The 72,089-nt window shown below is 46.3% G+C and overlaps 1 protein-coding gene across 12 annotated transcripts; it reads right to left on the reverse strand.

The window, feature by feature from the left end:
- Positions 1-9,183: 9,183 nt before the first annotated feature.
- Positions 9,184-58,573, reverse strand: mafba (MAF bZIP transcription factor Ba). Of its 12 annotated transcripts, XR_008951602.1 has the most exons (8): positions 24,677-24,937; positions 23,778-23,863; positions 23,262-23,478; positions 14,412-14,496; positions 13,384-13,496; positions 13,154-13,303; positions 10,539-10,935; positions 9,184-10,452 (listed from the first exon to the last, which is right to left on the reverse strand). XR_008951602.1 is itself a non-coding variant. In XM_057039903.1 (3 exons), the coding sequence occupies exon 3, from the start codon at positions 56,161-56,163 to the stop codon at positions 55,000-55,002; it is 1,164 nt and encodes a 387-aa protein (XP_056895883.1). In that variant the 5' UTR covers positions 56,164-56,205; positions 57,879-57,973; positions 58,239-58,573; the 3' UTR covers positions 52,943-54,999. The 12 variants fall into 12 exon arrangements, 2 of the variants coding, with proteins under 2 accessions (XP_056895883.1, XP_056895881.1); XR_008951599.1 differs by having other exon boundaries at positions 13,384-14,496; positions 24,677-24,936; XR_008951603.1 differs by lacking the exons at positions 23,262-23,478; positions 23,778-23,863; positions 24,677-24,937 and adding an exon at positions 22,381-22,461 and having other exon boundaries at positions 14,417-14,496.
- Positions 58,574-72,089: the final 13,516 nt, after the last annotated feature.

Consider the following 72,089-nt stretch of genomic DNA (forward strand, 5'->3'; position numbering starts at 1 on the left):
GCTGGCCTGATGCATGAAATACAGTGGGTCATGTGATATTGAGGATTAATTGCACAATTGTTTTGATATGAAACACCTATTTAACAGGTTTTATATTGAGCCGGGATTGTTATTGTACTGTTATGTTAATTGTTTGTAATAGGGTTGATTATTAATCGTGCCTGATGTGCGCAGGCATTTCGGGGTTAAATTTTTATGCTGTGGTCATGACAGTTCACTGCCGAACAGGCACAGCTTGGTGGGAATTTTTTTTTTTTAAAAGAGTGTAATCATTCGTGTGTGTGTGTATGTGCATGCTTGCTTGCCTAAATCCCCGTGGGTGGAAGTCAGCAGGAAATGGAGGGACTTCCACAGCAGTGTTTACTTTTACATTTCAGCAAGAATATCTTATTGGTTCTAACCAGATTGATAGCATGTGTACAGAGGAGGGGTTTGATGTGGCCCTGAAAAAGGCATCATGGAATGTAAATATTAGGGACCAAACTAATATTATTGACTGTGGTTTTGCTACTTGGGGCCACATGTGTGTGTGTGTGTGTGTGTGTGAGTGTCCTTGTATTTGCTATGCATTGAGTACCAATGCATATCCTCGGAACTTCAAAGGTCCGACTGAGGGGTAAGATGTGGTTTTAAGGCTGAGGTCAGAACTGGGTTTAAGGTAGGGTCAGAGGGTTAGTTGTGATGGTTCAGTTTAGGCTCAGAGGCTGGTTAATATGTGTTATGGCTATATTTCAAAAAACAATACGAGGCCTATACGAGGGTGTGCATGTGTGTGTGTGTGTGTGTGTGTGTGTGTGTGTGTGTGTGTGCTATTCTGAGGTGATTATTGTAGCTGCAGCACTACCTGCAACAGTCTCCACACAGCCCATTGTCTGCTGGTTGGGCTAACAGCCTGATCAGAGAGTGTGTTTGCTGTGAGCAGACAGGATTTGATGCTACAGTTTCAACTTCAAACACGGCATGTGGTCCCCGCAAATCCCTCAGAGCTACAACAGTGACTCATGACCGGCTGCCATGATCATGAAAGCTAGACTGCAGTCTAAACACAATTTGTCGCTTCTGCATCCTCCGCTGCTCCCTCTGTTCTTCACCTCGCCGTTGTCTTCTCCCGTTTCTCTGTCTTTGTCCCTCCGACTCTCCTGTTTGTTTGACAGGGATTACATTGATGGGGGAGCTCTGAGGGATGTTTACTGTAAAGCGTGTTCATCTTACATCCACCTTTCCTGGTGTGAGCGAGAGGCTAACAAGAGCGTGGAAACCTGCTGCAAACAGGGTCGCTCACGCCGTCGCTGCGTCACATTCTTACTCCATCATCCACTGTATGCTTTCTCATGGTCCTTCATCCCCGTCAGCCTTTTTCCTGGTTCCTCAAAGGCATTTCAGTGTTACAGTAGCTTCAGGCACCTCTTTTGTTCTTTCCTCCTCTATGTCTCCTAACCACAGTCACCCCCCTCCCCAGCCAGGAAACTCAAGCTTGCCTGAAGCTCTGTTTGGGGCAATAGCAGCAGGCGCAGACAGATATGGTTACATAGACACATTTCGGAGTAGACAAACACATCCATACTTTGTGTCTGACTCTCACTCTCTCTCTGTCACACACACACACACACACATACGCACACACACACACACACACACACGCATTTCAACTCAAGGTGTGCTTTCTACCTGGGGGCAATGACTCAATGAAAGCCAATGCTGGAGTCTTTGACCTCTGAGTCTGCCAGTAATGCGTCAGCTGCTATTTTCACTCATAATATCAGAACCAGGAAAGACACACACACACACACACACACACACACACACACACACACACACGCACACGCACACACGCACACACACACACACACACCACACACACACACACACACACCACACACACACACACACACACACAGACATACACACATGGAAATGACCCAGTACTCAAGGAAAAGAACAAAATATTCATCTCGGCTTCTGTTCAAACCCAAAATGAGCATCTTGACCTGATCGACCAGCTTGGATTCCCTTAAAGCTGCAGGGCTGCATCTTTCCCTCTTTTGTCATGTTTTCAACAGATGAATTAGTCAATGTTCTACTTTATACATTATTTACAAAGTAAGTTATAGCTATTAGTTGAACTAGATGACACAAAGTATCTAGCGACAACCAAACAGGCAGGAAATATCAAAAACACAAAATTTTTGCCACATAATGTATCAAATACTAATCTGTTTATCATCCACGCATTACTTTCAATAAATTATTTTATACAGTGTTGCATCATCACTGAGATAAGCATCGATAGTGAACAGCCCATTTCAGGTTCAAACACTGACCCTTCTTACCGAGAGCCTCATCCATAATCTAATAGTTACGTGATATTTGATTAATTAGGTGGAAAACTTGTAACTTAGACTTTCTTTCCATTTGCTTCCTCTAACTGCAGAAAACTCAGCAAATGCTGTGAAAGTGATCAATGAATGGAAATCACACATAGATCAACTCCCGTCAGATACATATTTGGATGCAGACCATAAGAGATCTACACAATAGGTTGATGGTATTGTTGCTTCCACAGGTGTGTGTAGATGTGTGTGTGTGTGTGTGTGTGTAGGGCGACTGGCTGAGAGGCAGTGTGTTTAGTTCTCCCTGAGTGAGTTGGATCTGATAAGGCTGACAGCCACAGGTTGATATTCCTGAGAGCAGCCCCTCTCTTGCCTTCACACCACATGCCGCCGACACGCAAACACAAAGAAATATATTTTTTTCAATCTCTCTCTGTTGGCTGTTTAAAAGTATACAGAAATGAAGGCGACGCCTTTTTAGTGCCCTTTCCAACAGCCGACAGTGAGCTGTTTTCTTCTGTAACTGTCCCCACAGCCGTCACTGCTGTTGCGGATTTGAGGTAGAAATCAGCCAGCAGACACTTTGCCATGCAAATGCATGGGAAAAAAGCCCGTGTGTGTCAGTGTGACAGTTATTCTGCTACCCACCATCACTCAGAGACACTCTGTTTTCTCTGAGGCCCACTTCAAACACAGCCCGGGGCTGTCTGCCTTTGCTCTGGTCATGTCTGCCTATCTGCTTGTATTTTCCACCGCACCTCTGATTTTGTCTCCCGCAGGATTCCAAGAGAATGAAAGAAACCCGCCAAACTGCACATGTAATCTTAATGTGCATAGATTTTTATCTGTCTAATTTCCCACATGGCTCTGAAATACAAATACACGCAGGTGATCGCGCGCGAGAGCAAGAGGCCAATCATATTCACATCAATGCATCACACACCGGCAGAAAAAAGGAGAGGAAAAACAAATAATTCCACATAGAAAGGCACACATGCACCCTTGAAGAGGATAAAGTGGTTGGATAATGACATTGAAGGGAAGACTGGGGTATGGAGAATGAAAGAAGAGAGAGGGAGAGAGGAGAGAAAAGGCTGCTCCCTTATTCAATTAGCGGCACTGGCCTAGAGTAATTACCTCTACTCTCCCTAATTCACATGTAAATTTGCAACAAGCGCTGCACTATTTTAATACAATTTAGCACCACTTTGACTGGATGCCAGTGTTGTCCACATGGAAGAGGAGCATTGAGTGTGTGTGTGTGTGTGTGTGTGCACGCGTGTGTGTTTCAGAGACATAATCACGGAGGAACGAGGAATCCTTTGTGTGGCTCTGCCATCATCAGAGTAAACAGAAAGGGGAGCAGGGCAGCAGGAGGAGAGGAGGCCCGCGCTGTTGACGCCGCCATCAGATAAGATCAGCGGTGAGACCTGACTTACTCTCTCTGTCCTGTGGGAAAAGGAGCGCTGACTCTTTCCTACAAATCTGCCGTCTCCACCCTCTTATGCACACACACCAAACTGCACTTGCCCTGGGGAAATACCGACGGTTCAGCGCCGCAGCAGCTCTTCCTGAGACGGGCAGGTCAGCCATCGAAGGAAGTAAATCCTAATCTCCTGCCACTCTTTCATCCCTGCATCGATTATCTCCAGCCAATAAGATTCTCTACCCAGATAATTGTCTAATTAGCTGGCTAATTGCTCTATATAATTAGCCATTTTAGGATATTGTCCAGGATGAATAATATTGGTCTGTGTCAAACGCTCCCCGATAGTCTTTCCCGCCCTGCACATCGCTCGGCTCGCCACAGACACGTGAATCGATGTCACGCTGTTGTTCCCGATAGGGTGGATAAACGGAACTGTGGGTTTTAAAGAAGAAATGGTGAAAAAAGCAGGAGAGGGGAGGTGGGGGGAGAAAGGAGTTGTTACAGTTTACTCCAAAGCAAAGAAATGCTGAAAATAGATGGGGCATTTCCCATCCCAGAGAGAACAACCCGGCATTTTGATGGAAGCGGAAGGTTTGTTGGGTGTGAAACCCAATCAGGAAGAGTGTGTTTGGTGCTAAGCGAGGATGCTGTTTATTGGTTTGTGTACAGTCTCTCTGAAGCTTATTTAAGGTGAAAACAGGCCATGCATAGCCATCTGATCTGTGTATATGTGTAAGCACAGGGCCAAATCAGGGGCAGATGATTGTGTGTATGTGAGAGAGGGAGAGAGAGAGAGAGAGAGAGAGAGAGAGAGAGAGAGGCAGGTGTGTGTCTCAGCAACTGAGCTGACTCTGAATGAATGGCATGTGGCCCTCTTCTGACTTTTCACCAACGTTCCACCTTGTAGCAGCATATTTACATTTTTCTACAGAAATATGTGTTGCAGCTGGACAGACATGACCTCTTTAACTCTGTGGAAATCCCCACTTCAGACGAACCAGTGACTGACTCATATTCTTAAGTACTCGTGCCCCAGCACATGCATGACTACGCCCCTCGTCTTGTATTTGTGTGTCCTGCAGGTATTCTGTGGGAGTCAAAACCAGACTATGCATTTTACTAGTAAAGTGAGGACATTTTTTTGGCCATTAGGCCAAATTCAAAGGTCTGTTTAAGGGTTTAGACTTGGTTTTAAGGGTAAGGCATTGATTTGTGAAGGTTATGGTAGGGAGCAATTAAATGTCAGTGAAAGGCCTCACAATGATACAAAACGGACGTGTGTGTGTGTTTTCATTTCTGGCATGTAATAAGGACACACAATCCATGAAAACACAAATCATGTTTATCAAAGATATGATCTGGCCCAATATGAAGCACAATTTCTTCAATGATGTCATTCTCTTTCACTTCTAATTACACTTCATTCATTAAAAAGTTGACAATTAAGTATATAATCACTTCTGGCTTCAGAGCACGTTTCACCAGTAAAGCCAAAAGTTCGCCCACATTCAGTGATTAATGTCTCGTACGTTGCTCGTGATTTTAACCCTAAAGATGCCCCATTTTTTCGATAGTCTCTTCCCGACTGCAGCTACTTTCCATATTCAGCATACACATACATTAAACATGGAAAGAACTGGTCTTGATTTGTTGCTACAGGGAGCTAGATGTGAGTCCTCAGGCAGCATCTGATCTTTTGTTTTTCAGTCAGGTGGGAGTGAGAACATACAGGATCTTCACAGGATCCTGCGCCGACCACATCAAAACAGGACGCGTTTGCTTCCACCTTTGCTTGTGTCTTTCACAAAGATCTATGTGATTTGAGGTCCCTAAGCTCTAAGATATCACCGCATTGGAAGCAACACCACTTTCTTTTTGGCAGAGTCCCACCGACAGCTCATCCCTTGTCCGCTCTTCTTCTCTCCCATTATGTGGTCGTTCTTCCTAACAGACTCCCGCCTCTTTCTCTTTCCTCTCATTCTCTGCTCTAAACCTCACTTTGGAGGTGTGTGTGTGTGTGTGTGTGTGTGTGTGTGTGTGTTGGGGGCTTACACTACTACAGATTTCAACTATTTTCTCTTCACTTATTCAATTCGGCGACTGCAATTCAGACACCTAATTACAAATGGAATCAGATTAGATCTTTACAATAGGCGGAACAACCCGGCTGTATATTCTTACAGATAAAAGGTTACTGCTGTTCAACAACCAAGGACACTCTCCTCCCCCTCCTTCTCCTCTTAGTATATCTTTCAGTGTTGGTTTGACATAGTGGCAATAGTACGTGGGCACACACGCCTACACAAAGAGAGTGGGTGGGGTGGGCAAAACACTCTTAGGCTGTGACATAACTGCAAATGCTTGCATATATATATATATATATACACTCAAATATCCAGGTACATCAACAAACAGGCCCTTTCTCCCTTACATGTGCACACGCGTGCACACACACACTCCACATAATATACCCAACTTGCTGGCACTCTGATACATGCCGCTGGATTGATCCAACTCTTTTATCTGCTAAATAACTTACCATCGATTGAGCGGGGGAAGAAGAAGGTGGAGGAATGCGGAGAGGCGGAGGGAGACATGGATGTGCAGAGAGATTTAAAGCTTACTGATCTCCAGGAGCTGTCCACACTGAAACGAGTCACTGTGTCACCCACCGTTCAGAGGCACGCCCGGACCGCGAGGAGGGTTTGGATTTGCGTCAGTAAACGAATGATTGTAAGTGCAGATCTAATACTTGCCTCCTAAAGCCCGGCAGCACCCTCCCATTATGAGTCTAGACTCTAACAGGTATTATCTATTTCTTATTTGAAGGAGCCCGAGGAAAAGTGATATAATGGCCCTCTCCACACCCTCAGGGGAGCCCCCTCTCCATCCATAGAGGGTTCAGAGGCTAATTGGATATATCACAGTGAAAAACATTTAAAATCCCAAATCAATACCTGCCTCTTTAATGCATTTCCTGAAGAAGTGCTCCTCTCTATTGCTCCCCCCCCCACTCAGACCTTCTCTCCCATACAATTCCTCACCACCTATAGGGGCCAGAGGATGCATGTAGGGGTCAATGAGCTAAAGGCTACAGGGGGGCAAAACAGAGTGAGCCCCACGGGGGTCTTAGAATTGAATGGTGGCTGGTGATGTACATGTGAGGCTTATGGGAAACATCCGTTGAAATAACGCCACGCTCAACACATCTGCCCAACATGTACGCCGAATACAACAACGTAAAAAGTGCAGAACAGCAGCATCGGGCAGAGAATGTTCTATGTATGCACGCTGAAAATCCTGCAAGGGCAGCGGCGATGCTGCATGTACACAGCCATGTTCTTGCGTAATTGTGATCGTAAAGCGCAACGTAAAGTGTACGTGTGTACATTCTGCCTGACGATCCTCTTCTCTGGTTGCTGTTAAATCTGACAGCAAGACAAACATGCACATACGTATAGACCCACACAATCGGTTTTACATCTCATCCAGATGTTCGTGGACCCTTTGGCTGATGTGCTGAACACCCAGGCCCACCATGCCTTTGCTCTTGCACTTTGGGGTGATAAAAAAAAAAAAAGCTTAAGGCATTCAATCTCAAATTAGTTAAAGTCGATGCACAAAATCCCCGTGCTTTGTTCTGAGAAAGGTGTGGGCTCTGGTGCCAGGGTCCATGACAGAAGGCTGATATCTGATCTGCTAAATGAGCCACTTTTTGAGTCATCTTGGATTTTTTTCTCTCTTGTGGCGCATCACGGGCCCGGAATGTTAACATCAGGTTTATTTTGATACCTGAACAACTCTGGAATGCCTTCATTCACACACACACACACACACACACACACACACACACACACACACACACACACACACACACACACACACACACACACACACACACAAAATCATTTTGTCTTTAGATAAAAAAGTGAATCTTTCCATTAATATTTCTGTATTGATCAGTAGTGGGAGGGGTGAAGGTTAAATTACTCTTTGCACGTTGTGTTTGTGCTCACTGTCGGTGATCTAAACACTGACTCGATGCCGGATTCTTCTGTAAACATGCCTTGTGAAATTGTTTGTGTACCTATCTACACAGATTTGCTTATCATGAGAGCTTTTTTGGGGGTGTAACCAGCAGCATTTGGGCCATCATTGTCGCTCCCTTTGACACAGTTCTGTTTCCAGAAAAACAGGATACGCAGATGGTTGTCTGGTGCTTGTTTCCCAAAGGCCGACCATCGATCTGCAGCCATCTCCTTGTCGGCAGCGTTCTCGCACCAGATCAGACATCCGAGGGAGATCTTTGAAAAGTACCGGTGATGTTTCCGTCTGCTGTTCTGTGATCTTCTGTCTGGATTTGTCCAAATGAAACAGAGGTCGTGAACCCATGTCCACTCATTCCTGCTAGGGACATGGAAATGGGTCATCACAAGCACCCTTGCGGTGCACAAACCTGTTACATTCGACACCCTGTTTTCATTGGAGTTCATCCACACGGACACTTACGAATGCTTCTAACCTCCACCAGTCTCCTCATTCCCTCCCCTCCTCTGCCAACTTCCTCCCTTCACTTTCTCCCTCCCCCAACCCACTCCTTCCTTCCTCTGTTTGCTTTTGCTGCCTCACTTCACTTTCAGCGACAATGTCTCACCTTTCTTTGTTGAATTACACCCCTTCACTCCCTTCACGCTGTCCGGTTGAATCTCAAAGTGGCTTCGTGTGTAGGAGAGAATAGGGGAAAAAGTCTTTGTTACGCTGACAAATTATATTTAAAGATCAGCGTATATTTTTCTTTTTGGTATGTGTGTTTTTACTAAATGTTTTTGCTTTTGTGTCACGTGAGCAGAGAAGATCGCGGCTGTCACTGACTGTCTGCAGAGGTTCTCACGGTTTGCTCATGTAGTACAACAGTGGAAAAAGTGGCAAATGTTATTTGTCAAACATGCACATTGGTTGGAGAATAGCATCCCAGCCAGAGTGCGTATAGTGTTTACTCTCTTGCCACAACATGTTTGTGATGTATATACGTTTAAAACTGGTGTAACAAGTGTCTGTGGTTATTGTTTGACTGGTAAAGAGCTCTAAGCTTGTGTGTATGCGTTGGTGTGTGTTCATGAACGTGTGTGTGTGGACACTAGCCCCAAAAGGAGCCGTTGTGTTCTTGTTTGACTTCAACTCTTCAACTCTTTCAGGATGAGTCATTTTCAACTGTCATGACAGAGCCCATCAGCTCACGATGATTCCGATTAGTTTCCCGCAGAGATGACAGGTAGAGCAGGTCTTTAGCGGCAGCAGTGTATGTTCTAATCTGAGTAAGTGGAGTGGAGAATAAGGAAGGTTTTCTCCAAAGAAGAACCATCAAAAATAGACTCAACTTCCCCAAACTCAGTGTCAACCTTTTGCTTTTCTTTTGAGCCTTCAGAGGGTGAAAATAATACTGTTTTTTATTGTGACAATAAGAATCTGAATTCTAAAGGCCAACCATACGATCACGCTACGACAATTAGCCACTGTGGCTGCATTTGTTGTGTACCTGATTTATCATCACACAAGTATCACAGTATCATAACAACACATAAACGTGGACATAGGATCAAAAGATATTACACCCCCAGAGTTCTTCTCCTGTCCATCTCTGTGCCAGTCTGACACACAAATAAACGCGCTCGAAATTGCATTCTCAACTCACAAACTCAATTCGCATTTGCTCCAGCCACCCTCCGCTTCAAATCATCTGCCAGATGCCCCCTCTCCGACTCCCGTTAATCACATTATCTGGGATCCCCAGCACTTAAATCCATAACTGCTGTGTATATTAATCGCAGGGAATCTCGTTATCGTGTCGACATTAATTAAAACCATCTGCCAGGGACAGGCTGGGGCTACGTTGGAAACAAAGAAGTCGCGGGGAAGCGTTGAGCTATGTGTGCCGGAAAACATTTGAAATAATCTTGTCAGGTGTCTGATTGAGATTTTTCTATCGATTCAGAAGCTAATACCCCTCGTACCCAGACAAGACTAAAAGGGATCTGTCGCAAGCTCATGGCTGCAAGTTTTTCCAGGATTTGACAAGTACTTCCTGGTTCAGCATTGCTGGAGTTCATTATAGTCGTATATCCATGTGCCTCTGCTGTCAGGATCCATTACGCATTCGAGGCAGACACACACACATGTAGGCTTTAACCGAGCGAGTCAGTGGACGCAAATGGAATCAGACACTTCCAAATCGCGAAGACGAGAAGCAAAGCTGCCGCTTTTCTACGTTCCAATCCCGAGCTCTCTCTCTGCGCAGGGGGCTGTTTGGCTGCCCGTAAGTGATGGCGCCCGAGAATCCCGTCTCTCGCCGTGAAGCGGGTGCCCTGGAGGAGAGAGGAGGCAAGTGCAGTAGTGAAGTTCAAAACAAGATAATATTGAACTCAGCATTATTCAGAAAATGAAACAGCGCTAAGTTCTGATACGCTGCCTACTGTGCGGTGAGGTATGGCTCCGAGGCAAAGAGGCAGGTGGAGTTTCAGTGGAAAAACAGAAGAAGGGAAACGTGTGTTAGATGGAGGAATAAAGGAACAGAACAATGGACTGTGTATGGCCTCCCACATCCTTCCATCTCTTGTCTTTACCAGCACCTCCCTCACTGGCTCCCTCTGTTCATCTTGAGAGGCTCCCTCTGTTCATCTCTCAAACTTCAAGGCACTTTGGAGGGAAAACATGTCAGTAACTGGGGGCGCAATCCTGGGCGGCCAGTGCTTCCCGCTCAAACAAGCACAACAAATACGCACCATCGTGCGCACCGGGCCTGAGTCTGAATGACAGCCGATCAGGAGTGCCTCGCAGCGCCCTCCTCCTCTCCTCCACGCTCCCTCCTCTCATCTCAGCTTTCATCTGATTTGATCCATTAGCATTCTTTTCCTCCGCGCCGTTCGCGCTACTGTCAAGCTCGGTGGCGCAGCCTCAGTCTGAAGCAGTTGAACTGTCGCCTGGGGGGCCTCACCTTAGAGGGCTGACAGCTGCCTGCATAATCAGAATTGGGGGTAGGTGGGTGGGGGGTGGGGTGTGGGGGTAGGTAGGTGGAGGGTGACTTTACGTTCCCGAGACCAGGTTGGGTTCAAAGATGTGCGTGAGGAATGAAAGTCGGGGGAGAAAATGGATGTGATGGTGGATGTGTAGTGTGGGTGTCTGTGTGTAAAAGAGGAGTAAGTCAGATGGTGGTGGTGGTGGTGGTGGTGGTGGTGGGGGGGGTCAGTGATCATCTGTGAGGAAAAAAAAAGACAGGACATCACACCCTCATTGCAAAACTAACCACAAAAGATAACATTTTTCAGAGTCCCAAACATGAGATCATCTCAAGGGTAACACGCCCAGAAGAAGGAAGACGCTGCACACAAGCACGTCGTTCTTCTCAGGAGAAGCAGCGGAAAACACAGATTCTGCACAATTAAACACTCTATATGTCCTGATGATTTATTTATTTATTTTCTTAATGTGGTTAAAATGCACGGCGAACGCGCAGAGCATGAAAATGAGGTTCCAGGACGCTCTCCTGTCAAATGAATCTACTTCAGGTGGTGCTTCAGCTTGTGCTGTCCTGTCCTTGGCCCCTGACCCTGACACCTGGTTCAGAGCAGGGAAGGGTTCCTGTGCTGGAGGCCTAAAATAGATCTGTCACATTTTACATCCTGGTGCTGCTGTCCCCTCCCCAAGTCCACCCTGACGCAGACAACGGCCCCTCTGTTTGCCAGTGTTTGCTCTGGAGAGCCGTGCACCTCTGCGCTCTGCACAGAACCGCTCTCAAACCTCTCTCTCCATTTCTGCAGAAGCTCATCTCCTCCACTCTCTTTTTTTGCCTGTCTTGGTGTTTCCCCTCTCTTTCGTTTCTCTTCCTCTGCCTGCTTTATTCCCTTTTTTCTTTTCTCGTTTCTCAATTTGTGTGCTCCTTTGCAGCTCTTTCTTCTGCATTACTCTCTCTCCCGTGAGATCAATTTACCTGTGCATGGCCGAATCCTTTCCCTCCGCACGCTTCTGTTATAGTCTTCTCCTTCTCCACTTCTGTCTTCCTGGCCGTCATTCACCAGCTCTTCATCTTCAGCACTGAGCCCTCCTTCGCTCCTGCTAACTTTCTGCCTCCCAACTCATTTCAAATTCAATTAAACCTCGGGAGATTTAACTAACTTTTTAAAGGATCAGGGTATCTCTGTGTCTTCCTCTTTCACTGTAGCTTTATGGGTTCCTCCCACTCATTTTCTTCCTCAACATGAATCCGTGATTCTTCTTTCTATTCTCTACTTTTTCCCATAGAAGCCTTCACTCCCGTGCCCTTCACTTTGCCTCCCTGCAGCTGTCTAAAGGCTCAGACTCTTCCAGGTACATGCTATCCCTGCTCTAGGACAGAAGTAGGACATGGGGCTGTACTTGGAGGGAACAGGACTTATTAAAACTTTAAAGGGAGGGGAGGGAGCTTTTTCCAAAACACATTCTGTGACCACATTTACCACTCTGTTGAGCTGATGATACTCAGTTCCCATCACATTTCAGACTGCTACTGTGGCCGTAGCGGTAAACCTGAGATGCTGTCTGCACGTGACAGAACTAGTGGTGGGATTTTTGTGAGATAAAGACAAGGATAAGACAGTTGTGGCATTGCCTGTTAAAACTGAGAATGACTATTTTCTTCAACATCAAATGAAATATAAAGTTGGGTAAAATGTTAATTTGCAGACATTTGCTTCCATCAACGGTCTTGACAGTCGCACTTTTGAGCTTCTTTCAGTGAAGTTAATCACCAAGATCAGTGCTCAGAAATTTGACCTTATTATGTTTGAAAATCTCCTAAATGTTCTCACAGCGGTGTGGAACACCAATAATGACATGATTGCAACTGGAATGAGTCCAGTCAATAGCTTTTATATTTATTCTCATATAGATTATGTAGTTTAAGTGAAGCACTTTGTCATGAGTCTTTTTGACCTGAAAAATCTGAAACATTAATAAAGAATGAGACATTTATTATTGGGATTAATCTAGACTCATTCTGTCAGTCATGTCCCAGCTTGCGTTGCTGCACGTTAAATCACAGCCACCGGTTTTACCGTCTTCACCTGCGAGAGTCATTAACACACGCTACAATTACAGAACACTGCTCGACAACCACACTTAGCATGTGATGTGTCCTGGTGGGATGTGTGTAGGGGTCTAAGATGCATCTGCAGTGTGTTCAGGTGCTTTTCCTGTTTAAACACAGTTAGAACATCAGCGTCTTGCCCGGTTGCTTGCAAGCATCCAGCATTTAACCAACATTTGACTGCTGTTTAATTCTGTGCCTGATTCCCACTTACACAGGATCATAACCATATCCTATTATTAGCCGGGACCTTAGATGAATGACTCCAGAGGTTACCGTCTCTTCACTAAGGTGGGAGGGCAATGGGCCTGCCTCCAAACTGACACGGTTGTTGGAGCAGCTACTGGATAGCACCGCTGGGATCCATCTCAGAGCAGGCCAAGAGGAGGAGGAGGTTCCCCATCTCTCACAGGCCAGATCCCGCTGCTGCAGAAGATAAGGTCAAAGCATCTGTCACTGCACCCATCACACTTAACACACTTTACAGCGGCTCTCAATGGCCTTACATCACGTCTGTATGGTCATGACTTGATAATGGTCCACGCATGTGTCTGTGTGCTCGCGCCTCACCGGAACACGGCTGAACCAAAGTCCAAGCGCTTCCTTCAAGGACGTTTTTCTGGAGAAGGAGCACAAACGCGCTCCGTTTAGAGGACCTCTCCTCAGCACTGATGTGGCCTCACATGCACAGCCCTGTGACGTGCGCGTTAAAAGCTCCAGACAATGTGAAGGAATCGTAACCGTCTGAGCTGATGCACCTCAGAAATGTGATGATTGAAGGATGTTCCATTCCTATTTTAGAGTACACACCAAGTTACACCTAAAGGGCCTGTTATTGTCCCAATATCCGATCTTGGCAGTGGTCTTAGCATAAGCATAAGTCCATACAAGTTTGGCTGTTTTTACACATGCACCGATGAATAACAAACTAAATCAGATTAAGGGGTACATGCATGAGAGCTGCCATTATCTGAGTGTGGTCTGATCACGTAAACAGGACTTGTGCACTGCGATCTGTAAAATCCTTATTCAGTGAGTCACCTCAGTTATGCTGCATCCAATATTTCATAATGACAGACAGACTATAGCTGATGAGTCCATTTTAATCAACCCAGATCCACCCTAATCATGTGGCTCCTCAAGCCAACCAGGGATCACGTTGTAGCATGTTGCGCACCGTAAAACAGTAATGGCGACTTCCAAACCACCTTGTGGGGAAGTTGAGAACTATTGCGCAACCCAATCTTTGTTTAAATGTTCTAATTAAGTCTGTTCTGGCTTAAAATGCTCCTGCACTATACCACTAATGCCAAAATTAGCGTCTGTTTCTCTCATATCTGTCATTACTGTTCCAGAGCTTGACCTGATGCATGGGTTCTCTTGTGCAATTTTTGATCAGATTAATCAGATAAGGACTGACATGCAGGGCCAAACCGTGTGTGTGAGAGTGTGTGAGGGAGGAGGGAGAGTGAGAGAGGAAGGGTAGTAAAGATAAGAAAGTTTTAATATATCAGAGCAGAAAACACGGATATACTTGACCAAGATCGGAGTTCAAAGGTCGCTGCTGTCATTGGGCATCAAGCCGGAACTTTTGAGGTGAACACTCCAGCACGTCCTTCCTGCAGTAAATGGATAAATTTAAATTCCTGGGTCATGTGAAGCAAAAAAGTGTTTAAAGTTCAAATGGCGACAGTGGTCACATAAATCTTGTCATTAAAGCCCACTTATCCACTGCTTTGGCTTTGGTGGAAGGCCCGTGTCAGCCTGTGTCGACCTCCTAAAGTGTTAAACCGCCAAGTGCAGCGAATGTTAAAGGGACAGCTCGTTTGAGGAGTGGCCGCGGCTTAATGTGAAAAAGTGTATGTGACACCCGCTTGCATATACGCGGGGAACAGACAGCGAGGGGCCTGGTATGAGCAGCCAGGCTCAGGAATGCTGAGCTGTTGCTCCATTTTTTGGATTAAATTCTGCTTAAATGGGTTCTTTAAGGGTTAACTGATACAGCGTAGAGGCCCCGCAGCCCTCAGGCTGGGCACGGGGCCAGCCCCACTCACAGACATGGAGGGTTTGTGCGCGTGTGCACGTTTATGTACGTGTGTCTGTCTATGCCAGGGACAGCCTAGTGACTCAGGGAGTCCAACCCTGCCCCCCCGTCCAAAGATGAGCAAAGTTTTAAAGGGACACGAACAATCGGGGGAGAGGGGGAGTGTTGCAGATGTAGGAGGCGCTGTGGAGCATGTTTCTTCGCTCAAAAGCTCTACGCTGGTCACACTTATATATGTGGAAAGATGTCAGTCGCCTGCCGTGAACTCTGCTGGGAATCCAACCTGAGTAATCTCACACTTCCAGTAAAACTAACCCAAGAGTTTGTTCCTGTACCGTGTTTTTTTCTCTCACTAGTTAAACCCAAAATTACGACCTGGTCCTGAGAGTCACCTGTATGTGCCTGGAAGACCCCGTCAACCTGCGCACACACTTCCACATACAATTACAGAAACTTTGCAATCCTCTCACTGTCCCCTGTTTTCTGCTCACCATTCTTTTGTCTCGTTTCCATATACACACGCGCACACACACATGCACACACACAACCAGCCGTTCGGCCTGCTGAGTCACGTCTAAATGACACGAAGTGCGATTGCAGCTCACACTTACATAACCTCTGTCTCCACATTATCGTTATTACAGCTGCACAGAAGCGCAGGAGAAAACAATTCTTTTAAGTACTCCCCAGCCAGGACTCACCTTCTCAGTGGACCAAATATGTGTGTGTGTGTGTGTGTGTGTGTGTGTGTGTGTGTGTGTGTTATTGTATCAGCTGAGTTTATGCTCATTTGTAGTTTTCTGTACAAGCATCTGAGTGAGTAATGAGAGAGTTAAGTTTCTTCGCTCCACTTTGGACGGAGGGAGTCAACATTCTGGCAGCCCTTTTGTGTGTGTGTGTGTGTGTGTGTATGGGAGAGAGAGAGAGAGAGAGGAAGAGAGAGAGAGCCTACACTTTGGCAGGCTCAAGTTTGTACAGATGGAGTAGCTCTTGTTGGATAAACCACAGAATTCCTCCCACTGTCCAAGTTAGCACTTCATAGGATGAAAAAAACTGCGCGCTCTGCCCTCCGTCCCCCAACCCAACCTTCCATACCTTGACTCCCCTCCCTCCCGCTGCCCTTCGTGAACCCCTCCGATGTCTCACCCTCATCGCCCTTTGCCACACCATTGCATTGCGACTCCCGGGAGGAAAGTAGAGCAGCCCCAGCTAATCGAGCCTAGATGGGCCTGATTTATTTTTTCTATTCCCATCTCTCCACCCCTCTGAGCTTTGACTTATAAACCCTCCATCAAAAACTGTACTTGCAATAATGGCGTGTCTCTGAAATCTAGAGAGGTGATTGTTTTAACAGTCGATCTTCAGCCCTGCCGAGTGACCAGGATCGTGACAAATGTTTTTCACAGAGTAATGACGCATCCCCTGTTTTCCGTTTAACCTCGGCTACCTCTGGACCAGGCCAACTCCTTTACCTCATGTAGATGGTGTCATGGCTCATTCATTATACACAAACGACCCTGTGAAATGTGAAATGATTTTCCCTGATAGCTTCACCAAGGTCTACAACACACCAACTGAGCTCCTCACACCCCCCTCCCCCCAGTATCGAAGTTTTCTGAGTATCCGGAATGAAATAGTTCCGAAACATGAAGCGGCTTCAGCTCTCCATTAATACACACAAAAGTAGGTTTGATCTCACTTGTCTAAGCTAACAGCCTTTTGGGGTAAACTTGTGTCAAGCTGAACAAATGTTTAATGGTGAAGAGTCCGCACACATACGCACACGTACACACACGAATGGACTCCGACACTGCCAAAAATGATTTCAAGGCGATGTTGCACTCATGCTTATCTCAAATGACCCAAGTCCGTGCCAGTAGTGTTTTCACTGAGCTCTAGCATGTGTTTACCAGTGGCAGACTGCCTCCCCATTAAAGCTGCAGTTCCCCTGAGGCTGCAGCACACGTTATTAAGACACAGGATATGGACTCTGACCATGGCGTCCTACCTCTGCCTGTAGCCACATGGTTCCTACCTGTAAACCTTCTTATATATGCCCATTTTTCAGTCTGCTTGGCTGCCTGCCACCCCTCTGCATACCAACCGCTGTTTCCGTGACAGAGTCTGTGGATTCTAACTCTACCTTTGAGCTGCTGATTGACTGAATCTGATGCTAGCACAGAACACTGAGGAGGGGGACCCTGTTTTAATTCATTCAGAGACAAAGTAAAGTGCACAAACAATAGGCGAATTCTTGGAAACAATTATGGTTAATGTAACAAAATGCAAATAAAGTAGTTTAAAGTGTACAGCTTTAGCATTATCTGAACACTAGACCAGAGGGACAGAACATTCAACAACATGCCACAATATGCTATCTGGGAAGTGTTGCTGGATGAGACACTAAAGAAGTATATTGCACTCATAATGAATGCAGTTAAAGAAATCCCCCACCCAGCCTGGGTGCTTTTTCTGGCTCCCCCACCCGCCATCCTCACTACCCCGAGGCCAAAGCTCCCCAGCTTTCCAGAATGGAGTCATTAGCCGGGTGCTAATGGCTTCAGACTTTCTAATTGAATGGGAACTCATTGATCTGTAGGTAGAGAGAAATGGTTCTTTTCATTGCCTCAGTTTGAGCCTGCACAGCATTTGTCTCCATTCAAAATTAAAGGCCACGCATGCCGAAGATAAGGTGGAATTTGGGCACGCTCACATATGGAAGTCCGGCATTTAGATCCAGGCGCGGATACAGTACACACGTGCACAACATCCGCGCACAAACGCAGAACTGGCTGCTCGGCTACGTGTAGCCTCAAGGGCTCCCATTGTGAGACAAGCGCACTTTTATCTGTGTTCACTCCTGGTGGGAGACAGCGCTCCTCACATCTTTTTAAACACTGCAACAACAACAAGGGGTTGCCTGGGGCAACGGGGGTCAGGGAGGCGGCTTAGTAGAGATGTCAAGCATGTAGTCATCTCTGCATGTCGGAGGCTGAAGTGCATGAGCTGAAACAGCAACGTAAGAAGTTCTCCAACAGTTTATCCTGCACATTGATTATCTGCTGTTGGTCGTATGTGTTTGTGTGTGTGCGTGTGAAGGCTAAGTGTGCGTTCTCAGATATATTTCCTCTGTTTAAACGGTTCATACACACATGTCAATAACTCAAAAGGGTTGTCAACTGAGGGTTGTTCTTGAATTTGCTTTCCTGCCACGGTTTAAGCGATAATATTAATGTTTTCTATTACCAAAGTCCCAAATGAGAAGCGCATTAGTCACTCATCATTATTTCAGAAGGTTGCACAATAACGGATTTATCTGTTTTATGGCTGTTATTTTTGGACCATTCGTTCCTGAGCTCCGGTTTGCTGCACTGCTGTTTGTTTAATATAACCTGTGGCTTTTAATTCACATCTCACATGTCACATTTTCACAACCACATGTAGGTGGGAGATTGGTGACTGTGTGTGTGTGTGTGTGTGTGTGTGTGTGTGTGTGTGTGTGTATGTGTGTGTGTCTGTGTGTGTGTGTAAAAGAGGCAAATGTCTGGATCTGGTTATCAAGCTGGAATTCACTGTAAAAATTACAACTTTTTCTTTTCTCTTTCCCAACCCTTTACCCTCAAACCACACATCATATACTGTAAACTCTCTCTCTCTCATGCACACACACGCGCACACACTAACATAATTATACCACTCCATTGTTTCTCCACAGGGGTTTGTCTTGTTCCATGTAGAGAACTTTCCTGCGGAAACAACAACCTTGAAACCTAAAATTGTCACCGAACACCAGCAAAATTGACATTTTATTGAAGACAAAGTTATCTATCTATCTATTTAATTCTTCGACCGAGCTGCTGCTCCTGCCAAACGTCAAAGGCCTGTGTCAAGTTTAAAGACACCTATTATGAGTTGAATGACATCATGTCTGGGAGGGACCTATAATAACATATCTGTCTCTTTTTGCAGATTATCTCGAGATAAGTACTGTGTGTGTGTGTGTGAGAGAGAGAGAGAGAGAGAAAGAGAGAGAGCGAGAGAGGGAGACATTGTCCATATAGCGTCCTATTAAACGATGACGGTGCGCATGCTTCTCTGTTGTCTTGCAGGACTGTGTCACAGTGGTGGATTCACTGACAGTTTGTAATTATGCACAATGCGGATTTGCAGATGAATTAGATACTTCACATCCATGGTTCCCAATCACCAGACGGTGGGCGGGGCCGAACAAGCTGTGAAATCTAATGACGTGCAAAGGCAGGGACCAAAAGGCCCGACTGCATTAAGCAATTGTGCTGTTTATCTTACTGGAAATATAAAATCACATTAAACATCGCAACAGAGTTTGCATTCATTTCGAAGTGAAATGCCGAACAAATCGATTTCACTTTATTAAAAATGTCAATTAATGGCTTTGAGGCTTAAGTGATGAATTCTGAATTTATAAGCAAGTGCTGCCATTAGCCAAACTACTTACAGAAAACTCATCCCAGGAGCCGCAGACCAAATGGGCATCAGAGGAAAACAGATGCATTTTCATGCATTAGGAACATTACTGCTTTCTCTCTGAATGTAAATTTAAAGACCAAAAAGAAATGCAACAAAGGCTGACAGAAGCTTGGAAAAGTGAAAGAGATCACGTCGGCAGGTAAAGGCGGCGGTGCCATCGGTGGAAACAGTCGTCCAAGAGTTCACTGGTAATGATATCAGGATTGTATTTACTGTATAAACTCTAAGTTAATAAATAACCCAAGAGAGAATAAAAACTTTATGACACAGGTCATTAATGTCTTTGAGGACAAACTCAGCATCCATCAAGTTTTAAAGTTTTTTTTTATGTAAGGACAACACGTGTTTCTACAGACTTTAACACCGAATCAGTTCATTTATTTTTACCTGGTGGGATTTTAAAAAAATGTTGATTGGGGCCTTTGGCAGCAGCTTCTGATAAACAAGGTCTGCAGACTGGCTTTCACGCTAACTTGTTCAATAATGCTGCTAATGCTGAGTTTAGGGCCTGGACATCAATCGGCATATTGAGGAAGTGGTTATAGTTTGGGTTCGTTGCCCAACTCTTATAAACCAGAATGGCACCAAAAATGGACACAACATTGTTTAATGTTGTGGCAGCTGAAGTCATTCCAAGTGATAATGTGTCATTAGAAGCCGTCCTTTAGTCTCTCAGAAGTGTGGGGACTAAAATTTGGTTAATGAGAACCCCTCTTTTCTGTCAGCGTGGATTATTGGGGGGGGGCTAAATCATCTGTGAAAAACATCTTGAGAGGTTTCTCTGTGGCCAGCTCTCACCTATGCCAACAGCGGGCATCTGGTAGCCATTTTGTGCCAGCAGCAGAGCCAGAGTTTCCAGAGAGGTAAACCACAGCAGGAGAAGGTAGAGAAGCAGCCCACCCAGAGAAGGAGAGGCGAGAAAACTCCCATTAAAAAGATGTGAAGTCAAACGAGAGCAAAGTGGATCTTGTTGTGGATGTCGGTGTGATCACAGCTGCAGTCGTGCTGTTTCCTCCTGCAGTCTCTCTATCACCACGAGCACCGGTCTGCCATTCACGGGTGCCTTTATGCTCCCGTTGGAGCCTGTACGTGTGTGCGAGCGCCACATTTCACAATCTATTCCCACCATCCAAAGTCCACCATCCATAATTTCTCTGGACTTTGCCAGGCTGGTTAAACTGGGAGATAAAGAGAACAGTTTAACTGTTCTGACACCTTCGTATTTGTGTAACAAACTCATAATCTAGGAATCCTCCGTGCCATTACTGTCGATATACAATGCGTTAGCGCTTCAACATTACTTTCCCCAAGGTCTGAGAAAACGAGCCGCGACGAGCTGCTAAATGTGCAGCGGCGCTTAGCGACGGCTAGCGAGACAGAGCTGGAAATATGCCCATCACTTTGGTTTTCGGGGAGAGTTTACTTTTGAGGTCTCAAGTACTGTTTGTGAGTGGTTTAGCAGAAAGTGTTGGATTATAATGAGTATTGTCTCAATTTCATGTAGATTTGATAGAGTGAGTAAAATAAAAGGCCATAAAGCAACATTTTATGAACTCTTATAAGACTTTTCCACTGATTTGATGAGCGGTAATGTTGAAATTATAAGCAGAACATTAGTTTTCACGGTTGCCAGTGGTTTAACCTTGATTTTATGTTACAGAATGGAAATGAAATCGACTGTTATAAAGAACAACCACAGTGTTGCCTTGGCCTGCACGTGACATCCTCTCAGAGGTGGGTCAAAGTCTGGAAAAGTAAGGAAGTCTGCAACAAGACAGAAACACGAGATGCAGTTTCTAAAAGACAAAGAGAGAGGGGGGGGGGCAGAGGAGATGAGGAGGAAAAAGAGAAAATGAGATAAACAGACAGATGGAGAGCGAGCAGAGGTGAGCGGCAGTGCCGGTCTGGCTCAGGGCCTTGCCTCTGCTCTGGAGTCTCTCTCTCTCTCTCTCTCTCTCTCTCTCCTCTCTCTCTCTCTCTCTCCTCTCTCTCTCTCTCTCGCTCTCTGCAGTGACATGTGGTTTCACGGCCATTACCACACCGCGTTATGGCGCTGTGTCCCATAACGGCAGGCATCCATATGTACTCTGCTCTCTCTTGGCTGCACTTAAGGTACAGCCTGAAATGGTTCCGCCTGGGTCAGAGAACGACAACGCTAACGGCCTGAGAGCGAGACGATGACAACACCCGACTGAGATCACTGAGAACGGCTCCACTGTTGGGAGGCGTTGGAGTCAACGATCGTCCCCGATGTTTCCGATTAGTCACTTCTGAAATTCTTATCTTGCAAAGGTCGCAGGCTGAGCGCTGTATATTAAACAGCAATAAATTTCAGCCTCTCGTCAAATCATCTTCAAATGAAAAACAGAAATGCTTTGTTCAGGAGTCAAGTCACAATTCTTTTGCTTATCTCCTTTCTTCTCCTCTCCACTGTGTGTGTCTCTTGCTCCCCATGCTTGCATGTGTGTGTGTGTGTGTGTGTGTGTGTGTGTGTGTGTGTGTGTGTGTGTGTGTGTTCGTTCAGGGCTGAGGAACAGAAGGTCTCTGCAGGGCTTGCCTGTGTGGGTGGACTTCAGGATTTACCGTGCAAATAACCGAAAAAGCCAAGGGCATTGTCGGGATACAAAGTCATGCATTCTGCGGCAGCCTGCTCCCGTAACCGTGCCTTTAATGTAAACATTCGAAGGACTCCGTGTTTTTGGGGTAATTCCTGTGTGTTTTTTTTGCATGTGGCAGTCACCGCCCATGGATCCAGATTTCACTCATATGTTAAAACGAAAGAGCAGTCGGTCGCCGCAGCCTCGTGTAAAATCGCCTGTGTGGGTGTAGAAAAAAAAGAATCTACTTATCTGTCTCGGCTCAGATGAATATTTTGTCCGTGTAGAGTGGTTGACAATAAGCCCTCACACACACACACACACAGAGGGAGAGATGGAGAGAGAGAGAGTACTGTAGATTGTGTCCTTAGGTCCGATACTTAGACAGTAGCTATTGAAGCACTCTGCTACACAGCGCGAGCTCCAGCCAGATAAGTGGAAGACAAAGACACTATTATATTGTCACACGGGGCCCAGAGTCATTACAACTCAACACAATGCCATTATGTTGCATACTGCTGTGGCCGTGAGCCTGGAGAGGCTCTGGTTACACAGCCGCACAAGTCTGGTGACACTGTTTAAGTCCAGATTATCTGTCACTGACACGCTGTGATTTATGGGGTGTTTTCTTTTTTTCCTTCAAAAGTGTGGCTGCGAGTCTCTGACTGGGAATCCACATTTTGGGCACGTTAACATTGGAGAACAGACAATCTAGTTTGGCCATGGCTGGCTTTTTTCTTTGCCCCTCTGGCACGTTCACACATTAAGAAAAAAGTACAGGTCTGAGAGAGCTCAACAACTTCAAACATGCACGTCTTCTTTTAAAAAGAAAAAAGTTCTAGAAATATAATATGTAATGACAACTCTCTTCTCAGGGCGTTTGTGGTGCGTGTTAGCATATGATGGTAGTGCCACCATGCCTCAACAGATCTGTGCACAGATAAAACGACTTCATCTGTGTTGTAATTGGGTTGAAAAATATAGATTTTTACTGGAAATGCTATGATGACAGCCGGTATTAGATCTGTTGCAACAGGAAGCAAATACTTAGCTGTCATGCTAATAAAAGGTGTTAAACCTATAATGTCAGATCCTGAATATAGATTTGATGTGACGTGATTCAAAGCTAAATGTGCTCCTGGATATGAGCTGAGGGGAAATAGAGGCAGCGTAGTGGTGGTGATCAGAGCCCGGCAAAGTGGCCCATGATGGGGGGGACTATAAATAGACTCACTTGGACACTCATCTTGGCTGCTGCCCCGTCCTCCTGCACCACCCTCCGCTCTGCTGTCCCACACCTCCATCCTCCTCCCCGTCCTTCCCCAATTCCACCTCCTCTCTCCATCCCGCCGTTGTTCCCATCCAGCACCTGCTCCGACACCTCCGCTGCCAACTGGCTGATGTCATGCTTCAGGACGGGGCACACCTCCATCCTCCAGTGTAATTTTGCCCTATTGAACAGCAAAGGGCATTTCTTCTGAATAATTACCCTGACACATCACAGCTCTTCTGAGACCAGGTTTCATTCCGCAACTCTAAAAAGTTCAAACATTTGTGATTTTGACACTTTGGCATTGTCTTTAGATGGTGACATGAGGAACAACAAGCTAGGAGGCAACATGTTCGAAATAGGGAAATTTAGCTCTGGACCCAAAACCACAAGAGCACCCCTGGAACTGATATGTTAAATCTGCAGAACAGTTCTGCCATGGACTGAATAGCTGAGCATGATTGCTTCAACAATACTCACAGCGTTTCCAGCTGCTAGAACCATCAAACTGGGAACCTCCTGCGTTTAGCCTCTCGTGGAAACGCATTGTTGAGTATGTAGATGTACTGGGAAGGAAAACCAACAGTTTGACTTTTCAAAGAACGTAAATGTGACCTGTGAGTCAATAAACTGGTTTCACTTTGCTAAGAGGATGATTAGCGGTTGAGTTAAGGTTCCATTTCTGCATTTATTAAACCCACAGTGGTGAGTTGACGCTGCATCTTTCCATGTCACGTTCCCACTGCAGGGTGTCCACTTTGTCTCACCCTGACCTGGCGTCCAGTAGCCCTGCAGTAGTTCAGATTTCAGCTCCTTCAGCCTGACCCCTCATTAGTTTTGTCACTGACCCGTGACTCTGTTATTGCCACACTGGGGCCTTTATACCCTTTATAGACCTTGCATACCAACTGTCTGCATCCACTTCCTGTCTGCAGCATCTCTGCTTCCTGCGCTGTTAAACACTGAAGTTCCCTCACTGAGGAACTCAACACAAGGCGCTCTCCATTGTAATCTGTCGGGGGGGATTAGGCTGGAGACAGCTCGGCGTGGCCTCTGTGTACCTGCCCGTGGAAAAGCACCGGACAGAAGTGCAGGCTTTTGAGAAAAGTGCACGCCACACTCAGCCAATGTTCCCTCCTCCATGTTTATGCAAACTTTTCCATCTCCTGCCACCTCTCAAGAATCTGTCCGACTTTTTGTACAGTTCTGTTATTATTCAGAATGTCCTGATCCAGATGTTTGCAGAAACAAATGGGGATGGGGGTTTCAATTTGGCGTCACACATCCTGACCGGACATACATGCATGTACCACGTACTCATAACGGGTTTGCCAGAGCCGTCTGTGTGTCTGTGTGTGTGTGTGAGAGAGTTTTTTTACCTTCTTCAGGAACAGTTTCGATCGTGCACATCCTTTCTTTGCCTTTTCTTTTTTGGAGCACTTCATTTCTGTTTATATGTTTTCCAGCTGTGAGGTCATGCAGGCCAAATCATCACGCGCCCTGATGTAATTAATGTATTTATAAGCCAGCAGGGGAGGAGCAGAGTTAAAGACAGCGAGCGCCGAGCAGAATAAGTGGAGGCCCTCGAGCTGGTGGAGCCACTGAGGCATCCGCGTCTGTAGGCTACCAGTAAAAGATGTTGACCCCCTCATTATGGCCCATTTAAAGGATCAAGAGTTCCTTAAACAGCTTGTCTACATTTCTTAGCATGACTGTTGCATGCAGTCATGAGGTCGCTGCCTGGAACCGTGTCTGTCTGGTTGAATCTGGAGCCACTTCCATCCTCCTGTCACCCTCACACGACTGTGACGAGCACTTGCGACATCGATTGCGGCTGCGGCTGCGGCTTTGGTGCGGGAGGAGGAACTGTGAATCACAGCACTCCATCCTCTCCCGCCATCTTCCCCTGCTCGCCTCTTTTATCTGTCTCCCTCCATCTCGTGAGGATCCGCATATGTGCATTAAATTGCGGCGAGGCACGGTTTGACATTCCTGCAGAAACCACAGACATGGCCGTTCACCCACCCCGCCCTAATAGGCCCTCGCATGGCGACTGGCTCGGGCACACACGCATACGTCCGCGCACGCACATCGCCAAGGCCTTGTTTATTTGAGGGAAGTGAAAGGAAGCCTTCCTCATCAGCTTTCATGTAATAGACCTATGGAGACGTGGGTGTGTGCATGTCTGCGTATGTGTGTGCGTGGGTGTTTCTGCATGTTAACTTGAGATTTCACTTGCACTGTGGGGACCAGCCATTATTTTACAGCTAATTTTTTTGGTCTCTGCACTTTATTATTACATTTCATGGTCAAGACTTGAGTTTCAGTGGAAGGTAAAGTGGAGGTCACGTTTAGGGTTAAGAAAACATGTAAGGGCCCACAAAGATAGCTAAACAAACCAGGAGAACGTGTGTGTGCTTGGGAAGCATGAGTGTGTTGTAAATCACTCAGCTGAGGTGCACAATCACAGACCACCTCTGAGACAAATATATGTCTGACTTCTTTTGCACACATGTCAGATTGGCTCTGCACGCTCTGATTTTATTTATTGTCTGATGGTTTTCCCAGAGGACTTTAAATTCCAACCTAAATATCCCAACTGCTCCAGATTCCTGTTAACTCTTCCATTAATGGAGTTAATTGCATTTTAGAACTGCATAGCACTTATTGCAGCTATATTCTGGAGTCTAAACTGGCTTAATGTTGGCATGTTTTACAGCACTCTGCATCATTAATGTACAGCTTCTACATATGTTCAAATGGTTGTTGAGGGTTCTTACTGTCCTCTGGTTGCAGTAATGCAAAAACCAATATAAAAGTAGTACAAGGTTATTATTTTAGGGTTCTTAAGAACCAGTTGGCGCCGAATAGTATGGAGAGGTCCACTTCCTGCTTTTTATTTACAAGCCGGACAGTCTAATGACCTCTCTGCTACTTTCTTTTCCTCTTCTTTCCTTCAATCATTATACTATTAATGCTTGGTCATTCTTTCCATTAGTTCACACAGTCCTTTTTTTCTGTTCAGATTCAGAGAACGTGACTGTCAGCCCCATCCTGTGAGAACTGACCTGATCCGCCTGAACAAAACGCTGAGTGCATTTCTCTACTTTTTTTCTTACTTCTTCCACCGAAACAATACGTCTGTACCAGTGTCCAGTTTCGATGTCGTAACAGAGGCTAACCGTTGCTCAGTCTCCATGTGAGTCAGGGTCAGAATGAGGAAGAAGGTAGCGAGAAAGAAGAGAGCTGTTTTCTTCTCATCAACTTAGTGTGTCACACTGTGTCACCAGTTATCTTCTCCTTTCTTCGTTCATCAGAACTGAAAGGGAAAAAAAGCCAAAAGTTTGTACCCATTATTCCTGGATAATGAATCGCAACTGTCATACATGAGCTTTACTGGTTACAAAAGGACTAAACTGTTCTGAGAAGGGGGATTCCTGCGTTTTAGCATTTTCTGCAAGCTTGAGCACGTAAGTGGCGTCGATGGTGAGGTCACATGACTACCGTGGGTCCCTTATGCTCATCCTGTGGCGTGTGTGACATCATTCCTGTCACCACATGTTCAGCCCAGATTAATCCGATCACACGTCGAATTCATCGACATGTGCGACACCACGTACAGCTACCTCTATAAGACTTGGAAAAGTGAGGTCATGCATAATGCGACGTTATCTGTGATGATATCACCTCTGAGCACCAGAAGGACAGGAAGTCTTGGTGCAGTAAATCATTACCTCACTGGTTCTCCAGAGTAGCTGCTGCCAAACAGCGTGGGAGGACCAGATTATCTGTCATTGAGTTAAAGACAGATAAGGACAGATAAGGTTAAAGGTAGCAAAGCATCGGCTTTGCTACCTTTAACCTTTGCGTTCATGAATCTTTTGTTTATTAAACACAAATTTGTTAAACAGCGACCTTTCAGCAGGTGAAACCCATTAAAATGTAACATTATGAGATTGACATGAACATTTTTTATTCTTGACCAACGTTGTTTTCTCGTATTTAGTTCCTTTTTCTGTAAAAGTCTGCGGCCCTAGGGCCAATTTGTGCCACAGGCTCATCCCAGCAGAGTCGACACTACTATTGGAAAAAGGGCCAAGAGTGTGGAAAGTCATGTGATGTTGATTCCTTTTGTGTTTGGCTGTCGGTGCGTTTTGTTCAGTAGCTTTCTATAAATCCCAGATGGACGTTTATTTTAGCATTTCTCTTTTCCGGCGCAGGATGGAAGATAGAAACTAGAGAACAGATCAGCGAGGGCCTTGATGAGCTGCAGCCCACAAACTCTTTAATCCTTATTGTAGCTGCAGTGATGGAAAACACCGCAACAATAATGGACGACAAGTAAAAAACATGTTCTTTTTACTGTTTTATAGCTGCTGCTGCTGCTTCTCAAGCCAGATCGTGGAGCTTAGCTTCTTCTACTGCAGTGTAAACACATGCGCCAGCAGCTTTTATGTCACTGTCTGCTCGCTCCACTTCGAATTCAAGGCCTTGTACCTTAAAAATTCTTCGCTGTTGCCACAGTAACGGCCTGCCAATTCAACTCTTTTGTTTTACCCTTAAACACGAGCTGTGAGGGAACACAATTTGTTTCAGTGCAGTAATTCTGCTCTGTCACGACTGAAGCACGCGACCACGTTTCTGCCCCGTCACGCTTTCGGTGTCGCTGAGCTGCTGAGATGTTTCACGCATCGCCATCCCAGCGTTCCCCTCCGTGAAGCGGTTTGGAGCCGAAATGGGTCGCGAGTCATCGTCACGTTGTTGGAGCAGAGCTCATCAACAGGATGCAGCTGATGAACGCGCAAAGAGGTAGTGGAGTTTCGCAACTCTGGAAGCTGCTGAGCAACTTCCCCCCTGAAGACAGCTGGACAGCAGAGCCCTTTAAGAGGCTGCAGATGAGGGTTTTTTATGTTAGAATGGAGTCAGTGGTGTGTGCACTTTTAGCATTATGCTGGACAAAGAACACAGAGAACTGACATCCGTAAAAGCAGAGAGGAAACAGCGCGCATGCATCTGTTGTCCTACATGTGGGAATCAATCACAGGCTTTATTTTTATATTAAAAACTAAAGTTTATTCTTTCTCCAACAGGTTTTCAACAAGACCGTTCATGCAACCCAGATATGTTTGACTCTCCTTTCGTATATACAGTACAGGGGGAGGAGGGGTGGGGGGGTGGGGTAATTACTTTGCTCTCTCCAACCCTAAAATAACACGACTGCCCCAATTACAGTTGGGGCCTCATTACGCAGCCTTGCAGAAAAGAGGGAGAAATACTAGACGAATCGAAACAAAGTGGGAAAGCAGAGATGGAAGGAAGGACAACATTTCCACGGCAGGTGTTGATTTAACTTGTCTTTGAGGGGAGTGTCTCTGCGGAGCGGGCTGCGTGTCACGTCCTGCCCTGTCACAGCAATCTTACGGCTTCACGTTTGCTCTCGAACCCGGTTGCGTTCCCCCCCTGCTGTCGGCCAGTTTGCCGCAGAAACGCCAGACTCGACGCCCGACGCCTCACATGGACGGATGCATTCGCCCCACCTGGAAAAAGCCCACTCAAACATGCAGCACATTTTCTGCCCCCGGTCAGGGTTGGCCAGAGCTGGGCCGCTGCCAGAGGAGCCTGTTTATGTAAGACTCTTCAAAGAGGACTTGTGAAAGAGGACACTGTACATGGGAAATGTGTAAATACCAGCCCGCTGTTGGCATAACCCACGCTTGCTCCTTCATGTGTTTTACACTCAACTCCAAAGTGCACGACGACCTGAACCCCTTGGATTTGTCCCCGCTTAAAAAAAAAGGGTTCTATTGCAGACCTGATGGTGCTTGGCTTGTTGTTATGGTTAAAAACTGCGTCCCAAATGAGACCGCTATTCCACTTTCCCCAAACTGGCCACCGCTTTACACAAAAGGTCTGTCTGTGCGCACGTATGTTTGCACACTTGTGCTGCGTTTTATTACGTTCACATGCATTAGTGTCTTGTCCTGCGCGTGGCGACGTGATGACTTGTTTTGCTGCTCTTTGGCATCCGTGTTTAGAGCTTTGTGGGTGAAAGACGCTGGTTTTAGCAGCGCTGCCGATCAGACAAGATGCAACACGGTTCTCACACTCCTGCACACACGTGACTGACTGGGACCTGGAAAACGGCCACAGGTAATTTCTCGTGGAACTTTGAAAACACCTTGTAACGTAATTTGATACGCGCCTGTCTGAGTATTGACCCCCAATTTTTCAGGTGGGGTTAAAGAGGTGGTGGTGGGGGGGGGATTTGATCAAGGATGCATCAAAAAAAAAGGGCAGCGAAGCAGAAGGTTGTTGTTTGAAGGAGTCGAGGGCGGAGGTAGACGGGAGAGGGGGTGCTGTGTGTCTGTTTCAGTGGCTGGCACAGCTCGCTCTGGTCTGACTCCAGGCCTCTCCGGGGGAGCCAACTCTTTTCCCCAGGCGCTGCCAACTCCCTGTGGTGGTGTAGCTACATGTTCAATTACACTCTGGAGCCTGCCTGTCTTTACCTTTCCTTCATGTGAAAACAGTCGTGCGAGTTGAATAATGACCAGATCCTGAAAACTTTAAGAACTCAGAAAGTCATAAACATTCTCTCGTCGAAAATATTTTATATAAAGCTAAAAACAACAGATAGCACGGCCCTAATTTCCAGAATTTGAGAGGGAAAAAACACACATCTTCCCGTCATTGGCATGTTGCCGGAGCGTGGATACATTCTTGTGGCAACATAAGTGTGTGCAGGTGTGTGCCGACCTGCTCGATCGAGTGTCTGGAAGCCATTTTAAGGGGAGGGGGAGCAATTATGACTGCTAATAAAAAACAACAACAAACAAACAATCATTGTTCTGCACCTCACCTTGCCCCGCCACACCCTGCCATAAAGCCCGATTCACTGGGACACTGACAGAGAATGTGCTGTGCTGTGCTGCCTAAGCACTCTCCCGACGCAGCGTTTATGTAGCCGGCACGCTGCCCCCACGTGTACCTGTGGATGTGTTCTTGTAAAGCACATATGTGCATTAATGCATGTTGCCAATGCATGCGTAGGCACCGCGTGCACATCAAGGGGGCAAAACCGGCATTGATGCTGCAGAAAAAGACACTGTTAGCATTAAGTATTGATTTGGGAAGGATGGTGGGGGTGGGGGGGGGGGGGGGGGGGGCTCGTGTCGTTGAATGTTTACTGCATCTAACATGACCATGGGATGGATCCCAGTCAACTTTTCTGCAAGCATTGATTTACATGGAATAATTGCATTGCAATTGCATTGGAGCTCTGTTCTGGGGGCTCTGGCTAAGACCAGCTCGCTGACCTTCTGTACGCTGACACTGAATCTCATAAGGAGCTGAGAGATCCCCAGAGTGGGCACCAGTGACAACAGCAATGACATTGCTAATGTTTGGACACGGTATGGACGCAACGGCAGGCTTAAGCCAGGTTTAGATAAAAGGCTCTTTCTGAGGGGCCAATATAGATGGGAATCCTTTGAACGTTTAATAGATGTACTGTATATGTTTCTTGTGATCCTTGTCCACGCTTTGTTCTGGTTCTAATAAATCTATGTGACCGGGTCACAGGTTGATATTTGAAATCTGTTTTGTTTTTTTTCCATGGTATGATTTGTTGCTTTAGGGTCACACATGTGCACGATTTTGGAGTTTTGTCTCCTCCACGTGATGACAAAATGTTGGAGCTGCATGAATAGTTGTATATCATACTTCCATACACCCAGAGAAAACCTATAGATAGCCATTATCTTCAGCATTATTATAAATGCTGTGCATATATTAATATATTCATTAATACATGTCTTAAGTTAGCAATTTTAGCACGCACATTAGCCGAACGGTGCTACTATACAAGCTCAGGCTGTAAATTAATTATCTGCTTGTTTGTTTCTCAAGTTAATCATCTACCATCTTCAATGATTCTGATATCAATATTGATAATGATGATGGCAACACTGATGTCTGTAATGTAGCCGCGGATCCGTCTTGCAATATCCCAGGAGACTTCTGTTTTGTTTACACGGATTACCCCATAACGCACCGTCTCTCAGGAATTACATCTGTAAACATCTCGCGTTCGGAGGCCTGCTTCCGGTGTTTGTGTGTGTGTGTGTGTGTGTGTGTGTGTGTGTGTGTGTGTGTGTGTGTGTGTGTGTGTGTGCTAAAATACGACCAGGAAAACTCTCCGGAGATAATTTTGCTCAGTTTGGTAATACACACTTCATGACGTCATGAGCGCTCACGTCTTACAGGGAAACAGTTGGAATATTTGCTGCCTTCAAGCAAACGTTTGAAAACAAACAAGTTGCTGGGAATATTCCAAGATATCGGGAGAGCTTTTTTACAGAAAAACAGAAATAACATCATAAAGGATCTTTAGAGACCTAGACGGTTATTTGGATTTAAGGTGAATTGTGCTACTATGGTCTCAAGAGGTTAATGCATCGCTTTTGATGATCTGAATCATCTGTATTTTGTTGCGATATTTAGCCATAAATTCAGAAGTTATCTCATCAGATGAGACCAGCTGATAGACATTGAGCCGTGAAAATTCCCTGTGCGCTTTCTCCCAGTCTTTGCGTGCTGAAATGTTAAACTGGGACCCGGCCGGCGTGTTTGGAGCTGAGCAGTGGGGCGTGTTGTACACGGATCCACACTGACATCAAACACATGACACTGCCACCATTCAGAGTCGTGGCCTACTTATCTCACTGTCAGGGCAGGGGCCCGTGGATGTGTGTCTACACACACCAATTACCCAGAGGTGCTTAAATCCACCTCCACTGAGGTGAAGCACGGAAGAACTAAGTTGTTTTATATTGTTTTCGTACAGATGAAAGAATAATGGGATGTGCTGTTTGGAGATCCTATCAATCGGGACCGATGCAATAATTCAAAATGTGGATAATGACAAGTGGATGTGCACGATAGCAACACGGTTGGTGAATGATGAACAGCACAGTTGGTTCTTGTTCAAACCGCTTCTTCGGGTGTCAGCCAACATGCTGCATCCCATTTGGTCTGACTTTCCTGCTCTGCGCAGCTATTAGCCCAGACACTTACGAGATTTTATTGCTGCGAGCTACCTGACCCTTCCCCTTCCCGCTCACTGTCGCACACTTGAAGTGAATGGAGCTGTAATCAGCGCATCCCTGTAGCAGATAACCCAGCTGACCCGAAACATCCTGGGTGGAAGCTAAACAGCAACAGGCTCCGTCCCCAAGTGGAGACTTCAGAAATATTACAGTTGTTGCTTTATGATTAACTTATCTGTCATCCCTGCATTCTTCTTACCCGCTTGTATTCACAAACACACACACCCGCCCACCCACACACACACAGGCATGCACACACATACACGCTCATGCACACACAGAAGCACTCATACACACACTAAGGTTCCCCTGACTGTTCCCACAGTGGGGCAGACCTCAGGCTGTTTATTTAGTCATTAGCTTTGGGGGAGGGGGAGGCCATGCTGGTTGAGCAGAAGAGTGTGCGCGCGCGTGTGTGTGTCTGTGTTGTGTGTGTGTGTGTGTGTGCGTGTGTGTGTCTTTATATTAAACAACCCTGCAGAACTCAACTCAAAGATTAAAAATCTACCTGCCAATGATATGAAGAGCTAACCATCCAAAAAAGTAGGAAAAGTTTAAGGATATACCACAAGATACCACTTGGGTCTTATGGAGTTGTGCTTTCATATTGCATTCACTCAATTATTACAATATGAGCATATTGTAATGATACAAGGGTACAAAAATCTTTGATGATTAGGGAAGCACGGCTTCTGAGAATGACGTTAAGAGCAGTTGAGGTTGTGGACATCATTTTGGACAATGCGACGTGCATACAGCAGCATGCATGTCGTGGCCGTGGTGCAGGGCTGCTGGTGGCGCCTGCGTGCAGCCATAAATCTGCCTGTAGCGAAGCCTCTGTCGCTGCCCCACAGAGGTGCGCATGAACGGTTAGCTCTTGACAGTGAATGATACCTTTATAGGCCTCCAGTTGACTTTGGGACCACAGCTGAAGCACACTGCATCACCGTGAAGTCTCCACAGGGACAATCAAGCGCCAGCGATCTGTACAAATAAAGAGAGAAGTTCCTAAATGGGAGGGGGAGGGGGGGTGAACATCCGCTTTAGCATAAGGTGGGGAGTGATGGACGGGGTGGGAATTCATTCATTCTACAGGAAAAAGCAAACAAGAGCATTCGCACTTCTTGCATTCACCGTGAACCCGTTTCTTTCCCTATCAACCCCCCCCCCCCAGAGAGAGAGAGAGACTGTATTTATCGCGGCTCTTCTACCCTGTAATCCCTTAAAACCAACCTGAGCCCGGGCACCTGCAGTGAGAACGCTGACAACTGCTCTGGCTTAACACCCACCCGGCGTGTTTCACATGTAAGAGAGACCAGCGAAGAGAGTCTGGGCTCAGAGTCTCACACGGCTCTGACTGGGCTCTCGTCAATGGATTTCTGATTTGAGAAAAGGAATTTTGACAGTGTGTGGGTGCAGAATGCTGCTACTCTCACAGGTGAGGCTGTGTGCGCCTGTTGGCAAACAGGAAGAAGAGGGCAGAGTATGGGAGGAGTGTTGAGCATAATCACACAGGCTGGGTAAGGCTGGGGAGCCCGGGGCGGCGCTGACAAACACAGCTGCACACTGACACGGTAAATCTACTTGATGACTCGCTGCCCTTCTCTGCCTGCCTTCAAAAACACTTCAAACTGAGCAAGTCTGAGGACTGAGCAGTGCCACCGGGGCTGTCTCAGGTTAGATAATAACTCTTGGCCTGTCAGAGCAGAGCGCGAGCTGTCCAAAAAGCTGTCAACATCCCTCTTAACCTAAAACCAGCAGTGCTAAGGCCGCGCTTACGGGATATTTGCCTGCAGTCTCCCCACCGTATTTTAGCTGACAAATGCTGTTACGGCTCCAGGAGGCACAGACGGAGGCCGATTTACTGTAAATGATGGTTAAAACAACACCGTTTGAAACGTTGTTTTCGATAATGTGGGAATAAAAGTGTTTTCCCCTCATATTTTCAGAATGTTTGCATAAAGAGAACCTGTCTGGATCCTTCCAGGTTTCGCCGCATTTGTTTTGCATTTACACCAGTAAAGTCGTGGATTGTGTTAATGTGTGTTTGCCACCGACTGTAAATGCTGACGGAGAAACATTTGGAGTTTTATGTCATTAGTCTGGCTTTGATTAAAGCTAGGATCAAATAAAGAGTGTTAACTGCTGCTAATATGCTGTAGCTCCCCATCCATCCATCCATCCATCCATCCATCCATCCATCCATCCATCCATCCATCCATCCATCCATCCACCATCCATCCATCCATCCATCCATCCATCCATCCATCCATCCATCCATATTGGCCATGATGCAGCGCTGTTAGTTCTGCTAAATGTTCTGGGTTCGAATCCCCTGGTGACACTTTGCTGTCATTTGGACCGTTGCAGTTGGGATAGGCTCCACCCAGGGAGATGAATGGATGGAAAGAAAGTATAAGGGATTTGTGTCATCAGAAAGGTGAAGGTTTGGAGGAAGCTTGATCTCAGAGCGCTCAGGTGAGTCCTGTAAGTTTTACTGTGCAAACAACACTGAGCGAAAGCAGCCAGAATCGATGAAGTCAATTGAAAAGTGGTGACATTTGTTCCAAAAGTTACCTCGCTCAATGGCCTGGTAACGGTCTTTTTCCACTGGCTGGACTGGTTGGCAGGGTTTGGCACCCAGGGCAGCTACTGCTGCATCGATCGCTGAAGATCGGGGGGTGTTCCGGGTGTTTCATCTATGACCCCTGGCTGCAGGAAACCTTTACTTCTGTGCTTAATCATGTCCTTCAGACGAGTTAAAAACTGTCTGGACCACTCAGGGCACTTGAAAATAAAACCAATCAATCAGTCACCCATCTTCCTCTCTGAATTGCTTTGGCTTTTGATGGAAGTTTTGGTTTGTCACGTGCTGCTGCGTGATAAAAACTTTTATTCCTAGTTCTGCTAAGTTCTCTATTGTCAGGTCACTCCCCTCCAACGTGAACTCACGGAGCGAAGTTAATCTCCCACACAAACGCCGAGCGGAGGCTGTAACTCAATACTGACGGCGCTGTGGGAGGCCGGCCGGCACGTCCTCATCTCTGAGAATTAATACAAGTTGTCCACTTGTGAGCAATGAGATTAAAATGCCGTTGTCTCTTATTAAACCCCGGAATGAACAGAACCATCAGAGAGGGTGGTTAAGAAGGTGCAAATGCACGTGTGCGGTGCACATTAGAGGCTCTTGTACGAGCGCAGGGCGGGGGTTTGAGATTCCTGAGCAGGTCTTATTGGAGATGATTACTCTCATAAAACCTCTGCTCTCTAAATTACCCCCCCATCCATCCCACCTCCCTCCATCTGCAGCCTTAATGAAGCACAGGTGTGTCCCGGCGCATTTACGGATGCCTCATTGACGGTCCTCCAACGCGAAGCGAGCGAGGGGAAAGCGGGACGGGGACCGTCGTTTTCATTAAGGATGACGGTTATTAATGAAGGCATGGACGGGGATAAAGGTGCCCCGAACTGGTTTTATTGTGCTTCTCAAAGCTCCTGCACCCTGCTGATCCTCTTCATCTGGAGTCCTACTCCTCTCCCTCACTCTTAATTCAGCCGGTGTTGGGGATGTGCGGGTTAATACAGTTACCAGGATAACAATCTCCCCCTGTGCCGCTCTATGATAGATGGGCTCTGTGGTGTGTGTGTGTGTTGAGTGATTGAGCAAGTGGGTGAGTGAGTGAGAGATAAAGTAAGCGGTGGCAGTGTAGTGTGTGTGTGAGTGTGTGTGTGAGTGTGTGTGTGGCCTGTGTGGAAGCAGAGGGGGCCTCGGTATCCGTCAGAAGAGAACAATGGCTTTTAAATGAATCTGGGAGGTCGTAAATCACACAAAGAGAGAGCCCAAATGCAGCGTTGATTGCCTGGACGTCAGAGTCAGCGGACGGCGGGAAGGAAGGGATGAACGAAAGCCCCAGCGAGACACCTTGTTAACGCCGGAACAAAACGCCTCCATTACCAACCAATGGTCTACTTATGCAAATCAACCCATAGACGCTCACTTTCTCACTTGCACTCAAAGTTCCGTCCTTGGGAGGCGCACTCAGTCAGTCTGTCAGGACAAATGTAAATAAATCAAAGGACAAACACTTTTCATTTTATCTCCTCATCACAAGTGGGGCGGCGAGATAATGCACGGTTTTAGCTCTCCGCGCGCCGCCACGTCACCGCTGACCTCTTCAAAAAGGCACCAATCTGTGCCGAGGATCCACATTTACCAGGGTTTCCTCCAGAAAGGACACGATGCCACTTCGAAGTCTGTTGCCGCGACTGTTTGTGTCAACGCTAAGAGGTTGTAAATCATTAAAGCCGCACTTCATTATGGTTGACGTCTCAGAGATGAGAGGTAGGCAGGGGGTAATTACAGGTGTGTGGGGAGAAAACATGCAATTACCGGAGGCACTTTGCACAACTTTTTAGACCCAGTTGTGGCTGCTACGTTCACCTTTTCAAAATCTTCATTTTGAGCAATTGATTCCACTTTCTCATGTTTTACTTCTCACTTTACAACAGTTAAATGTTGAGCTCTCGAGCCCCAATGACTCAGGGACCCGAGTCATTTTCCCGGGCTCGTGTGGAGCACTGCTGGGAAATAACAACTGGCTGTGACCCTGGGTCACTGTTAGGGTTGAGGTCAGGCCAGCTCATTCGGCCACCCTGAGCAGCCCAGCTGATGATTCAAGGTTAAGACACGGGAGGTCAAAGGTCACAGTGTCCTTTCTCACCTGTCAGCTCCCAAGAATTAGAAATACAGAGAGGGGGAAGCAAAGCAGGGTGAGAAAGAAAGGGAAGACACAAATAAACATGTCTTTTTGGACACACACACACAGACACACACACACACACACACACACACACACACACACACACACCCCTTGCTGTTACCGTAATGCGTGTAATGTGCTGACTGATTAGGACCTTGACAGCACAGTTCAAACCAGCCACCCAGACTTTGAGGTTAGTTATTCTGGCTTTGGTGGGCAGACTGATTGGCTGGGAATACCCCTCTGTTAGATAAACCGCCACCGGCCGCAAGTGCGCACGTGCACACACGCGCACCTGCCTCGAGTAAACGGGCATGCAACCAGATTATGGAAGAAACCTCAACATTTCTGGGAATAATTGGAAATTTGTTCCGCCCATTTAAGATTTGTCCCCTGTTTGGGGGACAGGGGACGAGGGGTGGGGGGTTGGAAGGAAGCAGAGGATCACGCCTCTACAGTTTATTACTCCGAGCATGGCCACCAGTACAGACATATGTGACAGCTGCACTTTTCCTGCCTGAGGAAGGAGGTGAAAGTAAGGTTAGGAGGCTCCTCTAGTGAATGTGACCCCCGGTGACAGTAAAGACAGGTGGGCATCTGCAGTTGGTGCTGCCACTGATCGACGGGGAATGACGGCACCCGGTTCCCACACAGACAGAATCTTCTGTTTTTCCTCTGATGTACACTGGACACACACATACAATCACACACACACACACACACACATACACACACACACACACAACACTATTTACAATACTTAAAAGTATTTGGTGACGGGTTAGAGGAGGCGTGACTGACCTCCATGGTCGTAATTAAGGGACTAGGCGAGCAGAGCCTTTAGGCCAGCCGAGGCCCTGCCCAGACACACTCCCTCAGACTCCACTGTTTATGTTTCATTAGAGCACAATTACTGCTCTCTCCATCCCGCCACCTCTCAGTGTCGTACTTTCATTCCATCTCTGTTTCTGTCACAGGACAAGTGGAATAAAATATGTTTGTCAGTGTGTCTAAACCTATTTGTTATTTTGTACCATCTTGCGCAGTTATTCTCCACATTGTGGCGTCTTGCTGGTATTGCTCAAAATGGTGGATCCCCAGCACTGCTAGCAAAACAACCTGTTCTGAGAACCTTTTACCCAAAATGTCAAACTCCGCCTCTGTAATCATGGTTTCAAAATGCACGAGTGTGATTATATATAGAGGCAAATTACTGAAGTTATGCTGGCGGAGATGTACTTTTTCTGTTAGTGTATGTCTGCTGTGCAAGCATGAAAATGGCTATTTTTAACACTTTATCTGGAACGTATTGGACAGTTTTGAATCAGAATATAGTCCTTAACCATAGATGAACAAATATGTGTTGCTTCTAGACATCCAGCCAAGGGAGAGAGCACACACTTTAGTCACAACCATGGCAGCAACACAGGAAAAGACACACTATCAGTACAGAGGGCCTCTCTCTCGCTTTCACAGCACTATAAAGGGAACATCATCGCCTTGAGTCCAGAGTCAGAGGTGGAAAAGATAAAACACAGACTGGGTGTAGAAACTGTGCCGGTATCTGAAGCCGTTTAATCTCTGAGCTTCATTCATGCCGGCAGGACGGCATGTTGGCATCCATGACCTCCACCTCACTTTGCCCGAGCTGCCACCGTTTTTCCTCTTTCCCGCCTTCTTCTCGGCCTCCCACCGCTTGGATTGTTGGCTTGAATGTTGACTGTTGCTTTACATTCTGATCTTCCTCTTTTCCTCTTCCAGAGAGAACGGAGAAGTGGGCGGTCATTTTTGTGTAAACTGATGAATCGTACAAGAGTTTTGCAAGTTAAGGAAATGAGTTAGACAGATAATGACGCGCTAAATCGACACCAGATCAAATAAAAAAAGGGGACGTAGTAATGTACAGTTTGCATTAAACACACACTCGTGCGTCTCACTTGTGAGGCCCAATCATACTGCAGGTCAGGATCGCCATAAAAACTGAAGTAAAAATGATGAATTACGTTACGTTCCCTTTGAAACGAGTGAAGTGGTAAAGATATGCCTGCTGTTGTGAAACTTGTGTGTAACACTGCATTACAGATGGGGGCCCCTGCTAACCTCGATGCAGGGAGGGAATAAATGGAGGAGTTTATTTCTACCCCCCATTTAAAAAAGGCCTGTTCTTCATCTTCCTTTGCAGCCTCACTGTACCAACAGACCCAGTTGGTGCACATGCATGTACAGTGTGTGTCTGTTAGTGTGTGACTGTGTTTTTTCAGCCTTATTCTGGCGCGCACCATGGTCTGAATCCTGCGCGCTGTTTTATGAATTAAACCCTGGTACCTTTCTTTCTTTCTCTCTCTGACAGTTCTAGAGGCTGTGTAAACACACTTGCTGGACTACAGCTGGTGTAAAAAGAGAGCAGTGGGACGTAGTAGGTGCATGTTTGCATGCACGTCTGTGTGCATAGGTGTGTTGATATTCATGTGAGAACATGCAGGCTAATGGATGGAGACTGAGGAGCGAAGAGACGTTGACCAAATGAACGAATAATTTGGAGGCCTGCTTAGGTGAGTGTGTGTGTGTGTGTGTGTGTGTGTGTGTGTGTGTGTGTGTGTGTGTGTGTTCATGCAGCTGCAGATACCAGATGCTTCCCAGGGAAACATCAGACCTACCCAATCAAAGGGCGTCCTGAATCAAAGTTCCACTTGTGTGTGTTTTCAGTGTAATAACTTGGATCTGATGCGTGTGATGTGTGTGTCCACACACCTCTCTCCTGTAAAGTCTCCAACATTCTATGTTTGCTGAAGGAAATACCTTGACAGATTTTTGGAACCCCCCCCTCCATGTCTGCCCTCTCCATCCTCCGCTCTCCTCCCACTCATCTTTTCTTCTCCCTCTCTTCTGTTGGTGGAGGTTTGGGGGTTATTTGATACTCACACACTTCTGCTGTAGCCCCGAGCTTCACGCTACCTTCTAAATGAAGCACTGTGCACTGAATGATAGTAGATATCAAACCCATCAGCGCTCTTTGGTATTTTGGAAATCATCCTGCATGTTGACTATGCAGTTTCGCCGTGCAAATCTATAATTGTTGCTAACATGTGCTCCGTATGAACGCAGACTGAGTTGTCAACCAGCGTTTTTCTCACTTTCCCTTCAGCCACACTTTTTTTTCCAGCGTTTCACACAATCAGCGTTGACAGTTTAACGGCGGAGTGAAAACGCGCTCACATGTTTCTCTGACAGACGTGTCAGTGTCCCGAAACGAGGAAAGTTGACATTCTGCCGCAATCACAGGGACAGGAAACGCACTGTAGAAGCCACGGAAAACAGGAAGTAAACTGGGATGAATCACGGGATGGGGAGGAGGGCTTTGGCTGTCGGATGGTCTGACAGCGTGCACAGATCTGAAAGAAAAATTTGGGTGATGTAGGAAATGATGAGCGTGTGTTGACAGAGAGTGACAGACAGGAAAAGAAAGCGGAGCAGAGATTAAGTCTTTAACTTCTTTTGTGCTGAAAGGTCAAAGTCAGGCCTCAGATTAGAAATTGAAATGAAGTGGTTTGGCACCCAGCCCACAGCAGTACTGCATGAAGCAACCGTGTGTGTGTGTGTGTGTGTGTGTGTGTGTGTGTCAGCTCACCTGGGACCACATTCACCCCAAATCCACCCTGTTTTCTAAACCACTGTGAGAACAGAGGTGTGTGATCCCAACAGCGTCCAAAACCATGGAAGGTTTTCCTTCCTGCTCACGTGCTGGTGCACCCTCCTCCTCCTCGGGAGAATCTCATTCTCTGCATCTGTTCACACGTGCATCAAACAGCAGGAGAGCGTTCACGGCGTTCACAAATATCGGAGGTAGCGCCGACGGCTTGAGTGTGAGGTGTGTGGATGTGGGCGGGGCCTCTTTGTAGGTGCTCAGAATCCTTCCCGAACATCGGACCTGTCAGAATGATTTGGTGCCATCACAAGAACCACCGTCAGGCATCCATATTGCCCATATAGATGTCAACATGGCGTCTGCTCTGCGCTCCGTCCTGGAAGCTGTTTGCAGTATAAAAGGTAAATATTCAGACATATGGGTTACATGCAGCTTTTCCTGGTGATGTCATCCTTCCTGAAAGGGCTTTAATCTCCTTTAATAATGGATTATTTGCAGGTCTTTCTGAGCAAACACAACCCTTGTAAATGTCTGAAGAGTGTATGGAAAGGCTTTGACACAAAGGATACGTGAGGTTAGTTTTGGGAACAAGGTGGTGACAGTTTCAAGTAAATCCAAACACGGGCGTGTGGGTGCCGCATACAGCTACTGCAGCTACCCCTGACCTCCAAACATCATCTACGTCTCACCAGGTCATCCAGGGCTCCTTTTCTGTAGCCTGGTTTTTATTAGTTTCTGAAGCAGATTTTGCCTAAAACAATTTTTTTTAAATGGAAGTTTGTCATTTTCAGTGGACACACATTTAACGCTTCAGACTCGACAGTTTGTCTCACTGACATGGGATTATTTGTCATTTTACAGGGAGTAAAGTAAAGACAACAGATTTTTCAGTATTTTCTGTTGAGAATATGTTTTTTTTCTCTTGTAAAGTGTGACTTTAATGTTTAATAAAGGCTTTCATTTAGAATTCTGTTGTTTTTTCCCCATGGTTAGCTCCGCTGACATTTTTTCCCTCTTTTTTTAACCCAATGTGCGGCTGTGTGAACGTCTTGTAATTATTCAATTTTTCAGTGGGCACAAACCGGTGTGAATGATGCGCTGTGACATCTCTGGGACTGAGGGAGGCTGAGGTGCTTCTCACCAGTAGATGGATTGCACAAGGTAAACGAGGAAGCGGGAGGATGGCTGCCCGCCAGAGCCCAGCACCAGGTGCAGAATGTAGGGTATAAGCGTCCTTCCTTGGCTTCCTTTGTGGAGGATACCGGCCAATAACGACGCTCTGCTGTCCCAGAATCCTCTGCTGCTGCTGCTGCTGCTCAGGACACTTTTCCTCCCCACTCACCTCATCTCTTACTCCACATCATCACCGATGGCTACCCTTCTCTCTCCTAGCTGAAAACAACTCCAATGCCAAGAAAATCAGCTAAATCACCACACACACACGTACACAGACAACCCGCCCCCTTTCTGCTCTTCTCTATATGTTGGATGGAACCACACAGTTTTATGGCTCATGTGTTTTGTGACAGTGTGAAAGGCACAGGAAGGAAAGGCTGCACTTCCTCTGATGCCCCTGCTGCTGTGGGCCTGGAGAGATAAGAACACACACACACACACGGATGCACACATACACTCACACACACACACTCCTATGGACATACAAATCACAACAGCGATCCATACTGCCTGTATTATCACCCCCTCCCTCTCGCCTGGCCCCGCGGATCAGCTTACATGAGGTTTGGCCTTAAACAACTCTGCCACCATCTTGTACATTTTGGTCTGTTCTCATGTCAACAGTCCGCAGTCGTGTGTCGCCGGTCCGAGACCATGATCAGAGTTGCCCCAATGTGTCCTGGCTTTGGAATCTGTGCAGTTTAAGACATTCTCCTTCTTTACACATGCACATTATATTAAGGAAAGCTGACAGGAAAAAAGAAACCATGCAACCCTCAGAAGGAATCTCTCCCAAGCCGCAGAGAAATGTACCGGTATTCAAAGTAACAAAAACGTACAGGCCCCAAGTTTAACTGACAAAAACATTTGATATTTGACACATTACCACTGATACTGTAAGGAAAAGACTGGAGGGTTCTGTTACTAGACTGGAACTTCCTAGAAAGGGTGCACGCTGTTCCTTCCAGGACAGTGGCGCTTCCCAGAGCGTGCGCGGGTGTTATTTTACTTGTGTCTGTGTGCGACAGAGTGTGTGCGCGCTGACGTAAGCCCCTCTATCTGATGATGCCCTTCTAATCCCCACAGTGATGTGTCATGAATATGGAGTTTAAGGCTCAAATCCCCGGGGGACACGCTGGCTATAGATAGCTCGCTCCTTCCACGTAGACACACAAATGGCACGCACCGTCAGCCATAGACACACACACACACACCACACACACACACACACACACACACACACACTGTACACACAGCTGGGATGTTAAAAGGGTAAAATGAATATAATGCAGAAAGCGCAATGAGGATGGAAAGAGGAGAAGACTTAAGGAACCACGACTTGGACTTCTGTTTCTTGTTATCACAGTTTTAAAATGTATTGACAATTCTAACTATGGATAGCTGATAACAACCCTGTCTCCCGGTTGATTTCCTGACTGGGCAGAATAGTTTCTGAGCATTTTTGTTGTGAGGAAATCAAGCGCCACACCACCCTGACAGGATTTAACTTCGCGCACAGCAGCACTTTGACTCCGGAGACCAGAGTTCCTCCAATCTGTGATTAAATTTAAGCAAATAAAAAAGCTACACACAGGTCACCAGTCCAGAAACTGAGCCACAAACCAAACTACAATATATTGGCATCACGGGTGTATTTCCTCATTTGGTACTTTTAACATTTGGCAGATATGCTAATTAGCCATTTTTCTCATTAGTTGCAGAGTGAAATCTGACCTGATCATGTTGATTTAGATCTTTTTAAACAACAACCACTGTACTGGAGTGAAATGAAATTTAAAGGATGCCTAATTGAAGCCCACTGTGGCAACAAACCCAGGATTTCCTGCAGTCAGCGTGCAGTTTTTGAATGCACAGGTAGGCCAACCTGGAAAAGAAAAATGAGCGGAGAGGGATTTTTTCCTACATTTTTTCCTCCTCTACAAATTTACAGAACACATGCGCTGAACAAAGCAAACATCACGTCTCTGTGCTTACAGTTAAACTGCCGTTCATATCGTTGAATCTACACTTCATCTTCATTTTGAAAGTGTGGTTGTTGGCGTGAAGACTACCAGAAGCTCTTCACGTTCCGCTGAAAGCTGTTTTCTGGAAGTGCGGCTCCCCTGGTTATTGTGGCGTAGAACACACACAGATGCGTACAGTAGGTCATAAAAGCTGTAATGTACACATAATCACACCGTCTAACTCACCCTGACACACAATGGCGTGCATGTGCACACACACAAATGTATCCCACCACACCCCGAGCGCTTGCCAACCCATATGGCTCGGGGATAATAAACTGAACAGCCAGCAACACGTTTTTTTTGCACTCCGGAGCCAGGCAAGCCAAAGGAATGCACATCCCAGTAGTTCACTCCCTCTCTTCTTTTTTCTATTACCAGCCCCCCCCCCCCGCACAAACCCCCGACTGTCACTCGTTTGTCTTTCCTGCTTAACTCTGAAGAGGCCGAGCAAAGGAACCTCTCCTTTAACACCGAAGAGGTCGGAGTCTGAGTGTGAGGTTGGCCTGCGACTGCATGTTTGTGAGTTCGAGGGGAGCCAAAAGAAACCAGTCCAGCAAGTCCGCAAAGAGCGCGCCCTTGGGATGGAGGGAAGACGGGAAGAGAGGGGAAGTGGGATGGAAAAGGGAGGGGGGGCGTGAGGATGAAATGAAATGGAAAATAAACATTTATGGGCAGGAATGAAGAGAAAAGAGGTGCAATAAAACATCAGATTTTTGCACTCAAGTGTAAGTACACATACTCATGTACAGTTCTAAGTCTTAAAATAAAGATTTACTTAGTGGCTCCTTTCATTATTTATTGTTATATAATGTAACTATAAATAGCCCAATTTAGCATCTCTCTTCCATTAAAACCAGGCTATCTGTCGTCTAGTTCCTACAAACCCAATCTAGTAAACATAGCTCAGGACTTACTGAATCATGGCCTTTAGTATTTTTTTTAGCCTAACTGGCATCACCTGTTAACATCAAGGTGTGTTTGATGTGTGTTACTAAGCGTGGTTGCCAGGTGCTTGGAGATAATGGCTATTTGAAGTAGGCGTGAACCTCTTCGGAGAGCTTCAATGTCTATAATCATGACGTTCTTCATTTTAGCACACAGGTGATAGTCAGCTAGTCAGATGTGTTCGTTGTCAGGTGTGAAGAGTAAATAACAATAGCTGATTTACAGTAATACTCAAATAAGTATGCTGAGATAGCTAAAGTACTGCGTTGAGGGGACAAAGATAGGGGAAGAAGACCAGGAAGGACAATGAGACCTACATTTGGAGTAAACTAGAGGGGCGGCATCATTGCTAATCACTCTCTGCCACAAATGCCCATAATGAATGTGAGCAAACACATCCTTACCCCACACTTCCCCCTGCCCCTCGTACCCCCCTCTGCGCTCCCCCTGCCAGGCCTCCCACCTCTCAGTCTGTGGTGCAGTGGGACAGCCTGTGAGGCCTGCGGCAGGAGGGCTAAGCACGGACTGGGATTTGGAGCATGGTTTCCCTGAGTTGAGCGGAATCCAGGCCCCCTGAGGGCTGAAGGGTGGGCGCTGAGGGTGGAGGGTAGATGGGGTGGCAAGAAGGGTAGGGCGGTAGATAGGGAGGAGAGAGGAGGCAGCGAGCAGCGCAGTTCTGGATCACCTTCAAAGCGCTTCCTTCCCAGTGGAGAGACTGGATTCCTCTGTGGAGAGAGGGAGAGGAAAGCAGGAGTGCAGGAGGGGAGAAGGAAAGATGGAGACATGAGGCGAGGGGAAAGTGCAGAGAGAAAGGAAAGATGCACTTCGTTCCCACTTTTCCGGCCCCTTTCTCCCTCCCTGTTTTCCTCCCTGACGTGCGTGCACTTGCCCTTCATGCAGCGGGTTACAGCCTACGGATGATCTATCTGTGTGCTGGAGCAGGGAGACATGGGAAATCTGGCCTTGACAAAGGCATTGCTGTGTCTCCCCGGAGCTTCCTTTAAGCCCTGGCACGTGTGTGTGTGTATTGGCCTGGGTTGCAAAGGATGGCCAGAAGTTTAACATCTAAACCTGACAAACATGGCCTGACTTCTAAATGCACCTCCACCCAACCAAGGACACTGCAGCTCGCCGTGTGTCCTCCTTGTGATGGAGGACTCAGCCAGACGCGCCACAACACTTACCGGAGTTCTCGTTTTCCTGATTATGAGAGGAAAACCGTCCATTTCCGTACGTTGTGCACTGGTGTCTTTAATTTGTGTGTACATCCTTCGCGCTGAGTCTGGGTCAGCAGATTGTTCACCATCAATTAGAGGCTCTGTTTTCCTCAACACAAGCGTGAAGGGAGAATTAACGTGCAGTGGCATATTCCCACCAGCATATTGTTACAAACGCTACCTCCGCCAGAGCGGTCCTTGCACGCGTCGTGCGTGTCTTCATGCGTGTGTTTACATGCTCAGAGGTGAATCTTTCAAATTCAAAGTATTTTTCCATTTTTCCCCCTCTCCTGCCCGTCTGTCTTCTTCATGTTTTCCTCCCTCTCAAGGACTACAGTCTGACCACAGCCATTTCCTTTAGTCTCTGCTTTGCCTAGCAACACACAGCACACAGTTTCCATAGAACGCACTTTTAACGGGAGGGAGAAAATATATAGATAATGAAGAAAGAGAAGTGGGTCCAAAGATTTAATTCTCTCCCTCTGAAAAGCATATGTCCATTTCCTTTAATGCAGGCCTCACTTAAATGAAACAGAGCTATAATGTCGTCATAGTGGAATTAAATACAGGTTGTGCTTATGACAAATGAAATGTCAAAAAGCCTCGCTTTGTTGTGGTGGGACATCTTTTATTACTGTTGGTTCAGTCCAGGCTATACGCATCAAGTTTAATCACTGTTAATCATCCATCTGAAGTTAATAAAACTGTTCCAGTCGCGCCATTTGTGTCAACATCGGGCCAGAAACCGCTGCAGAAAAAAATCCTCTGAAACACATAATAACTGTAGAAAGCTTAAGAGTAATGTCAGAAACAGATCGGCAGCGATGCTATATTTTCTGTCCAGTGTAGTCAGACAGCGAGGGGACACTATCTATCTGTGTCAAACCTGTGTCATTGTTGTCTTTATGCTACCGATATGCTTCATTCATGATCATTCGGCGTCATTAGGGTCCAAGTGATTAGAGCATGCCTAACCCTCTTAGAGATTATTGGATTGAATTCATGCCAGGAAGTGCACCACACACCGGTGCCACCATTCCAGAATGCTACAGTTTGGCAGCGTTTCATCGCTATTTTCCCCCACTTACACCTTCTACATAAAAAAGAGATATTGTCTCCCTGCTTTGTGCCCTTTAATGTTCCTTCGTGAGGGATGGGGCGCCGGTTGGCTGCTGCCAGGGGAAGCATTGTCTGGCCTTGCCAGCGTTTGGCCTCCTCTTCATCTCTCATGTGGAGTGAGGTTCTGTAGTTCCTTGTGAGGGGTGTAAGGTGCGCTCAACACTGCCCCAACATGTCTGTGCCAAAGCCCAACAGGGGTGTAATTACCTGGGACTGGTTCAGCACTTTACTCGCAGTAAAAAATACCTGTCTACTTATAGAAGGGGAATACAGAGGGCAGCTCCACGCAAAGGGAAGCCTGTCTTCACACATGCAGGGGAGGCACATGCGAATGTCCCTCATTGCCTCAGTACCTGTGTGTGTGTATGTGTGTTTCAGTGTCTGTGTCACTTGCTCCCAGCAATGTTCCAGGTCTGACCAGAAATATGCTACACATCAGCAGTGTAGGAGCAGTTTTATCCCTTTATGAGCGATGTGAACTGATTTAAGTGCTTTAACCCTGAGGTGATGAGTTCAAACCATCATTTAAATGGGTTGAAAGATTGTTGTCAAGGTGTGCAGAATGTCAGTTTTCAGTTGTTTTTTCAGTGATATGGTCGCATTAATCCACAGGAATATTCTATTGACCTGCATTAAAAAGTGTCCAATATTCCCGACTCTGCTCCAGAGGTTTGCTCCGGCCTTCCGTGCCCCCCGCTGCCCCTTTACATCGCACTGGTCTCTTTGCCCTCACAGTCAAGGACAGGAAACTACCCGGGAGACGCGCAGAGGACAGTTCAACACCAATCAGGCGACAGGGAGAGCTTGTGTCAATTAAATGGTATGTGCTTATACCGCAAATCACAGACACATGTTCTCCTCTCCCCTCCCACCCTGTGGCTTTTCTGCTCCACCACCTAACGCAGCGTAATCATCCTCATTACTTAATGAGACCCTACTGCACTCACAAATACCCCCCCAAACACATGTGTATACAGTTTGCTGGCTCTAAACAGTATAATAAATACACTAAAACCTGAACCTCTACCACACTGTCAACAGAGCGACTCTTTCAGCCACCACACTGAAAAGCCCCTAATACCACAGTAAGACTATTGTACCGGTAGTGTGTATTATCAACAGGACAGTGAGGCAGGCAGCTGGGGAGGGTACAAACACCTCATTAGCTCCCCTGAATGTATCTACTTCCCCTAATCTGTTACAATAACGTAATCTCTTTAAAAGTGCTGCAGCTTAAATCCAATCTGCCTAAAACCTGACACGTGATTGAGGTCAATCCGCAGTAAACCCCAAACTGCGGGGTCCCGCACACTACCCCCACCTCACCAAGCCGCACCACAGCGGGTTTAACTGACTGTATTTGTTTGTGAGAGGCCTTGCTCCTTTCACCAAAGTTAGGCTTCAGTCATGGAGGTTCTGCCCGTGCCTCTCTACTCTCCGCCGCTGGTACTGCAGCGCTGCTCTGCGCTTTTTATTTTTGATGTTTTTCCATACTGTCTCTTGCCTCTAAACCACTTACAGATGTTGGCAGCAGGGAGCGTTGTGGCAGCTCCAAATACGAGGAAATCTAAATAGAGATCAGGCCGTAAAGTAAAAGAAGGCATGGGGAAAGAGAAAACAAAGAGAAGGCAGGAGAGCCACTGCAGGAATGGAGTGAATGTGAGCTAGTGGAGAGGAGTGCGCGAGCGTCAGTATAGAAATTAATAGACAGGGGAAAAAAATATGGACTGTCTGGGCATGCAAGGACGGCAGTGTGACTTGAGGGCAGATTTTTCTTTACTTAGATTGAAATTCTGTTGTGGAACCCCATAATTTATCTTTTATTTTATCCTCTTCCTGGTCTGCTGCAGCGTCGATGCTCTGAAAAGTCGCTCCTCCCGCTGTTCAAAAGTGAAGCCAGCAGATCCCAGGATGTGGATAAAGCCATCTTGCACTGGTGACGTCGTTTTTCGCCAGAATCTGCCCATGAGAGGTTTGGAAAGTGAGCAGTGACACCAAATTCAAACACACATCAACCACAAGCATAAATCAGCTGCCGCTGTTGCTAGCCTGACTAAACTCACACTTTTAAATGCATGTATTTCAGAGTAAAATCTTACTAAATGGAATTAGTCCAAGATAATCTGATTGGAATAGCTGCATGATCCACCTAAAAGCTCTGCATTTGTTCCACAGATCCCCCAGCCTGGGCTTTGAGCTGGAAGGCATGGTAAAAGCAGTCAAAAACACAGAAAAATGCGCAAAAAAACATATATTAAAAATTGTCTTTGGTCCGAGACATATTGGGACCAGTATAGTACCTAAACCTTGTCATATTCAGGCAACCCTGACTGTAACCTAGACCACCAGGGGGCGATCATGATCAAGCTGCTCCACTGACTGTGGATTTCTCCATTTGTCCATCTTTATATACGATACCTTGTGTAGGTATCACACTCAGTAGGTGAAATAATCACAGCTGAACAGCTTTACTGACATTTAGTTCAGATCAGTCATAGTTCTTACCTCTTCCTGTCCATCTGGAGGACAGGAAGCTGATCACCCTCAGTGATTCAGGGAAGTGTGTGCACTTTAAATATGTAGACAGCTTCAAAACCAGCCCAGATTACTAGCAAAAATTTTCTCATTTCTTCTTTAAGATCACTGCATGGAGAGGGGCATGTCTATCGTTGGCTCCTCCCATCCCACAAACAGCTCAGACATGAGGGTTCTCTGCAGAGTATATTTGGTCAATAGTTATGTTTGGACCAATTTTCTGCCAAACATAACTGTTGTTGCAAGTCATAACCACATTTTTTCTTGTATCTCTTAAATAAGAAACGCTTAAGAGATGCAACTGTGTGTGTATCTGTGCAGGTCTTTGTGTGTGTGTGTGTGTGTGTGTGTGTGTGTGTGTGTGTGTGTGTGTGTGTGTGTGTGTGTGTGTGTGTGTGTGTGTGTGGTAGACAGTTCAAATGTATCCCTGACTTGCTGTCTGCTCTTATCTTCTCCCTATAGCTTTACCCCCCTCAGTGGCCAATCGTGGATCAATCCCTCCTGGAATTGGGTTTCACTTCCCGGAAGCAGAAACGTTACACATGGGTCACTTTCATTGCTGCGCAGTGGCTCAAGCCCTGGGTATCCATCATGCAGACCACTGTCTCTGACCATGAGGATATAAATACATCACAACAGGGGGCCGTGGTAGCCGAGGTAATGTGCTAACAGCAGCTGTTTGTTGTCAACAGCCATGTGGAAATACAGCATTATTGTTAATGGTGACAACCGATTATGTAAAAGGTTTTTCACACACTGTCTGTCAATAATCCTCTGTCCGTCTTCTGTACACCACTAACCGGTCTCCTGTGGAACCCACCCTTTGCTCACACACTCTCACAGGGGCAATTTAGAGTCTTCAATCAACTGACTTTGCATGTTTTGGGGCTGTGGGAGGAAATCAGAGGACCAGGAGAAAACCCACACAGGCGATAAGAGAACATGCAAATTGCTCACAAGGACGCCCGAGTCAGAATCAAACTCAGAGTTTTCTCACCCTGACTGTGCTCACCACCGCACCTACACAGCCAACAATATGAAGTCAACCTTTCTGCTTTTGTCAGTGTGTGTGAGCGCACAACCTACCGCACCTTTTCTCGTACTGTGAAGAATTCTCCAATAACTGACATTGTGTGTGAGCTTATGTGGGTGTGCGTGGGTGTGTTGGGGGAAAACCTTGCTCTAAATGTCTGGGAAATTCACCCTGATTCTGAGAAGAAGGTTGGGTCAGAAGGTGGGTGGCTGTCCAAGTGTGAATGGGTCATGTAACTAAATTATAGTTTTATTAAAATAGAATTAAACTAAGCCAACAGCACAAAGTTCAGATCACATTAAAGCTTGGGGTGATGGGAGTAAACACAAGCTCTATCAATTACACAAAAACAGAAAGTAGCGCATCATGATGGAGTCAGGTGTGTTCATGCATTTCAGGTCCAAATTTAACCAAAACTAGAGTTGGTGCGCTCTGCAAAGCTGTGGCAGGGCTCAGGCTATAACCTGGAAGGGCTCTGAAAGCCGCTGGCCTGCAGCGGCCGATTCCTGAAAACAGCGCCAGTGTCCAGCCTGATGAACAGTAGCAGGCCAGGTTTAGCGGGGGCTGCCGTGCCAAGGCTGCTTGCTGCCTCTGCCGCTACCGATACGAGAAGCTGGAGGCTGCAGAGCTGGCTGAATGCAGATAGGATCTCTGTGGGGGGGGGGGGACGTGTGATCGGAGACTAAAATCATTAAAGCGCTCCTGGTCACCGTGTCCTTGGCTCTTCCGCTGAGCTTAGCCTGATGTTTCCCCCCTCAACCCCGTTCTCCCCCACTTTCCTTCCACCTTTGGTTCCTTCACCCTTTTGTGTCGTCATGCCAACACACGTATAGGATGAGATTCTTCAGAAAAAGTGAACACTGGCCCATATCTTCCAAAAGGTGTGAAATTATTATTTTCAGAATTGATATCAATAATTAGGGTCAAAAGGTCAATCTCTAGATTACAAAAAATGACGTCTAGAAAGTGAAAAAAAAAAAGTTCTAAAAAGTTCTTAATAGATTATGTAAAGAGTAAATATTGGCCTGTCTGTTCACCCCAGCTGCACTCGTGCCCCCGGTGTGCAGAGGCTGTCCAGGGAGAGAGAGGGGGAGAGAGAGAATGTAAACCAGGCTCGCCTTCCTTTTTCCTCATTGGTTGACTCTCAGCCTAGTGGTTTTGTCCTTGAGAATGTGCAGACATGGGGCAGATAATGTTCTGACAGTAGAAACTCTATCGGTACCAGATCAACACTTCACTTCACTTTTCCTCTGTTTTTATTACAGACAGATTGAAGGGCGTCGCTGCCTAATGATATTTACTGTGTGTGCGTGCGTGGGTGAGTGTGTGTGTGCGCGCCCGCGCGAGTGTGTGCGTGTCAGTCACGAACGTGCTCCAAGTTTCGACGGCGACGATCTCATTTGTTATGCAAACTTGATCCCACATGGCGGTGTTTATTGCGCATTTTCGCACGCTGGGAGATAACTACGGCAAGCGTGTTGACACATGGCAATCATAAATTCCAGTTATGTTGACGATAAAAAAGCATCTCACGACCGCAGGCTCGCACGGAGGATTATTTTGAAGCCGCCTCGGGTTTCTGACTTTTTTGGTGGAAGGACAGGAGCGCGCCGTCCAATCAGACGGAGCCGTTAAGCGTATTCGGAGTCACGCATGCTGCAAACCCCAGATTGTCTTAAGGGTAAATCAGGGGTTTGTGTTGCAAGGTCAAAGATCTACGTTTACTGCCGCCCTGCAGACGTCGGTCAGCAGCGTGTGTGAGGAATCTCCCCACAGCCCCGCACGAAGTGCCGCTGATCAAATCACTGCTGGCCACAGGGCTTCTATCCAAACTCTTCATTTGATATTCAAGTCTGGAAATAAAATATAGATAAGTAGTAAATCCGATGCAGGTAATTGAGTGATTGGAGTGGATACATTCTTATTAATTAGAGGTTTGTCTGAAAGCGAATTATGAGTGTTTTGGCTGCACGAATTTAAGTTTTTCTCTATATGGGTTTGTTTGTTTATATATATATATACATGGAGTTATTCATATTTGGATAATATTCTGTTCCTAAAGCGGAAGAAAAAGTCTGAGGTGTTATTATTGCCATTTCAATGACTTTAATAAGCAAAATAGGAAACAATTTCTTCCAAAAACAACCAAAAATAAGACAAAACAGAAACCAGCCTGAATGGAACAGTTCAATTTTATATGTTTTAAGTATTATTTATATAAACAGGATTGAAAATTGATCCCCATCATGGTGAAATTACATGAAATAGATGAAAACAAAACAACATCCCGCTGCTGCAGTTTCATTTATAGATTTCAACACAGTTGAATCAGTAACAAACCAAAGATTGTTTAAATGCATGACTTTCCAACAATAGGTTTAAGTGTAAGCACCATGCTTATTCGATATGATCTGACAGTTAATTTAAATCATTAAAATAAAAACTTTAACTATGCATCTGGCCAGCAGAACCAGAATCATCAAATAATAATAAAGACAAACAAAGGGGTATTTCATAACATACACGTTGATTTCATTTTGGGAATTTGCACAACCTGAGTTCCTTTTTTTTACTGACCGGCAGAAAAAAATCAGGAAAACACAGAGCATCAGTAAGTTACAAATGCTCGCCTTGTCAAATGTTTCTAACGTGAAGTTTTTGTTTTTCAAATCTCATAAAATGAGGCCCGGTGATGATATGCTACAGGTGGCCGACATGAAAAACCGCGCTTTAGGTGGAGATTTGGCGCGTTTAAGGGTCAATTAAACGTCAGAGACGCTTTCCACGGTTACTGTGGATTGAAAGAGCGTGGATGGATCAAATTATCTGTCTCAAACTGTCTAATTTGTAATCTCGCCCTGCTGCGCGACACTCCTTGTGCGCAGTCTGGGTCCAATATGTTTGTCGTTGCGCATCAGATTACGCGTCCCCCAAAAACTCCCTAAAACTTTATCCACGCTCCTCACTATCACTAATACGATGTGATAACACGGTGTGTCTTCCTGAAGGAAGGTCTGCACAAATTCCAAAATGAAAACGTTAAAATCATCCAAAAAAAGTGCACTTGACACACAAAAAAAATGTACTTAAATGCGAATGAAAAATAAAACCCAACAGAAGAATGCACCCCTCTCTCGATCAAGGATAAACGAAATCATACAAAATAAGTGAGATAAAAAAGGTCAACACGAAGAAAGAAAGAAGTTCAAACCAGCCTCCTCAATCTTGTGCAGTTTTGCGGTTTGCATAATATTTACAAGCTCAATGGAAACCAACACCGTTATGACACTGCACCGGCAGTCCTGCTGTTTCTGTCCCCGCTGCGTTTTTCTAAACCCCCGGAACTAAGGAGAAGCGCAGATCAACAACATGCTCTTAATATACACGAGAAGATGGAAGTACAAAATAGAAACCGTACATGTCCAGCATGCAGGATTATATTTAATGCAGATTTTTTTGTTTGTTTGTTTGTTTCAATATATATTCGAATATAACCAAGCAGGCAATAAATCAATGAAGATGTTGCATAAAATACCCCCCTTCCCCCCACCCCTCCCACCCAACCCCAGCTTGACGGGTTAGTAGATGTTACATTTGCATAAAGTTTTCGAGTTGTTGTTTTTTTTCCTTCTCCTTCTTCTTCTTTTTTTTTTTTTTCTCCTGCAGATTGCGGGGCCCCGCTCGGAGGAGCCTGGTTCTGCAGGCCGGGCCTGCCTGTTGATTCGCGTCATTATTTTTGGAGAAACATTCACCTCGACGCCATCCCACGTTGTTTACAGATTATTGAAAAAGCTCAAAAGAAATTTTAAAAAAAATCATCCTCTACTTTTTGAAAAAAGAAAAGAAAAAAGTCTCTTATCTACAAGCGACTATAATCTACAGAGATGCCGCGACTGATCACACTACTTTGCTCTTTGTATCCCAGCTGACACGTGAATTGAGAGATGATTATATATGAGGATACTATCGGATGGATTATTCTTCTAATATGAATATAGTTGTTACCGTTATTAGTATAATCATAATCGGTATGACAAGTGTGGAATATTATCGTTTGATCATCAGCCAGAAAGTCAGAAATGTGGCGGTGGTGGGGAAAGTTTGTTGTGGGGGGAGTTCGTAAGAAAAGGCTCTGCCAACTCACATGAAGAATTCTGGTGATGAAGGGTTGTCGCTGGTCGAGCCAGCCTCGCGGAAGCCGCTACTCGCCCCCGAACCCGTCAGTTTCTCGCACTTGAGTTTGTAGGCGTCCCGCTCCCGCGCCAACCGGCTGATCTCCGCCTTCAGCTGCTCCACCTGGTTGATCAGCTGCGTCTTCTCGTTCTCCAGCAAGTGCTTCTGCTGCACCCGCTTGAACCGGCAGGACTGCGCGTAGCCCCGATTCTTCAGGGTCCTCCTCTTCTGCTTGAGGCGGATGACCTCATCCTTGGTGAAGCCCCGCAGGTGCCGGTTGAGCTCCCGCACTGACATGGACACCAGCTGGTCGTCCGAGAAGCGGTCCTCCACGTTGAGCCCACCCCCAGAGCCGTGGTGCACCGCGGACTGGCTCAGATGGCCGTGCGCATGATGGTGATGGTGATGGCGGTGGTGATGGAGCGGCTGATGGGACTCTGGGGAGACTGGGGACGGACTGTCGGGGTCCTGGTTGTGGTGGTGATGATGCTGGCTGTGTGGGTGATTGTGTCCGCCGGGATGTCCGGAGAGTTCCTCGGCGTGATGTGGAATGCCCGCGGCGTATGGGTGATGGTGCTGCTGGCCATGGCCGTGGTGGTTGTGATGGTGATGTGGGCCCCTGTAGCCCTCAAACGCACCCTGCTGCTGCAGCTGCTGTTGGACGTGCGGAGGTGGAGGGTGGCCGTGAGTTGTTGCGCCAATCAGGGCCTCCACTGCGTCCTCAGGGGTCAGACTTAGCGTCTGCGGGTCTATCTGCTGGTGGTACCCGCTGCTCGGCATCCAGTACAGCTCCTCAAGGTGGTTTTTCTGCTCTGTGGGGCTGAAGCTCGGCGAAGAGGGCACCGAGCTGCAGGGTGTGCTGATGGGAGTGGACGATACTGAGCCCTGGGGTTGAAGACGGTTACACTGGCGCACGCCGTTGCGTTCCAGCCCTGCCAGGCCTTCCTTCTTCACGTCAAACTTCATCAGATCAAAATCGTTGACATATTCCAGGGCCAAAGGACTGCTGGGCAGCTCCGAGCCCATGTTCATCTCTGTGCCCATACTGCCGTCGCGACTCTTTTGCAGGTACGCGAGCGACGCAAAAACTGACTTGTTAATCAGTGTCTCTTCGCTCCTTTCAGGTTTCATGCAATCGATCTTTTGGTTCCTCCACCGCTGTGCACCGACTTGCTGTAGCATGAAACACAGTGTGGTTGGTGGAAAAAAAGAGGAAAAAAAGTGGAGAGGGAAAAACTTTCAGACTAATGCTCTGCACACGGTTTGCGTCATAGCCTACTTCTGCTGGGACAATCTGGCGCAGAGACCAGACAGGAGGTAGAGAGCAACGCGTCTCAGTGCAAAAGTAAAAGCCACAGTCCCTTCAGCGGAACAACGTTCACAAAATCTGCATAAATAATCAAAAAAATATAAAGGAAATACCACGTTTGAGCGCTGAGACGGGCACCAGTCCCCGTAGCTACTTCTCGTTTTAAGTCCTTTTTTTCCGCCAGGAAAACAAACAGGAGTAAATAAGCAAAGTTAAGAGGTCGCCTGATTTTTTTTCGCTGAGAAGCAGCTTTTCCAGCTCTGCACCGCAGAGATTTAAAGGCTCGCCTCTCTGGCTTTTTCCCACTCTGGTATCCAGCAGACTGCGCTCGGAGCCAGTCAGCGATTTATCCTTATAGCGCGCAGTGACGTCGCACTGGAAGGCTGGATCCGGAGCGCGCAGCTCTCCAATGGGAGACGGAGTACGTGAGAGAGGAGGGGGGGAGGGGGGAGGAGTACAGCGGAGAGAAGGGGGGTACAGTACTTGACAGCTACAGACAGTCAGCTGACCGACTTCCCTAAAAGCAGAAGGTGGGAGGCACTGGAGGGAGGGAGAAAGAGAGAGAGAGAAAGAAAGAGAGTGTAGAAATGCCTTCACTTCATGGACAGTAGCTGAACGGCGTAACGCACCATTTATCTTTCAAATCTCAGTGGTAGTTTCACTGAATTTAGAGATTTAAAGTTAAAAAAATCAGCTGTTTTATGCCCTGAGACCGTTTTATAACACATTCGTCCCAAATAACAACGTAAAATATAAATAAATCCTTGCTCCACTTTTTACAGAAAGGTTTTACATTTTCATACGCATTGAATGCGGCATAAATGTAAAAATGTAAACATGTTTACACCTTGTTTTGTGCGGTAACGCACCATGTTTCTCAACTATCTAAGACTGATTTTGAGCTCCAATAATGGAAATTCTAAATATTAATTTAAACTAATTGACATATAATTGAAATCGAATGACTGATCGTTGGGCTTCCCTTATGAGTCTACCTCGCCAAAATACCGTGCATGTGACGGGAACGATCGCGGGTGTAAAACCTCGCATGTTTCTCTTCCCGATGAACGTAAAGTTCAGAGCGTCTCGAAGATGTCAGACTCCTCTCAGTCGGGGCATTTTTTTTCTCGCAGCATATGGGACAGGGCAGAAAAGAGGCTCAAGGCTGCCCCTCCGTGGACCGCCGGAGCTGGTGAGCTGCAGCCTGCACGTCTTCTTTCACTTTTTGCGCAGGGGATTCTTATTCCCTCCTCCGCGCTAATTCCCGTTTAAAAGGTCACATCCTGCAACGATCTCCGACAACCGTTAATCTCTGTCAGCGGAGTCTGATAAATACTTTTTCACTAGGCCTTTTCATCTCTTTAACAGACGGAGTTCAAATCAGATTCTGGGATTTGTACGGCACCGATTTGATCTGCAATTTAATGACACCCCCCTCAAAAAGAAAAAAAAATGAGCAAACGTCTCGCTTCCCTGCAAAACAGAAACTGCTTGTAAATGAGTCAATTCACCGGATCGATTATCATTTGGTTTTCACCTCATATCCACGCTTGAGTACAGCAGCTGCAGGGCGTATTGATCAGGCTGGAGGTTCAGAGGAGGCGACCGAAGATGAGCTCTGACGATGGAGGGCTGGAACTCAGAATCCAACACTTAGCACATCTTAAAACACAATTCTTATACTTTACATTTTTAATCAACGGGGACATTTCTGAAGCGCATGTTCATAAAATAAATTTGGAATGTGGAATGTTTTATTAAGTGACCGTAGGGGTAAAACGTCAAATTATTATTATTATTATTATTATTATTATTATTATTATTATTATTATTATTTCATTAAAATATTTAGAGCAAAATACGTTGATTAAATGTTATCTAAAGTTTACGTCATTACCTTCGACAGATTTTGTCAACGAAGAGTTGTTGTCCTCAACTTTCTTCCTTTTCTCGGGTTTATCCTCTCTTAATCTCACAGCCATTTGACAATAAAATAGAGCCTGGACTCTTTTTTTTTACCAGAGCAGAAAATGTGCAGGCAGCGTTCAGGTTACTGTCATCCACATTTTATTCCCCGGATTTTTGGAACAAAGTGATACTCTCATTACGCGCTTCAACTTCAGATGCGCCCCGGGCAAGTCGTGCCGTTCCACGCGGTGCCAATCCGAACTGTTCTCGACCCTCTTCGCAGCGAGGCCGACCTGAAGGCAGCCCCATTAGCTCGTGTAATGCTCTCTAATATTGCCCGAGTCCACCGTCTAATAGAGCCAGGCAGGCCTGCCGCCGGCTCTCCCCCTTCGGTAATAACGGGATGTAATGGAGAGGCGAGATGTAAAAAAGCGTCCATGTCAGCAGCATATCGGTGGTTAATGATCTATTAAGTGATCCGTGTGCTTATGGACAGCGAAAAAAAGTGTTGATGCTTGCTTATTTGCCCCCTAATGAGTGTGCCATCCTACGGAATTTAGGAATGAATAACAGAAATAAAATCAGCTTTAAAATGTGAGATTTAACAGCGGAGGCATGAAGGATGCAGCGGCAGTGGAGCTTCCCACAGCTCACATCTCACACCTGCAGCAGGGATCAGGGCCGCGGCTTTCACGCAGGAGGCCCAAGCTTGAAGCTTTAGGAGGGTTCATCTCTCAGCTGTGGATTTCTGCGCTCCAGGATCTGTCCGCGCACCCGCACCTGCCGTTCGGAGGCCGGGGCGCACTCACTGGTCCCCCTGGAAGCTCCGAGTGGACGCGAAGTTATGAGGGGACACACAAGGAACATTATTTTCTTGTTTTAATTGGAACTCATTCCGAGGAGAAACACTATTTGTGTCGGTTTTACGCGTTTTCAGTTATTTTGCGCGCACAACGACGAACCAAAAACGGTTTCCCGGACCTTTAGTGGAAATGTTGCGGAAGCAAATGGAGGCTGGCCAAACTGGAAGGCCCCTGACAGGGGAGGGTGAAAGATGGGGATGGAAAGACAGCGTCTCACCATGCGCGGTTTCGAGGTGGAGAAAAGAGACCCGCAGAGACGCGCAGAGACGCACGAAGAGGCGCCACGACTGATTCAAAACCAACTTTATGGCTGCGAATCAGCCCGGACGCTGATGTGCCCGCAAATGCAGATGTGAATGCGAACTTTCTACGATTTCTCGGCTGAATTCTTTTTCCAACAACGCACAGACCTTCGCTCGTATTTCAAACGAATTTCCCCATCCCAAGGCGAGGCTGCACTTCCCCACGATCCACGCGTCCCCGCCAAATCTTCCTCACAGCGCGCCTTTATATTGAACAGTTAAAGATTTTCAAGAGGAGGAGCGTTTGGGAATCGTGCACGATTTCTGGGGAGTCTGTCTGATTCCACATGCTGCGGCTCCCATCATTAATAATCCACCATTTACAGGCTGCAGTCACTCAGGCATTCTTGTTTACTCCAGACTGATCGATTATCTCTGTGAAAACATGTATTATTAAGACGTGTCGTCTGTGTAAACAGGCAGAGGCCAGGATCTGGAAACATCCCCATCAGGGATAATGGACTGAGGACCCCCCCTCCCTCCCTTCCTTCTTCAGGAAAACAACAAGAGGTGAGATAAGTGCAAATTCCTGCAGTCTCATTAATATGAAAAAGCTATCGATCCATCGGCGATTATCTTAAATCCCCCCCACTGCTCGCTGTCTCCCACCTGCGCGCAGGTGACAGCAACAATTCCTCAGCGTTATCACACTCTCACCACTTTCTCCCCGTGAGGATGGAGGATGCGCTGGCGCTCTCAGGGAGGGATGCGGGATTTATTCCTGGTGACAGGGCGCCCCTGGTGGCGCATCCGCTTACTGCGGGCAGTTTGATGTGCATCACCAGTGGCGTGCTGCTTGTCAATAAAGTCGCAGAGAGCTCCAAATTTTAGATCTTCGGGTTGTTTTTGGCATTTCAGACATCCTCCGGAATGACAAGGAAGCAGAGTGAATATAAAAATATGACGGCGAGTCCAGGATATAATTGTAGGCCCTTTGTGAGATTAGATGTCTCTGATTGACATGTTGTAAATATAACAACAAATAAATGTCAGTACCGCACTGTACTGGCGTGATCCCAAAAGAAAAAGAACAATAAATCTCCCTTTTGCTGCGGTCATTTCATTAATGTAAATTGCAATGCTATGTACGACAGCCTGGCTCGCCTCCAGCTGGCTTCTCTGCTGAGGCGTCTGCATAACATTTGGTCTTATCATAAACCAGAGCCGCACGACCACAGAATGCAGGCGACACCACAGGAACCGAGGATCAGAGTGCAGGCATCTCATAATTAAAGCACGCGCTCGGCAGCCACCGCCACAATTTACATCTGTGTTTTTCAGAGCCGGTAACAGAACCCGAGGGTGAATTCATGATGTCACACTTTTCTTTTTTGTAAACGCAAACTTGAGGTTTTTTTATTTTAACTCCTTCGTTCTTCTCTTGGATGGGCCTTTGACACCCTAGCCAGCATTAACATGGGAGTGTTGAGATCCATGCTTTGTTTTGTAGAACCTTCTCTAATTATCTTCATATGGAGCTGTCAGAGAGAATCTCTGCCTTCCATTAAATTCCCACATCATATAATGTTCTGGGAAATGTGCGCCATCAGTGTAGGATATATATAGCATGGGGCTAACTGCCTGGAGTGGCTCTGTGTAATATATCTGGGACGACTTTATTTTGCTGTTAAGTGTTTAAGCTGAATTTGTTTGAAGCATGCATTAGCGCTGCTCGTGACCTTTCGTGCAACAGCGTCTGAGTGTTCATGGATGACTCCTTTCTGTCACGATCTCAGATTCTAACCAAACATCTCTACTCTCCTCTTTTCTGAAAAAAATCCCTCCTCTCTTTCTTCTGCTTGCCCTCCATCACTGGGTGACCCCCTTGCTTCTTGGCTCTCTCACCCCTCTCCTCTGGCCCTGGCCCTAGCTGGCCCTGCCCACCCTGGGTCATTTATCATAGGCCAGGAGTGGAGCCCCTGGGCCTGCAGGCCCCTGTCAGCCCCTGCAATCGCCTCTTTGTGGCTCCCAGCAAACAAGTGTCGGATCAGCAAAAGTCTATTAAAGCCTGGTGGGCCTTTCTCAGCCAATTGGGTCCGGGTCACTGAGCCGCTCTCCGCGCTGCTCCGGGAACTCTTTGTGTCGCCGCCGTTCGCTGACACAGATCCCCACAAGATTAATGATTTTTAGCAACCGTTTGGGTCTCCTCTCTCTCTCTCTGTTTTTCTCCCTCTTTTCTCCGCTCATTCTCTCATTTCTTCCTTTAACCTACTTCTTCAGCTCATCTACCTCCCGATTTCTCGCCTTTCACTCTTCTCCCCTCCTCACGGTCACCACTACCCCAATCCTGAGCTGACTGTAAGCTTAGAACTGTTTATTAGGTCTTTTTTGGGATCATTTTCTTACTGTTCTAAACTCTTTTTCCTCAAGTTCTTCCACTTGCGTCTGATAAATCCAGAAGATGTTGGGAAACAACCCGAGCAGCCACATTACCACCCCGACAGGCTTCCCCGCAGTGTGCCCCGGGAGACTCCGGGTAATTTGAAATCTTCAAGCCGCTTCCACAACTTCCAACGTTGCCGTGTTCTCAGTGTTGTTTCCAGTAATTACCGCAGGTTAAGTGCACGTCTCGGAGCCCAGAGGAGGCAGCTCTATCCTTCACCTGGGACATGACTCAGCACAGCTCAGGTCATCCGGCCATTTCTCTGACCACTGGACCACGCCCCGGCCTACTTTAAACCCACAGGACAAGCTCAATTATGAAGGAGCCGTGTTCACTTACAGCGCGTAATGTAATGGTTGTTTTATTTACCGGCTGGACTCAGAAGTGCAGCCTCACACTGACAGGTTTGACCATTTGATGCCCATTAACACAGGTTTATATTTCACTTCTGTGCTGAAATGTAGCTTCCAAAATAAAAGTTTGATGTAACAATTGTTTGAAAATTATCAGAAAATTAGGGTTGTTTTCAGGTTTGCTGGTTTATACGAGGCTAAAAATCTGTGAAAGTGGAACTTTCTGTCAAATAAACGACTAATTACAATTAATTTGGGAAAATTATGAGTACTCTAGGCAAGCTTAGGTGTAAAAATCAGTTCCCGCACCTTCTTGTCTCCCATTGTCTCAACTCACTTTTGTCTTTTGCTCCACTGTGAGATTTCAACACCTTGTCTGAGCACCTCTGCGGTGAAGTTCCAAGCCAGCAGCAGTGACGTGATGTGAAGGCGACGGCAAACCAGAGCAGAGGATACTCAATAGCGAAGGCATGAAATATACATAGCCTCTCTGGACCATCCTCATGCAGTCAACGCTGCACGAGTGTGTAGATGTGAAAATGTGTGTAAAACCGTCTGTGAGGCTGCTGTTGCTCTGTTTGCACGTCTGTTTCAGGAATGAATGGATGAACCCAACCTGCTGCCATGTCCGCACCCACCCTGTTTCCTGTCTGATTAATCTAGAGTGTGTGTGTGTGTGTCTGTGTGTGTGTGTGTGTGTGTGTGTGTGTGTGTTGTGTGTGTGTGTGTGTGTGTGTGAGTGTGTGTGCCCATGTGTAAATGGTTATAGATGGGGCGACACCACCATGCTGGCAGTCTGAATCATTACTCACAAAGATAGGGAAAGACCCAGGGCCAAGGATCCCCATCCTCCAGCTGCACACACACACACACACACACACACACACACACACACACATACAAAACATCCCCAGGTCATTCATTTCTTAGCAGAGTATGTGGCATTTCACCATATTCACACTCTTTTTATTAAGAGACCGTAGCTCCAGGTTCCCCCTTTAAAGGGAGAAGTGAGGGATGGTTTTCAATTGGGCTTTGTTTGTAGCTCCACTTTTTCCATGTTCTCTTTTCATTTCTCCTTATCTGCCATTTCCACATCCCTCTCCACTTCCACTTCCTCCCACAGCTGCTTGCCCAGTTAGAACCAAGAATGGTAAAGAAACGTACAGGTGGAAATAACAGACATTGTTATAGAAATAATTAGCACAATTCTATAACAGTGCACCGGCCCGGGATCTATTAAGGTAATTTGAAACACATCTTTAGATGCAATGCACTTTTATTTGGTGCCATATTTTTGTCTTTATACAGGTTACAGAAGAACCTTTTAGGAATATACGAGAGCAATTATAATCATGATAAGGCATGTAGAGCTGCACACAATAGCAAATAAAATAGTGCAATTATTAAACATCCTCAGGGAAATTTTGTGTGTGTTCACACGTTTGGTTTTTAGGAAAGATGCGTTTATGGTCCTCGCCTGCATCTGCATGAGTCTATGAGTCTCTGGCAGCATGCGTTTTCGTGTTGAAACGGGGGTATGTATGTGCAGGCGGGGTCTGTAAATAAATCTGTTGGAGGATTGGGGGTGCAGGGATGAAATATGGTCCCAGGGATGTGGAGCAATGTGAAAAAGTCGGCAACGCTGGGGAATAACAAATCTCCCCACGTCGCCGTGCCGCAAAATAAATACACTCCCCCGTACAAGTCATCCATCTGGACCACGAGTCGCCTCAAAGACGCCCCCAATACATCGCCGTCGCACGGCAACACACAAACACACACGTGCACTCAGCAATCACCTGTCCTACCATGCCATATTTATTCACATGTTTATTTATTTGTTTGTTGAGTTAAATGGAAACTGCTTGTGGGAAATTGGAAAGTTAATTTGTGTGTGCGTGTGTGTGTGGGTGTGTTTGTGTGTGTGTGTGTGTGTGTGAGAGAGAGAGAGAGAGAGAGGTATACTCCCACCCAAATGCTACCAGCGTCTTAATAAGGTGGGAGTGTTCAGCTAATGATCAATCACAGGGGATTAAATAATTGAATTTCAGCTTTTACAACTTAAATCCCCCACATGAAGTCAACTAAAAGAGAATAAAGGAGGTTAGACTCAACACACAGTCTTTTCCTGACATATAGACTATAATAAGCACACTCTTCTAAGTACAGTACGGTAGAAATGTATCTTCCTTCACCTCATGTAGAGGCACAACGCAACACACGCACGCACGCACACACACACACGCACGCACACACACACACACACACACATGCACACACACACACACACACAGTGTTTGTGGGGGTGTTCACAGAAGTAATACAATACCCAGCTCCTTACCATGACCTTAACCATCCCAACTAACCCCTAACCCTAACCCTATCATGAACTCTAATTCTAACCTCAAACTTAAAACCATGTAATAACCTTAACAGTCCTTTGAAGTCGTGGGGCCAAGAAGAAAGGCCCCACTTTGCTAGCAGAATGAATATTTTGGTAGTCAATATGTAGTTAATGCGAGGGCAAACAACATTTCAGACTGAAAGTGACTTTTACACTAAAGGCCTACACTTCTCTGTGTGTGTGTGTGTGTGTGTGTGTGTGTGGTGTGTGTGTGTGTGTGTGTGTTTGGTGTGTGGGGTGTCATTTTTTCCCTCTTTCCCTCTTTCCCTCTGTCCCTACCAGGGATGAATATTAGCACCGTTGTTTGCAAATAGGTGATGTATGGCAGCCATATCGCTCTGTGTTTTAAAAATACAAATTTCCTCTCCTTTATCAAATGACTAACAAAGCCATGCATCACTGCCACGCTCCGCCACTCCCCACATAAATAAAACAACTATCTCGCACCCGCTTTCCCTCTGTCTCTCTTGTACTCCTTTCAGCTTTATTCGCTTTATTGCATATCCTACATTTGGTGAGGACGGTTGACCACGATGCCCGCAGCAGCGACTATAACCAACATCTCGATCACAAATTTCCTTCTAATGTGATGGAAATAACAGAGGTGATTTGCCGGAAGCGCGCTCTTTAATGTCGTCATCATCCGACATCGTTTGACGACCGTAAACACAGATAATCATAAGCGGAATGCGTGTGGAGTCTGTCATGCGATGCTCTCTGAAAGTGCTGGATGAAGAGCTACAGGCTGGAGCTCAGTGGCTTTCTCTCTGTCACAAAACGATGACAGGAGGCCAATTAAGCCGGAGCGCCATATTGCAAAGTGCTCATCATTAGCCGGGGCCCATCGCGGCTAACGACTGCGCTGGAGATAAACAGGGCGATGTGGAGAACCATCCTAATCAGAAGGGCCGTTTGAGAGTGGGGCTCAGTCATAACGCACAGCTGCAGCGCACCGGGATATGGGAGCTGTTCAGCTGTAAAGCTACGCTGCAGAAGCCACTGCCGCTCCAGCCTTGAGCTCCACGGGGAGTTCAGCATTTGTCTGATCGCCCCTTAGATCCATAATGATCAAGATTAGAAAGATAAGCGCCCGAAGCCTCCAGACAAGGTGAATTATCGGCAACCATTGAAGGATTCTTCGCAAACTTTGGTCATAACACAAGGGAGAAGGCTGGGGTCTGTGTGTGTTTGTGTGTGTGTGTATGTGTGTGTGTGTGGGGGGGGGGGGGGGGGTCCCATTTATAGTTTATGGAAGTCCCACTCCTCCATCCTTCTGTCTCCTCTGTTGTTTACACACATCACTCCCTTTTCTGCTCGTCTTCCAAAATCATCAGTGGGAAGCCAGCACACATCTAATCATGAGGAGAACACACACACACACACACACGTGCACGCACACACACACACACACACACACACACACACACACACACATACACACACAGGCGCGCGATTGGGACAGGAGAGTTTGCTTTTCTTTCCAGGCCATTGAATTGACCACAAGTTTGAAACAGAAATGATGAACTGAGCCTTGTTTGCTTTTAACATCTTTCTCTATTTCTTGTTTTTAAGATATAAATAATCCAACTATACGGTTTGTAATTGGTGAGAATATTGTTGCCGATAGCATAAGATGAATTTAGGAAGCCCTTTTAATATGCTCACAGCACATAACTGAACACTCGAACTGCTTTTTGTCCACGGAGATGATATTTCACAAAAGAATTAATGAATTACTGAATTTGAAATCAGCAAAGATGAGATGTTTCTGCTTAATAAAGGACACAAAATATATTATGAACACTTGATGGGTAATTTATTAAATGAAATGATTTGTGTCACACATTCAAACATTTTCTGTCCTCCCAGCTGCCTGTCCAGTGCTGTTTTCTTCCACCTGTCTCTGGGTAAGTCCCTCTCTGTCCCTCAGATGGACAGGCCTGAGCTGTCTGGACAGGCTGTAACTCTCCCCACAAACGCTTGAACAATTGGAGGTAAATATGTCGGGGACAGCCCATTTGTTTTGTGCTGGCGGTGATGCATGTTTTTGCAGCAAGCAGCACATTTTTACCACGAAGCCCAGAGCAGCTTTGAGTAATGGACTTGCTTCGGCCTGTCCACTCATTTTGCTATTTTTATTATTGTCTTCCTTATAGTTTTCATTTTTCACATGAGAGAGAGAAAGAGAGAGAGAGAAAACCATCGTCCCTTCAAGTATGTTGTTTCCCTCGAAGCGCCGCGACGTGAAGGCGCCCCCCTTTCCTCTTACTCCATCATCTTCTGTCAGCTGTCTCTCGCAGACTGAGGGATTCTGTCGCATGACAAGAAGAGACAAATAAGGCTTTATCAACAGACAGCCCCATAATTCAGGCTAGGCAGCTCCATAATCATTTTTCATCTATTCATCATAGGTTTCGCTGACATGTTCTCCCGGGGATCTGGTAATCTTCGGTACCGAGTTGGCAGTGTTTGAAAGCACATGTTGAGCTCTTGTTGTCTGACTTTTACCCCAGGGTGCTGTAATGGACCATTACGATGATAAAGAAGACGGCGGTGTGTCCCTCAGCTGCGGACCCTTGGAGCCAAGTGGATCTGGTAGGAAGATAGCCTGAACTATCCAGCTGTGCTAAGCAGATGGACCTTAGCTCACTTGATATGTTTCCTTTGTCACTACCGCCAGTCCAGAGCTGAGCCTCTGAACAAATCAGAGACCAGACTACAACCTTCTGTGATTGGTCTTTTTGATTGCTATGTAGAGTATGTCCACCAGTTTCTGTTGCATTTTCTCCTGTTGGAGGGTAAACACAGACCAGAGAAGTCTGTAAATACACATTTGTGTGATGGCAGATCCCAACTGGTCATAAACTGGTGGAAAAAGAAAGTTTCCAAAAACATCCATCTGGTTGTAGCAGAGTGAGCAACGAACATTAGAGACACTATTCAAACAATAAGGACGATTTAAAAAGTGACACATTCAAGATAGTTTGCATGCCATGTGACGCGCTGTCGACAATCAAATGGAGGATCTGCGATGAGTGAACCAAATAGAACTCAAAGGGTACAAATGGAATGCTAAACAGAAGAATTTTTTTTAGCGACACTGCTAAAAACAAGAGGGGAGGAGAGAGATTTGGCTCAGAACATGATTCACTAAGTAGCTAAAATTATTTTCTGCTGCTGCAGGCCCGGGGGGAGAACTGGTGCTTTACACTGAGTCACTTGTACAGGCACCTGTAATGGGCGCCTCTTAATTCCACTGACAGTTTTACAGGATCTGAGTTATGTATCCACGGCAGTGCTGCTCATTAGGCTCCGCAAGACTTCATACTGGGTCGCATTAATGCGCCTACCTCCTGCCCTTCATCCCTACCACACACATGCACTCACACACACACAGGCACACACCCACAAAAGCACATTTCCTGCACACGTTAGTCTGAGATGTTCCACTGATGTTGGTGTCAGATTTGTTTCCTTGTCTTCCCTTCATTTTCTGCTCCCTTTCTTCCTTCTTATCGTGCCTCTCTCCTTGTGCCCTTTGTGGCCCTGCATCCTCTCCCTCCCTTCCCCCTGACTCCACCCCCAACCTGCCGCTCCAGTACCAACAGTGGCTGGGGTCCTACTCGGTGATCCATCTCTGTCAGCCCGCTAAAATGATAATGCCAATTAAAGCAGTGGAGTAATTGCCCTCCTCTGCCTCTCATCCCCTGCAGACCCTCGTCGGGAGCTTTGGCCCCAAATTCGAATGAGACCCGGTCCCCAAGAGGCCCTCGCTTGGTTACCGAGTGTAAGGACAGGTGGTGAGGGGAGGTTGAGGAGATGGAGGGGTTATGTGGGAGTGTAGTGTAGAGGGCAGTGTGTGAGGAGGAGGGGTGATTTGTAACTTTTAACCTCCACTGATCACCAATGGCCTTGACAAGGAAGATGTGGAGGGAGGCAGGAAGTCACACACACACACACACACACACACACACACACACACACCACACACACACACACACACACACACACACACACAAGCATGCAAACACACATATGTTCAAGGTTGCTGTCAAAGAACTTATGGCCCTTGCCACCACATACATGCTCAGGGGGTGAGGAACCTAATAGGAAGTGAAAGGACTATCTGGCAACGAACTGTAACACCACTGATCAGAGGTGACACAGCTGCACTGTGAGGTCAGTCAGGCGGCCATTATTACCCCCCCCCCCCCCATCACAAATTTACTCTCAGGGCTGTTGTTTTCCAATCACGTGCACAACACAGCACGCTCCTCAACATGTAACTGACAGTCTTTATAGTTCGATATTTTCCCTTTTTTCTGAGAGAAGAGACTGTGATGGAAGCCGTTTCAGCAGACCGACCAGGCCATACCAATATTTCAGCTGTACTTGTGCACCGTTAAAGGATATTTGTTCGTTATCATTTCTTTTTTTTAGATTGGATAGTCTACAAAGCTCCAAGGAGCAGGCCAAGGTCAGATAAGTTAAATAATGACGCAGAGCACCAGTAGGACAAATGGTCATTAAATATCTAATAGTGACAAATTCATTTTAAATGACCAGTTGGCTAATTGAGTAAGTGCATAATCATCTCAGCGATTGACCACGTCAATCGTCGAACAAAGACTGTTGTCAAAGGTGATGCAACCTCATCAACACTCACCAGCTTCACCACCAAGCAGGAGGCCATGACAGCCAATGGATCACAGCATACTTACGGCCACCGCAGCGCAGTGAGAGCTATTTATTAGCACTTCCGTTCCAGGAGTGTGTGTGGGTGGAAAGCTGGACAGAGTGTGTAGGTGGCTGTTAATAAAGCCTCCGTCAGCCTTGGTGACCTGTGGCGCAGACCAGAGAGACGAGGCGACAGCGGCAATGTGACGCCACTCTGAAGCTCAGCGGTGCCGTGACTGTTCGGATGTGTCTTTTGGATGCGTCCGGGACAGGAGAGCGACCGATGAGGTGCGTCTCAGAGACCCGACGAGCTCCGCCGCAAGAGTAATGACCACAGGAGCCGCGAAGTGACAATAATCTCCTCTAACTTCATAAACGCAATTCATGCCAGCAGGCCGCCAAATGCTTTCAATATGTTCTGCATAATGATTGTCTCTCAGCTAAAATCACAGTTGCAGAAACAATAATAAAACACAGGCCGCCATCGATTCCGCCCCGCTACTCGGCAGTGTGTGTGTGTGTGTGTGTCATCAGCACCAGCTCAATGTTAACGTTGACTTATTGCGAGCGAGCACGCCGCCAAATCCATAATTAGACTCCTTTTGTTGCCCTCGTTGTTGTTGAAAATGTAATTATGAAAGATGAAACACAGCTTTCAATGAGATGGCTGTAAAATGGCATAATTAATATGGGCTTTTGTGAGAACAATCCCCGCTTTACGGGAGCTCCGTGTTGGCTGTGAAATTAATTAAGTGTGCCAGGATTTATGGCCTGTGCTAGGAAATGAAGAGAATTAATCGCAGGGTGAAGATGGATGGTTCCTGAAAAATGATGATGCCCAGGATCAGGGCTGGGGTTGGGGGGGAGGGGGGTTGGGAATGTAACTTGTTTAGGGGGGTACTCTTGGAGACAGATAGAAGGTTTTGACACAATTATGCACCCACAGTCAACAGCTGGGCCAGTGGTGGGATGCACTATTTTTTTTGGCCCGCTTGAAATTATCACCGATTTTTTTTTTTTTTTACATTTTGAAACCATCTGTGCTTTTTCGGCGCAAAAGTGCTCAAATGCAGGAAGTGTTTGTCAAAGTCCCGCACAGGACTAACGAATCAATCAACTTGTTTACAAAGTAAACAAAATATTGACACAGTAATTGGTACGACAACCCATCCCGACCTTAGAGTCATCGGTAAATAAATATTTATAATGTGCACTATAATGATTTTTATATTTTATATGAACATTTCTATTATTGAATAATATTGAAAATGACGTTCATCTACTAATCCGACCTTTAAAATTTAACCCTAAAAATGTCACATTCGTGACTTAGAGTATATTTGCTGAAATGTTGCACATGTAAGATCAAAGAATATCTAATCCCATCTTCCTACAATCTAGAGCAACAGATGCGGCAGCTGCTGATGACTTTTGGAGGTTTTGAAAAAAGGTTTTCATTCCATCACTGAACCCATCAGTGCTGCCCTTGGATGATCAGAGCGAAGCATAATTATGGATCTTTTGTTGTGCAGTGCCATTGTTCTTTATTAAACGTTGTTAACTTTGACCTGACCAGTGTCTTTAGATGGAAGACAAGTCCAAAAATGTAACCTCCCAAACTGCTCCACTCCAGTGTGTGTGTGTGTGTGTGTGTTTGCGTATGTGTGTTGTAATAATGGAAGGCTAATTACCCACCTCCCATGTCCCTGGACAGCGCCACGATGTCTGGGTTAGGTCTGTGTGTGGGAAGGTTCACAGTAGTAATTAGCTTGATACACACACACACACACACACACACACACACACACACACACACACACACACACACACACACACACACACGGACAAGATAAATGAAGGCTAGGTGGGTGTCTGTTGTTGGACAGTTGATTGGGCAGGTACTCGGGGAGTGTCTGGGTCTCCTGAGCATGTCCGCTCTGATAATTATGAGTGAGCGCATGTGTGTGTGTGTGTGTGTCTATGTGTGTGGTTGTGTACGTGCATGCGTGCGTGCATGTGAGTGTATTCACTCCTCTGCTTTTCAGTCCAAATTGCTGTCTCTTGTCTCATTGTCAGAGTGATTATGAAATATTGTTTAATTTACTGGGTGCTAGAGTTTTGTGTGATTTTGATGAATCGGACCTTTTATTTCTTCATTCGCTTTATTGTCTGGTGGTTAGGTGTCGCACTCCTGACTCCGTGCTGTGTGTGTGTGTGTGTGTATGGGTGTGAGTGTGTGTGCGTGCGTGAATACACCCACATGAATACAACAGTAAAACCATCACACAACAGTGATGAAATACTGTGATCATAAAGACGCAGAAGCAATTTTTTTCATCAAGAATAGCTGAATCTTTACACTTCACTGAAACAAAGTTTTCCTTCACTACCTAAAATACGGAGTTGAACTTCAAAGTCCAAATCCCCAGTCTGACTTCATCACTGCATGAGATACCTGCAGTTTATCCATCCATTACCAATCATCCATGAAGAACACAAACAGGGTTCAATTCTCACTCAGGGCCAACGCAGGATGAGGTACAGTCATCGCAGATAATATTCCAACTGGCAATAGATCAAATAAAACATGATGAAGTTATTTTTAGATCCCCATCATTTGAAGGCTCTGAACTAATTTACAAACTTGTCTCATAAATGACGTTTTCACACGAGCTGTAAGTTGGAACACTTTTACAATGTGGCTTAATGACAGCCAATAAAAAGTTAAATCTTCCTCTGAACCTTGTGTGAGAGGCCAGAAGTGACATCAGGAGATACTCAGACAGGCACTCTGCTTCCTTCTGATTGAATTAAACACCTTTATAGGTGATGGAAAAGGTGGTGATGATGATGAG

The sequence above is a fragment of the Takifugu flavidus genome, chromosome 8 (assembly GCF_003711565.1).
Source record: "Takifugu flavidus isolate HTHZ2018 chromosome 8, ASM371156v2, whole genome shotgun sequence".
NCBI classification, from domain to species: Eukaryota; Metazoa; Chordata; class Actinopteri; order Tetraodontiformes; family Tetraodontidae; genus Takifugu; species Takifugu flavidus.

What these genes read in the sequence shown, in the direction of transcription:
- mafba (XM_057039903.1), bottom strand. Translation starts at nt 56,163, where the DNA reads ATGAAACCTGAAAGGAGCGAAGAGACACTGATTAACAAGTCAGTTTTT.